The following is a 72,089-nucleotide window of genomic DNA, read 5'->3' as shown; positions in this document are numbered from 1 at the left end:
GAGCAGTTCGACGACGTTTGCAGCAGCATGGATTATCAGCTCGGAGACCATGGCTGCGGTTATCCTTGACGCTGCATCACAGACAGGAGCGCCTGCGTTGGTGTACTCAACGACGAACCTGGGTGCACGAATGGCAAAACGTCATTTTCTCGGATGAATCCAGGTTCTGTTTACAGCATCATGATGGTCGCATCCGTATTTGGCGACATCGCTGTGAACGCACTTTGGAGAGCGTGTATTCGTCATCGCCGTACTGGCGTATCACCAGGCGTGATGGTATGGCGTGCCATTGGTTACACTTCTCGGTCACCTCTTGTTCGCACTGACGGCGGAACAGTGGACGTTACATTTAAGATGTGTTACGACCCGTGGCTCTATCCTTCATTCGATCCCTGCGAAACCCTACATTTCAGCAGGATAATGCACGTCCGCATGTTGCAGGTCCTGTACGGGCCTTTCTGGATACAGAAAATGTTCGACTGCTGCCCTGGCCAGCACATTCTCCAGATATCTCACCAATTGAAAACGTCTGGTCAATGGTGGCCGACCAACTGGCTCGTCACAATACGCCAGTCACTACTCTTGATCAACTGTGGTATCGTGTTGAAGCTGCATGGGCAGCTGTACCTGTACACGCCATCCAAGGTCTGTTTGACTCAATGCCCAGGCGTATCAAGGCCGTTATTAAGGCCAGAGATGGTTGTTCTGGATACTGTTTTCTCAGAATCTATGCACCCAAATTGCGTGAAAATGTAATCTCATGTCAGTTTTAGTATGATTTATTTGTCCAATTAATACACGTTTATCATATGCATTTCTTCTCGGTGTAGCAATTTTAATGGCCAGTAGTGTAGCCTCATCAAGGCTCTGCCGAGAGGAAAGGCCATCGTGTTCGGTGTATGGCTCTGGTGCATCGTACTTCATGTGCAGCAGCAACTTGAGTAGGAGATGGCACTACAATGACACAACAAACTGTTACAAATCGCTTACGTCGAGGACAGCTCCGAGCCAGGCGCCCTGTAGAGTGCATTCCACTGACCACAAACCATAGCCATTTGCGACTTCAGTGGTTTCAAGCGAGAGCTCATTGGCAAGCAGGGTACTGGTCTGTTGCGTTTTCTGATGAAATCTGGTTCTGCCTCGGTGTCAGTGATGGCCATGTGTTGGTTATAGGGAGGCCAGTTGAGGGTGTGCTACTAACCTCTATGTTTCTTAGACACACTGGGCCTACACCTGGAGTTATGGTCTGGGATACAATTTCTTATGACAGCAGGAGCACTAACGTGGTTATCCCACGCACCATGACTGCAAATTTGTCAGTTATGTTGCCTGTTATGCTGCCGTTCATGAACAGTATTCCGGGGGATGTTTTCCAACAGGATAATGCTCGCCTTGATACCGCTGTTGTAATGATGTAACCCAAAATGCTCTAGAGAGTGTCGACATGTTGCCTTGGCCTGTTCGATCACCAGATCCGGCTCCAGTCGAGCGCGTATGGTACATCATCGGATGACAACTTCAGCGTCATCCTCAAACAGCATTAACCATCCCTGTTGTGACCGACCAAGTGCAAGAGGCGTGGAACTCCCTCCCACAAACAGACATCCGGTACCCGTACGACACAATGCATGGACGTTAGCAAGCTTACATTCAACGTTCTCACTGTTACACCGCTTATTAATGTACCGGCATTACACATTTGCAATGACTTATCCCTCGCCTACACTGCCGTGTGATCTTGCCTGTTCTCCTATGGAGAACTGCAGAAAGATGCCATCGTTGTCGAGTATAAAGTTGTCTCATTTCTTGGTCTACCGATAAAGACTGTACCACGCGTCTACGAAAAATGGTGTTCAATTCGCTGCCATGTAGAGTAAGGTAAGAAATGTACTTTTAAAAGATTGTAACCGACGAAGACCAAAGACGTGTGTCACATCTTGTCAGTGACACCTGTTTCGAACTGCAAAAGAATTGCATCTGTCAGTGAATGCTGGTGCATCTCAACCAGTTTCCAAGCAAACATTATGAAGGGTTCCACGTACAGTTGACATGGATATCGAGTGCCCTGCTGCACGTCTCCAGTGTACCAGACAACGTAGAAACTGGCTAGTATCTGTCTGGTAGCGGCACTGTCATCCGACGAGTCGCGATATAGCCTCTTTTTCAAACGATGCAAGGTGTTTGGGAAACATACAGCCCAATGAGACGTTCAACCCACAATTTTCAGAGGTCGCATTTCAGACCAGAGGTGGTACTGTGGTGTTTTGTGTGTGATTTTCCTGTCATTACTTGGGTCCACTCAATCAGCTTACCTTGGACGTTAATCAGGACGCTTATTCTAACACTAGCAGAGTACTGAGCGTTGCCCAGGTATGTATTTATTCCAGTTTTCTGTTGCTCTATCTCCCCCTTTCCCAAAGTCCATTTTTTCCTCAGCAAATCACTGTGCACCTTCCCCTGCCATTCTCCATGTCCATCTGCTGCTCCTCACTCTATCTGTCCATCCTCCCTCTCCTATCTCTATCTATTTCCTCCTCTCTCTTCTCACCGTCCATCTCATCCTCTTCCCTTTTCCCTCCCATCTCCTCCTGCCCCTCTCTGTGTTAACCTTCTCCTCCCTCCTATGTGTCTCCATCTTCTCCTTGCACCTTTCTTTCCGTCTTCTCCTCCCCACTATCTTTCTCCATCATCAAGTTACCACATCCACCACAGTAGTAGGCTATTAGTTCTTACTCTCATGGTACTTCTTTCCAGACGGTAGGAAATACGTGTAACAAAATTAGTTGAAATCGTTCCAGAGGTTTAGGAGGGGCGTTCGGCCGCAGCTTTGCTAGAGTTTGCACATGTCGCACTAAACCGTCATGCATAACGCTGCAGTTTCCACATATCTCAGTGTTTATGAAGTCACATTTCTTTAACAGGATGATATAATTTTGCAGCTACATCGATTGGGATATTTGAATACTGTCTGCAAAATGTGTCGTAAACAGTTAGCTGTAAAGGAGTAATAAATTAAAATGTCATGCCTGAGGCGGCAGTTTTACAGCATGAACAGTGAAAATGTAGTAAGCGAGAAAGTGTTTCGTAAATTTCTGATATTACGTGTAAAATTTGTTGCCAGTCACTAAATGGTCTCATTCTCAAATACTGGATTAAAAAGTATGTGTATTTGCGCGTCATGGGCTAAACTTCTTTTTCACTCTCACACCCACACCTTTGATAAGTAAGTTGTATAAAATCGGTCCAGTGGTTTGGGAAGATATGTGGAACATACAAACATACATACATGCATTTATATAATATGTATAGACACTCCGTCACTAACGTTGCCCTTTCTTCTATATCTTCATGGCGAGTTTCCTGTGGACATACTCGTCTTTCAGTAAAACAACATCCGTGCTCAAAAGGCTACACACGCACATTCCTGGTTTGACGAGCACTCAGGCATCTTATCACATTCCGAATAGCCCGCCAAATCACTCCATCTTAATCACCTACAAAATATCGGCGACTATAAAATAAAAAAAAAGGTTCAAATGACTCTGATTATTATGGGACTTAACATCTGAAGTCATCAGTACCCAAGAACTTAGAACTACTTAAACCCAACTAACCTAAGGATATCACACACATCCATGCCCGAGGCAGGATCCGAACCTGCGACCGTAGCGGTCTCGCGGTTCCAGACCGTAGCGTCTAGAACCGCACGACCACTTCGGCCGGCCATCGGCGACTACCTTGGAACATCAGGGGAAACGCAGCGCTTAGCAACCCTGCAGTTTGGCAGCTCTGCCAAATCTAATCATCTGTGAGTGACTTCAGCTGGGCGCGGCACAAATAAAGGAACTTGCGTTCTATCCGCCGGAATGAGACTACAATCAAGGCTGGAATAGGTGTCACGAGGCATTTGCGTGATGTCTCTTGGGGGCAACTAACTTTCTGTCCAATTTTCTAATATTGGATGTGGAAACTAAATTTATTACAAATGTGTTCCATATCAGGAAATACTGAACCTACAAATATCATTCATATGTTTCGTTTCACGAGGCTGAACGTTGTGTCCTAGTGTGCTGCAGAAACTTACCACTCTAGTGCACAAAATACACCTTAACAAATCAGTGGTTGGTACTGGGATGGAGCAGTGTCCCATCGAGTAGTCAGCTTCTTTGGCCGAAGTTCAGTGGTGCGACGACTCAATTCCAGTGGGCAAACAAATTTTGGAGCGAAAGCGAGTGACCTACCCACAATGTCGGACAGCGTCTCGGTGTCTCGTCGTTTGACGCCCGAAAAGAGTATGCAGAAATGCTTTGCTCCGTTATTGTCTGGGGATGGCAGTGGCGGCACGGCACCTCCCGTTCCGAGCTAGGAAAGAGCAGGGTCTGCCAACAAAAGCATGAAACAGGCTGCACCATTACTTCCGTGAAAATGTCTCCCAGGGGTCCTTCGTCCTATCTAATGAGATTCACTGATCACCTCCTACCGACAAAGAGCACCCAGAGACCGCACCAGCTGAACACCTTCCCAGTAAGAAAGACAGAAAGCCTTCCTCATAGCAAATGTGCCCAGTACACTCTAAATAAAATTAACCACAAAATGGTGACTGACCTGAATCAATATTGTGAAGTAATAATTGACTGAAATTCCACAACGTCATCCAGGTTGTGGACATGAACAACTTGTCGAAATCGAATGTGCGACAAATACACGTCATAAAGAGAATGATAGTTCAAATGGTTCAAATGGCTCTGAGCACTATGCGACTTAACTTCTGAGGTCATCAGTCGCCTAGAACCTAGAACTAATTAAACATAACTAACCTAAGGACATCACACACATCCATGCCCGAAGCAGGATTCGAACCTGCGACCGTAGCTGTAGCTCGGCTCCAGACTGTAGCGCCAGAACCGCACGGCCACTCCGGCCGGCAAGAAGGATAGTCATTCTTATGATACTACATTTGTTAATTTCTGCTACTCACAGCCAAACTGTCACCTTTTGACCAAATCTACACCTCAACTAAGATATCTCACTCACATTTGTTAGCTTTGTGAACGTGCAGCTACACTGTCACGTCCCAGTCTTACCTTTATCCCGTGCAACACTACAGATCTGTCACCATCACATACATTCCAAGAACAAATCTAGATTCAATATATGTTTTTCAGTCTTTGACCGTATCACTGCTTGCCCACATTCGACGTAGCATGCCAAAACAACATTGCATCGTTAGGTTAAAAGGGAATGTCTGGTACCGGTCACTCAAACCAGCAACACGTCGTGTGTGCTTGTAGTGGTAGGAGCGGGGAGGAAGTGGTCAGGTGATCGGCCAAATTAAATTACACATTTCGCATTAAATAATTTATTACTCAGAAATTTGTCCTTAAATATTAAAACCCTGAAACTTTTTTTTAACTTTCATGAGGTGATTAAGACATCTTACGTACTTTATATTACAATCAATGATGACATGCTGCTACAAGAAGTGACAGTTTAACAATGTGATGGTGACCCACATTAAACCAGGCTGACACCACAAATTTTACACACTAACTATAGCTGAGGTAAAGAATGTTTCTGACGTACTTCCGTACAACTTGAGTAACAACTATACAAGTTAAAGCCTGATTTAGTAAACTTTTGTGAATTTTGATTTATTTCAATCCCAGAAGAATGAACTTGCAGCTACCATACAAATGATTAAAACTTGTAAAACACGTTATTCCAAATTCACTGCAGTAAACATATTTCAAAGGAGCAAAAATAACTATATAACTTCAGCTAGTGAATACTTTAAAATTTAATGATTAAATACACAAATACCAAATAAGGCAAATCTTAGACACGTAGTCCTTTCAAACAGTACCTACCTATAGGAGTTGATGCATCTCATTAGAAATAATGGTAGTTTCAAGAGAAACATTAACTAGCTTACTACACCACAAATGAACACCGAGACTACGTTTGTTTTCATGGCCATCTTCCGCAGCAGCTGTTAAAAATCACTTGTTATTGGTTTTCCATCATGAGCATATTGAAATTCAGTTAAACAGAATTACACCAGACGCGTTTCGCTTTTATTTATTAAGCGTCTCCCATGGTTATTCTGCCAATTGGGTACGTATGTTTGTACATTTTTGATTGTTTCAAATTAAAAACAGAGTTTTGTGTATAAAGTCGGAGTGAAAGTTACTTACGGTTTTTCTTTACATATTCTCCAAATCACTTCTTCCTCTCTCCTCCTTAGCAGCGGTTGACGTCGAAAGACTCCGTTTCACATATGCACTTGGCAACTTTTGCCATTCTGCAATATTTCTTGCTTTGCATTTGGGTTATTTATTCTTCACTTTGTAACTTGAACTGAAGTTATGTGTGTTCCTCACTCTGAACAGTATTACAGTGTTTATGCCTGTTCGTTTGTTTCCGTGCAGGTTGTGAACGTTGCCAACCTGTGAAGCTACATTTTTTTAATTCGTGTCTGTGTGTGTGTGTGTGTGTGTGTGTGTGTGTGAGTTAGTGTAAATTAGTGGAAATGTTTTGTATGTTTGATGTTTGGAAGAGATGTGAGAGGAAACTTAGGAGGGATGAGGAGACTGCAAGGCTTTTTTTTGGGGGGGGGGGGTAATTATTTATGAGTTGTTTCTTTTCCGCTACGGTTTTTTGAACATAAAATTACTGCCAGAGACACAGGCATGGAAATCATAACGATAAACACAACAAAAAAAACACCTCCTCGTCTTACAAGAAAACTACCACATTCAAAAAAACCATAACATAAAAGAAAAAACTCATAAATAATTAAATGAATCTGGGAAACCACAAATCACAGACTCCTTAAACCGACTCACCTCTGAAGGTAAGAGTTAGTATACACATACAGCCGCGGACTCCACTTACAACCATCATCTCCTTCCACATTCTGTCCAATTATCACCATCCAGTAACCCCCCCCCCCCTTTCCAAAAGAAAAACAAGCCTTGCAATCACCTCTCCCCCCGCCCCCTCTCAAAAAAAGAAACAAGCCTTGCAATCACCTCCCCCCCCCCCCCAATCCCTGCCAAACGTACAAGAAATACAAGAAATTTGCACTAATTTACAAAAATCCTCCATCTCTTCTCTCTCTCCCTGTCTCTCTCGCTCTCTCTCTCTCTCTCTCTCTCTCTCACACACACACACACACACACACACACACACACACACACGCACACACGATTTTAAAAAAATGCAGTTTTGCAGGTTGGAAACACTCACAACCTGCACGAAAACAAACGAACAGACATAAATACTGTAATACTGTCCAGAGTGAGGAACACGCATAACTTCAGTTCAGTTTACAAAGGTGAGTTGTAAATAACCCAAAGTCAACGGAAGGAATACTGCAGAATGGCAAAAACTGCCATGTGTATAAGTGAAACATAGTCTTTCGACGCCAGTCGCTGCTAACAAGGAGGAAAGAACAAGTGGTTTGGAGAATGTGTCAAGAAACACCGTAAGTAACTTGCTCCTCAACTTTATAAAGAAAAATCACAGGCTTCATTTACCACTACATTCATAAACATTCACCCTCTAACCTCCTCCCAGGTTCTGTCCTATATTCACCATCCACCTCCCCCCCCCCAAAAAAAAGCACTGCAATCACCTCCCCCCCTCCCCCCCCGTAAAATGTTCTTTCATATCTCTGTCAAACATACATTTCCACTAATTAACACTAACTCAGACACACACACACACACACACACATACGTCAAACACATTCACGCTCTAACCTCCACCACCCTGCCAACATCGCAGAATGACAGACTTTTATTTAAACTTTACACATCATAAACAGAAAGGCAGAAATATAGTCAACTTCATGTCTTCATTCACACTACTCTACAGAAATAGTCGTCCTGCATTGCTATCCATGTAGTGTCACCCGTGTTCAGGAGTTGCTTCCTGCTCACCTGCAAGCAAGACAAACGTTCGCTCTGGAATTTCTTGTTCGCATGGAAGTGGGTAATGAATGACCATTGAGCATCCTGTGGACAAACGAAGCCTATTTCTGTCTCCAAGGACAAGTCAGTGTGCAGAATTGAAGAATATGGACAACGAAAAATTCGCACGCACATTAGTTGATATCACTACATTCTGCAAAGGTGACTGTGTGCTGCGGGTTGACAACATTGTTTATGGTAAGACCGTATTTATTCCAGAAGATGAGTCCTGCCGGTTCTGTTACCAGTTCCGTCACTGGTAAACGATATGAGAGTCTTTTGCACATCAATGCCGTTCTAACGATTCAACAACGTGGATAGGTAGGTAGATAGATATCATTATTATGCAAGTTGGCACTCCTCCGCACGTTGCACAGCCAATGAAATGACTGCTCCGGAGGCATTTCAAAAATGCAGCATTTCCCTACAACTTTACCGTCCAGATTACCTGATCCTTATTCGTGTCACTTCTGGCTGTGAGGTTATCTCACAGACGTTGTTTTCACAGTTACAGTTACGACCTATCTGAGCTGAAGGCAGACATTGTGCAGTACACTCTGAACGTGACCCCCGTGACACTCTGACTGTTGTGGAACATGCTGTTTCCCGAAATCAACTCTGGCAGAAAACGGTGGACAGCACGTTGAACATATCTTGCGCCAGTCTCACGAGAACTAGAAACCGATATCATTTTGCTTTTTATGCGGCTTTTGGCCTCGGGGCAATTAACACCCGATGTCGTTTTGCTTTTTATGCGGTTTTTGGCCTCTGTATAATTAAAAACCGATTTTTTTCCACCCGATGTGGTACGACCTTGATGTGGTGGATGGGATTACCCTAACTATTAAAAAGCTGTTGACTGCTGTACTTGTGGGCTCATGCACACTGAACAGTACAGATGGTGTAACGTGAACTTCAAACCACAATCTTCGTATTGCGATTCATCTTTCATTTGTAGCTGACTGCATGTACGTTAAGACACTTACCGCTCCATCTATTGATAAAATTTTAGTTATTTTCTTTCTCTCTTTTTATTCCACTATATTTAAGGTTACGTTAATAACATGCTGTTCAGATCTGACTTATGTTGAACAGTTTCTCTTTCTATAGCATTTTGAAGCCAGAACTTTAATTACGGACACTATGAATGTGCCTTCAGAAGGTCTATCTAATTATTTGTTGAAGTTCTCACGAGAGAATTACCCTCAGCTGTTTCAAACGCCTTTATTCAGTAGGATCTGAGGTGAAACAAGCGCTGTATCATTGTAGGAGGTACAGAGGCGAGCTTACCCAGTTCACTACTACCAGGAGCACGTCATCATAACACGCCCGTACTTGACATACAAAAGATTGCACCATAATTTTGAGAATGAAATTAAAAATTAAAAATATTTTTCAAACTTCGTCAGTGTATGCTCAAGTATATTAATGTCAACATTGTTAAGTCTCAGAAAGATCAAATGAATGTCATACAAAATACAGAATCTTACAAGAAAACTAAGTGGCGCTGAATAATAAAATTAGAAAGTAAAGAACTGTTCAGAATATGCAAATGTATGTCACATCAATGCTTACAAGTTTCAACTAGATCACAAGAATATTATGCTCAAAATCGGCGTCTTTACGAAAAATTGAAGGCGCTAAATATTAGACTTTTGAAGATGAAAATTCGTATGTATCAGTTACATATAGAAACATTATGTGACAACAATAAGCTACCTCTATTAGTTTTCAAGCTATTTACTAAAAACCAAATTTGGAACGATAACGTTCTTATTCATAGTAGATTAAGTATCATTTATATTTCTAGTAGAAAGTTCTAATTATAGTTATCGATTACATTCAGACAACAATACAGCTGTACCAAGTGTCAAGACTATATTGTAAATAATAGTAATTACAAAGAATCTTAAAGAGACAGTTCAGAGATCATGTTCGACTGCCGGTTAAATTCTAAACATTGTAGCCGGCAAAGTTCAATTGCAGCCGAACTAAAACTTTTTCAGTAACTAAGGCAAGCTTAACCCCATTTATATAAAAATTAAGAACATTGTGAATTGTTAAATGACAAAGCTATTAATTAATACGTGTCTGAGAAAGGGGCCATTTAGATGGTGCTACCTGTACCTAGAGTGACTGATAGCAGATATTCCGTTTGGCGGTCCGTTGCCCCCACATATAAATTAGGCCAGAGAGGCAGTTGGGCAGAGACACTACTCACCGAGATATCAATCTGTCCACGTCAGTCAAACGCCTGCATGCTCTGTGCCCCGGATTACGTCAGAGCCTGGCTGCTACGGAAAGCGTTTTCGCTAAAAGGAGCAAATGAACTCGCAAGGATTGTACGCTGTCCTGGATCCCTTAGATTTCACGGAAGTAACTGTCCATGTACCGCTTGTACTGTTGACAAAACCGCTTGGGAAGCGGAGAGAGTATTTTCCACTTTTAAGGCGAGCAATTAACTTTGATGATTAGAGGTCAGGGTGATAGAAAGTTTTACTTGGAACTCCCCATAAAGGTCACCTCTGAACTGTTAATAATGCTGTTTCCAACAGGGATATTATTATTACTGCTATTATTAGGGATATCATTATATTTTGTGCATGTGTACTTTTAAAGAATATATCGATAAGTTGGAAATCATAAGTTTTATTTATAGCCACAGTTTCTGATCCCGCTCAGGGACATTTTCTTTAAGTGAGACAAAGAGTCATGTGGTCTTGCAGATTGGAAATTATGCTCAGTATGTTCTCCATCGCTTTCTGGCTGACCGCAAAAAGAGTTTTCAGGCTCTTGTAAACGGTGAACGTGGGTTTAAGGACGCACAAAAAATTTAAGTGTATTTTCATGACGAAGTAACGATCGTTTTGATTATTTCCCCGCCACCCCAGAGGTTCTGTGAAGAGGGTTGTGATTTGAGAAGGAATACGGGCGTATAGTCCGGCGAAGAGCAACAATTTACCACAACTTCTACCCACACGGTGTCCATTTTCTCCTGACAAAAATTTCTTTCACCACTGAGATTTCCAGGCGTTGTGGCCGAGCGGTTCTAGGCGCTTCAGTCCGGGACCGCTCTGCTGCTACGGTCGCAGGTTCGAATCCTGCCTCGGGCATGGATGTGTGCGATTGTCCTTAGGTTAGTTAGGTTTAAGTAGTTCCGAGTCTAGGGGACTGATGACTCAGATGTTAAGTCCCATAGTGCTTAGAGCCATTTGAACCATTTTTGAACCACTGAGGTTCGTACCGACCGCTCTCGCGTCGTCCACCACTAGAGTGGCATACTTTAACGATGTTAGAGACAGACAGACAACCGACCTCATCCCATGTCCTCACATAATCCAAGCTGCCTCTCCTGCTCTACTGCGACGTTAATTTTTTCTGTGTTAAATAGGGGAAATAAATATCACATGGCTAAAACAATCACATTTTAAGTTAGTGCGTAATTCAGTACACCAACTGTCTCAATATTTTGATGGGAAGTGATTGGTAAAATTTCCTTCTCTCACTCCGCAGTTGTAACAAGGGACCACCGCGAACGGAAAGTTTTATTATGCTACAGCTATGAAGTTACAACGGTGGAAGAGTCCGAGACAGGTTGAGGTAGGGCAACAACTTCATTAGAGCCGGCTGTGTGTAATTAACACGTTACTGCCGCCTCATTAGCTGGCGATGTTCCCAGAGGGCTGGTCTCACAGGCACGCCCACCACCGCCACGAAAACCAACGTCTGTAGATGCGATGTCGCACCCGCTTACGACGCTGATGTTTGACAGCACCAGACGGCAAAAAGAGCATCCAGTGCACTACAGCGTACAGAGAGTATCTCTTCGCTGGCTCAAAGCTATAAACTAAATATCAAATTATAATATGCAAGACGTTTAACTGTAATAACCAAACCACAGTGTTAATGCAATATTTCCGGACTATATTATTACGAATTGCTCTTACGTCCTCAAGAAACACAAGATGCAACATAAGGCAAGTAAGATCAACGTTCTGGTCCAACCCGAGCCAATCAGGCTCCATAGACCGCCGTATCATCCTCTGCCAACGGCGCGGTCGTCATTGGATGCTCTCCAGGCTGTCATCGGTTTTCTTGACCTTTCAGCCAGTACTACTCGATCGAGTAGCTACTCAGCTGGCATCACGAGGCTGAATGTACCCCGTACCAGCCCTTCCACGAAGGAAAATTCCCTGTCAGTACCGGTAATGAAACTGGTTTCCCCACGTATGAATCAGCAGTACTGATCAGTCGTCTGCAGAGGCGGACACCGGCTTCTACATGGCTGCGTATGAAAACAGTGAACTAGAAGGTATAGAATTTGTTTCTTTTATTCATTATCGAAAACAACAATTGTTCTTAACCTCTCAATTTCATCAGATATTTAGAAAAAGGGGTAAGCCAAATATAGCCAACGGACAGTCCACCTTTATGTACCACGTTAGTTGAACGTGTTTAGAAATAAGTTCTCTGTGTAATTTTTATTGAGAATTTTCGTGAAAAAGCAAAACAATCTGTAAAAGCTTCTTCGTAGTTGGGAAGTCCTCAAAGATTTTCTGCTAAGTGAACGAGAAACAAAAGCAAATCAAATACGCGGGTTGGAAATCTAATAGTGGAAGTTATTTATTTACATCTTATACAAAACAGACAGACGTTTGAAAGTTTTACTGTCATTCAGTATACAGTCATCAGGTTTGTGTATAACCCGTTGCCAGAGATGTGAAAGTTGTAGGATACCGTCAACAGCACCAGCTTTGTTGACATTGCGAGAGAAACCGTTCATTGCCCGACGAATCTCTGTAGCAGATATGAAGCGAACGAAACTGAAGTCACACGAGCTTAACTCTTGGGAATGCGGTCGGTGGTACAGGACTTCCCCGACCTGTCCTTCGAACCAACCAGTCACAACTTAACCGATATGCGCCGCAGTGTTGTTCTGCAAAATTACGACCGGATTCTGAAGAAAGTTCCTCCGCTTCTGTCTCTAAGCTGATCGCAGGCTTTGTTAGAGAAAGGCACGCACTGTCAACACAACTGACGCTGCTAAGGGTATCCTACGATTTCGACATCGATGGTAACGGGTTAAACACAATACCGGCGATTACTCTGAAGGACAGTAAAACTTAAAAAAAACGTGTCCACCTTGTACAAGTTGTAAATAAATAGCTGCTGCTATTAAACTTTCAACCCCCGTAAATAAAGGTATACGAGGGACAATCATGAATTTCTAATTATCGCTTCGCAACAATAAATTTACACAAGTAATTTGTAGGCACATACCTGGTACAAATTAAAATCCTCACGCCACAGCACCGTAGCACGTCGCTAAAAGAGACAGAACAAAATGGTGCGCCCTAACTCCACTTTATCATTGGACTCCAACAATTTGTTTAGTTCCTCTAATGGCGTCCTTCGGTACTGAACTGTAGTGATTTTAGCGTTCACCAGGACTGAAGACATGTACCAGAAAATATAGGGAAAATTAATTAAGTAAATTACACTTTCGAGGTGATCTTTTTTATTATTTTTTATTCGTCACAATTACAGTCTATTATCTAAAGCGAAATAGGCCCCCTACAAATTACATTTTCTTGGATGACAGTAAATTTATATATTAAATATTTATTTCTGTTATTTATTAAAAAAAACTAATACTACAAAACTGTTAATATAACTACTTCTACTACTACTACTACAAAAAATCCTTATGATTTCCCAGTTGGCACTGCGAAATAAGTTGCGTTTTTGTTCATTTATTTTGACGCATTTAGCCTGCAGCTGATTGTTTCCTCCCTCATACTACCCCGCTCAACAACCATTAGCTGGTGGATTCCTTGGACTTCGGGCAGCACGTCAATAGCGTTTGCATTATAATAAGTAGCTCTACGATTAACATGTCCGTGATCACGTGTACCAACGCAATGTAAGTTCTTGAGAAAACCATTTCATTCTGTGGTCGTCAATCTCAGTAGTGTTCTCTCCATCGACAGAGCGTTTCATCTAGCTGGGATTGCAGCATGCTGTCGTGTCGTTGAATGCCTCCTGAAGACAGCCCTGGCCGTTCTGGATATTGTGGCTGCAGTGTCACGCTGACTTGCTGCTCTGTGCTGCTTTGGGATGTACTGTCCTTAACGCCCGACAGCCATTACCCACCGCATCTTCGTAGAGCGCGCAGTCCTACAATGTGTGTTCTGGTGTGCCCACATGCCCGCAAGCGCAACTATAATTCATCTGTCTTTCGATTTCCTACAGAAAAGTAGCATAAGGGTCATGACAGGTCAGACCACTCGATGGTTTAAGAAATGACAGTCTCTCTCTCTATCTCTCTCTCTGATGTTAGGGAGAAATTCATGTTTTCTCCTGCCTGTGCCCCATGTGTACCATTCGTTTTGCCACAGTTGTAGTGTACGACCTTTTATTAACTTCTTCGTGTTGGTCTCAGCTCTAATCATTCTTCGTTCTTCTATTTGATTGCCTATTTCCAACCAATAAATGACTCCCCCCTTTTCAAAATTTCCAATTCCAGAGGCCATATTCTTAGAACTGCTATCAAGACATCCTTGGGGATAGTGCAGTAGCGCCCGTTAATCTTAGTAGCACTGCTCGTTGAACTCAATAATCAGACTGGCTTCTCAAGCTGCAATATACTAGCCCAAACGCTCGCGCCATATCCCACGACTGATGCTAATGTAGGTGGTATGCTCTGATTGTTTTCAAGGGAATCCAAAATTCCTTATTGGCAGTGCTTATAATATTGTTGATCATGTTTAAACCGTTTCTGCCTGCCTCCTTTATATGATGTACAAAGTTTCGACGTTCCTCTAGGAATCAAAAAAATGTTCAAATAGCTCTAAGCACTATGGGACTAAAAGTCATCAGTCCCCTAGACTTGGAACTATTTAAACCTAACTAACCTAAGCACACCACACATGTCCATGCCCAAGGCAGAATTCGAACCTGCGACCGTAGCAGCAGCGCGGTTCCGGACTGAAGTGCCTAGAACCGCTCGGCCACAGCGGCCGGCTCTAGGAATACAGCTATATATCTCGTTACTAGGCTTCTTCTAATCGTTACATCATTTATTTTTATTTTTGGGTTTTTTGCTAGGTTTCCTTTCAGCAAGAGGTACGAAGTTTTGGGAGATGTTAGTGACCATTTTATGCTTCAAGTCCATGGAGGGCTGCATTACGTTTTCCTTCTATAATTATTTTGGAGTAATCGCTTACAGCAAACAGATTTCTGCAAATGCCACCATCGCGCTTACTTTACTCCTGTCACGTGACTTCTGTAATATGGTCTCCAACGCTATATCCCAAAACTCTGGAATACACATTGATCCCCGAGGACAGCGTTTTGTTATTGTCTTCGTTATTTCCTTTCCTGGGCGTATTAATGTAGCACGTCTACCGGAGCAATAGGCAGTTGTAGAGCACCTCTGAACATCGAATTGCGTAAGACGACCGAAGGAAGATGGCCACGATGTATTATCGAAATTGTGGTGTCACCGCCAGACACCACACTTGCTAGGTGGTAGCCTTTAAATCGGCCGCGGTCCATTAGTATACGTCGGACCCGCGTGTCGCCACTGTCAGTGATCGCAGACCGAGCGCCACCGCACGGCAGTCTAGAGAGACTTCCTAGCACTCGCCCCAGTTGTACAGCCGACTTTGCTAGGAAAGGTTCACTGACAAATACGCTCTCATTAGCCGAGACGATAGTTAGCATAGCCTTCAGCTACGTCATTTGCTACGATCTAGCAAGGCGCCATAATCCTTTGCTATATATATTGTGATGTCTGGTACAGACCAATGTTCTCCAATTGTGGATTAAAGTTAAGTATTCCAAGAACTACGTTCTTTTCTTTATAGGATAATTACTTTACCTTGTTCCAGACCTCACGCCAATCTGCGTGAGCTTAACAGCGTACATTTCGGCCTCCTCTAGCATCACGGTGTTGGCTCTTCTGCCAACACTTCAGAAATAGCCAACAGTATCGATCATCATCGTTAGAGCGTACGTAGAATGAGTATCAGTCTCTAGGAAGATCGCCTTATTAATTGCTCCTTCAGCTGTCTTGCCTCTTCTAAACCCGCACTGTTGAGTGTTCATCCCGTGCAGCACTCTATGGTCTAATAGTCTCTTGCGTAAGTCCTTTTTTCCAAATATTTTGCCTAGAATGTTCAAAAGACAAATTGGTCTCTATGATTTGGGTATCATCGGATCCTTGTTTTCCACTTTATTAATTATCACCACTTCAGCATTCTTCCACGGTGCAGAGGCCCTTCCTTGCGAGATACACTCGTTGTACCGTTCACGCCGGTAAATATCTAATTGGTTACATAAGGCTTGTGTTACTTTCACAGGTATCCCATCCGGTCCTGGAGATTTTTTGTTTTTCAATCTTAAAATTATTTACCTAACTTTTTCTTGTGCGAAGGGGTACACTAGTTAATTGTTTGTATAGCCTTCCCATAACTTTTTTGTAATCTACGCTGTTATTACGTCTCGCCTTTTTCTCCGTTGTTAGGAAGCAGTGTTTTATTAGCAGCACAGCTGACGGTTCCCAGCTTTCTGTTACCGTCCCACCATTCGTTTCGAGTTTAGATATGACTGTTGGTGATCAGATTTTATGACAGACTACTTTGTGTAGTGTACCCCAGGGTTCTGTTCCTAAGTTAGTATCCACGAATTGTTTCCATCGTTCCATTTTTGTTTTCCATGACTCTTCCTTAAAACGTTGTTTATGGCTTACTGGCACTTCTTGTGTAACATCAGAATTTCTGCAGCGCCTCGGCGCTGGTGCCACGTAGTAAGGCAGTCCTCTAGAAGAACCTCTCCTAGGTATCGAGGTCTCCATTGCTTTATGTACAGCCAATGTCAGTTCTTGTGCTTTAATATCGAGATGAGAGTGACAATTTTATAATCACCGTTCGTATCTGCGTTATCATTAAAAAAAGAAATACGTTAGGAAGTGTAAAGCCTTTTAAAGTCGTCCCCTTGGATTCACGCAGTGGATACATATTTATTCTTCTAATACTTTATAGTAGTATGTCTTACGGTGACTGTTCGACTGGTAGTAGCGTACAATGTGAAACACAATGCTAACACAATGCGTTGCCGCGAGCTTCGGTGTTTCATTTCCGAGACGGGTCAGCTTGTAGCAATTTACCGTTCCAAAGCGATTTCTGTGGAACAGATGTTAAGGTCTCTTAAATTGCATCTGACAGGGACCCATGTAGTACAGGTAACAGCTGATTTCATCACTGTAACGGGTGCTGATGCTTGCGCTGCGTTATATCAGGCGAGAGGCCAATCTGTCGCCAGTGACGCGGCACGAACCTCGCGGCGCGCTATTTGTCAGCCGGCTAACGAGACAAGGCGGGCGGCCACGCCCCCCACGGTGGGTCTCGCCCACTGGCCGGCATCGATTTACACGAAACAAACACAGGAAACGTGACGACATACATCATGTTCTGCCGGACAGAAAGGCTTACGTCCGGCTATTCGGTAAGGGGTGGGAAAATTTTAGGCAGCACGAACTACCGTGAATAAAATTGCGACATGGATCTGCAAATCATATTTAGGATTCCACTTTCCAAGGAAATTAATGGCATTTACTTGCAGTTTACATACTTCTAGTAAATTTCACAACGTAGCTCTTGGCAGAGGAAATTGAATAGTATTTGATTTTCCCTTGTATATTCAGTTGTCGCGCAAAGTAGTGTCGTAGTTGAAATCTATAATTTAGATATGTATTATCGAAACCCTTGAAGCAAACGCAATTTATAAAACTAATTGACTGGTATTTGATTCAGAGGTATTTTCAATAAACTTATCGTATTCGCTCTGACATAGTTCTATCGTTACTGTCTAAATATACATTTATCACTCATAATAGTCTTTAATTATAAATGAACTATGTACATATTCCTCGGGAAGAAATGGGTACTTAGCAGAAATTGGTATTAACATCACTCTAGTTGCAATATAGAGTGATTCATTGTACTATAGATAAACCCCTGTGGCTGGCCGCGGTGGTCTCGCGGTTCTAGGCGCGCAGTCCGGAACCGCGCGACTGCTACGGTCGCAGGTTCGAATCCTGCCTCGGGCATGGATGTCTGTGATGTCCTTAGGTTAGGTTTAAGTAGTTCTAAGTTCTAGGGGACTGATGACCACAGCAGTTAAGTCCCATAGTGCTCAGAGCCACCTCGACTATTTACCTGCCAAACATACCAGCCTAAATTTCTCACAGAGCACAGTGCAGTGGTTCCGCCCATACCTGACGTCTCGCCAGCAATGCGTCATTTCTGGCACCACAATGGAGGCAAGTAGTACCACGCGTTCCACAGTATTCAGTATTAGGTCCTATACTCTTTTCATTGTATGTCAATGATGTGTCGGCAGTTTTGTCTACTACAAATATGTACGTTGAGCGCCGCCAGTTGTATCTAAGTAAAAAACCAATAAAACTGAAGATAGCTATCCAGAATCATAATACCGATATGTGTGCACTATGAAAATAGACTCAGGATGTAGGGTAAAGCTCAACCCATCGAAAACCCAAGCGGTACTGGTGAGTCATCGTAGGCTCATTAATCCGAAATGTCGTGAACCCCCTACCATCTTTAATCCTAACTGGGACAAGTATCAACTTCTCTCCCTCATCAACGAGTTTGGGAGTAAAAGTAGATGACAACCTAAACTAGATCACATCATTGCTATGTGCTGGAAGGCATCAGCTTCTCTCCATGTCCTACAGAAATATAAAAACCACTTCCCTCTTGACCTGATAAAGAAATCTATACAAACGCTTATACTGCCCGTTATTGATTACAGCGATGTTTTTCTACAAGGTCCTTCTCAGAATAGCTCTCGGCGCCTGGAGCTGATTATGAATACTTGTGTTTGTTATATCTGCGATGTTCGACTGTTTGATCATGTCATCATCATATGCACAGCCGTCCTAGCTGCGTGCAGACAAGCGCAGAATTTTCCATATTCCCTTGTCTTCTCTCTGACCTGATGGTTCTAATCAGATCACGCTAAATAAATCAATTAATAAATTAAAGTCAATAAAGATAAGACGAGACAGTAATTTTTCTGGTTATTTTATGGGGACGGGTTAGGGTGAGGGGGGAGGAGTTGAGGTTTATAGCGAATCTCTTCCTGATCTGTAACTTCGGATTTCAGATTACTTTTAGTCAATAACTCAACGTTTAAAAACAGAAATAGGTAATGAGAGCAAATATTGTACGTGTTCTCCTGACCTAAAGGCGTAAGTATTAACAGGTTGTTGTGCCTATCAAGTTGTAGGCCACGAGCGTGGGGTGATAAAGTGAAATTACTGCTGAAGAAATTATCAGACAAATAACAAGGCACTATGCAAACACTTCTGAAACGGCGCTGAAAGTTTTCCACCAACCAACACTCACTCCACAAACGCATCATTGACTAGTAATTAAGGAAATGATCTTACGTACAGCAAAGGAAGAGGAGCCGACACACAAACTATTTAATGTCAGCTAAGTTTCCTTTTCCACCGATTCGTGTAGTTGAAATCCGAATAATAAAGTAGCATTTCCAATTATCCTTAACTACGCATAGTTCACACTGATCGAAGATTTGTAAGGCGACAGAGAAAACAGATACAGTCAGGACGGCCGCAAGCTTTGTGTGTATGTTACAAAGCCTAACGCAAACTCATTGTCAATGCTCCAAGGCCTAGATTCAAGCGTCCGAGCGTAGCAAAGGAAGTCTTACATGTTAGCCAATGATACTTAGACACATGAAGCACGATCGTTGTGCAAGTACGGTGTCACAACGTTGACAGAATTGTTTTTTGCTCTATTAGAAGCACATACTCCATATTTGGTCTCTGTATGTGAACGAACTGCGACTAGCAAGTTACATCTACATCTACATCTACATCTACATCCATATCCGCAAGCCACCTGACGGTGTGTGGCGGAGGGTACCTTGAGTACCTCTATCGGTTCTCCCTTCTATTCCATTCTCGTATTGTTCGTGGAAAGAAGGATTGTCGGTATGCCTCTGTGTGGGCTCTAATCTCTCTGATTTTATCCTCATGGTCTCTTCGCGAGATATACGTAGGAGGGAGCAATATACTGCTTGACTCTTCGGTGAAGGTATGTTCTCGAAATTTTTGACAAAAGCCCGTACCGAGCTACTGAGCGTCTCTCCTGCAGAGTCTTCCACTGGAGTTTATCTATCATCTCCGTAACGCTTTCGCGATTACTAAATGATCCTGTAAGTTAAATGGAAGATTTTAACTTGAAAAATTTAGCACTGTCATAATAGTCGAAAAAGTCATTTCTCCAGTCTTCAAGACAAAACTGATAATAGAGAGAGTAATCAAAAAATTCAAATGGCTCCGAGCCCTATGGGACTTAACTTCTGAGGTCATCAGTCCCCTAGAACCTAGAACTACTTAAACCTAACTAACCTAGGGACATCACACACATCCATGCCCGAGGCAGGATTCGAACCTGCGACCGTAGCGGTCGCGCATTTACAGAACGTAGCACCTAAAACCGCTTGGCCACCCCGGCCGGCAGAGAGTAATCATTCGTCTATTATCTAGTTGTACACTTACATTTACACCAATGAGCCAAAACATTATGACCACTACCTGACGTGACTGAATGTCGCTTGTTGCAGTTGCGGCCACTTGATGCGGCAAGAAAAGTGTGTAAGCAGAACCGAAAGGAATAGGGTGACGGTGCTGGTCGCTAATGAGGAAACCCACTGACACAGGCGACTCCGACGCAGAACAGATTGTTACGGCTCGATGCCTGAGAACGACCATTTCGGAAACGGCGAAGCTGGTCGGCTGTTTGCGTGCTACTGTCGCCAGCTTCTGTGGGAAGTGGTTGAAAGACAGTGAAACCACGAGTAGGCCGCAACGTATCGGACATCCACGTCGGATCGCAGAACGCGGAGGTCGGATGTTTGCCCGCTCTGTATAGCTGGATAGGTGGCGATATGTGGCAGATCAGACGGCGGAGTACAGTACCGCTGCAGAAACAAGTGTTTCAGAGAACACTGTTCAGCACTCATTATTCAATATGGGGCTCTGCAGCACACCACTCCTACGTATTCCCATGTTGACTCATCGTCATCGTCAGTTAAAGATTGCTGTGTATACGGGACCATTCAGCCGAGACTGTGGATCAATAGAAACGTGTCAGCTGGTCGTTTGTTGTTACACCAGGTCGACCATCATACAGGCAAATAACTGTGAGAATCATTCAACGCACCACGGAGGCAGGCCGGTGGAAGCAGTAGTATGTTAAGAGGGACACCCACCTGGGCTTCCAGGGGACCTGTGGTAACAAGCGAAGGCACCATGGCAGCTGCATACTACTTGAAAATTAGTGCGGAACACCTGCATCCCTACATGCTTCATGTCTTTCCGGACGGCAGTGGCATCTTCAAGTAGTATAACTGTCCGTGTCACAAGAATACATATGTATCTCTCTGTCCATCATGGACAGAGAGACAGGGAGGAGGAGAGTGACAAAGAAAGGAAAGGAGGAAGATGGAAGAGGAAGATTGACAGAAGGATACAGAGGAGGAGATGGACAGAGAAGGAACCCAAAAGTCCGTTAACATTTAAATATCACTAATTCATGAGAGAAAGTGGTTGACGAGGTGAAACCTGACATACATGCCTGAAATGACATGGGGTTTTATTGAAACCTAAACCGAGTTCAAAAACTGGCTAACAAATGGCGCTGGACAGCAAAACTTCAGTGACGCAGCACGAAAATCGTTTATAAAATGGACTGTAATGATAGAGTGAGTCAGATCATCCTTAGCCTGCCTGATAAACATCTGCAGGAAGGTACGAATTTTAGGCAGGATGGCGCTCCATCTCGTATTGCTACACGTGTGAAAGTTCTCTTGCGCATATCATTTGGCGAGGATCGCGTGCTGAGCCGCCACGTCCGTCATGATTGGCCTCCCAGGCCTCCAGACCTCAATCCGCGTGATTATTACCTGAAGTCGCTAGTTTACTTCTATCGTCCGACCTCATTAGGGACGCTAAAATACAACATCCGACGGCAATTTCCCGCCGTACCTGCTGATACTGTGTACAGTGCTGTTCACCACATTGCCCATCGACTACAGGTATCGTTGATGAATGACGGCCGACGTGTTGAACATTTGTTATGAGGAACATCGTCTTAGCTAACAATAATTATTGTTACGCTAATTATTGTTCTTGAATCAAATTAAGCTCCATCTGTTGGTCATTTTGTACCTTTTTTTTAGTTTCAATAAAACCGCAAGTCATTTCAAACAAGTGTGTCAAATGTTACCTGTCTACCTACATTATTTTGTAAAGTATTGAATTTTCCTATGTTAACAGACTTTCGGGTGACCCTATGTATGGAAAACCAATAATCGCACTCTCATACGTCATAGTGCAAATACTTGCACACTAACACAGTACAAAAATGTGTCTAACGACATTTCGTACCGCCCATATTTACGGTTGAAACTGGACGTCAAGGAAGGTAATACGGTAACACTGTAATCTTATGTGCAACAAGTATCTCCATTCAGTATTGCATGGTTTTGCTGCCCAGTTGGTACGAGGAGTAGACTTTTGCGTTAGAAGAGTTCGAAAGTGTAGTACCGAGTCTAGTTACAGTGTTGTAATTTTTATGGTATCCCACGTGTTAATCGTCACACAGCAGTCTCATAAAACACGTATAGTTATTTAATATTAGCTGAGTTCGTGGCGTGGCCTGGGTGTATGTTCATTACAACATCCTGTTAGTCCATCTCCTCCTCCCCCTTATCTCTGTCGGTCTCTTCCTGCTCCCTCATTCTGTTCATCTCCTCCTGTTTTGTTTCTCTCAATCTCTTCTCTGACCATCTCCTCCTTTTCCCTGTCAGTCCATTTGACCCTCTCCCGTTGCTCTCTGTCCATCTTCTCCTCTCCCCTGTCTGTGTCCACCTGTGTCCATCTCTTCCTAACACCTTCTCTCTCCACGTAATCACTTCTACCCCGAGGTTTCCTACCCCACAGATTTTCTTTTCAGATAGTAAGTAGGTTATGTGTGCAAGTCTGATTGAAATTGATCTGGGGGTTTAGGAGGAGCTTTTAGCGGTGGCTTTGCCCACGTATGCAAGTGTCACATATATGTAACACATTCCACACAGATCTGTACACATAGCTCATCTGTATCTCCAGCGAATTTCGCCCAGCAGTTTCGTTTTCACGCAGCTCAGTGTTTATGGTGTCCAGTCTCCTGAACTATGTGTTGTACAACGAAATAATTTTGTAAAATTCAAATGGCTCTGAGCACTACCCCTAGAACTTAGAACTACTTAAACCTAACTAACCTAAGGACATCACACACATCCATGCCTGAGGCAGGATTCGAACCTGCGACCGTAGCGGTCGCGCGGTTACAGACTGAAGCGCCTAGAACCTCTCGACCACATCGGCCGGCCATAATTTTGTAGATACACTCATACCGCAAAAGTTAATAAGAGACGGGACTGATCCACCATGGTACACAAAACACGTCAGAACACTGTTGCAGAAGCAACGAAAAAAGAATACCAGATTCAGAAGAACGCAAAATCCCCAAGACTGGCTAAATTTCACGGAAGCTTGAAATTTAGTGCGGACGTCAATGCGAGGCGCTTTTAATAGTTTCCACAATGAAACATTGTCTCAAAATACGGTAGAAAACCCAAAGAGATCCTGGTCGTATGTAAAGTACACCAGTGGCAAAAAACAGTCAATACCGTCACTGCGCGATAGCGATGGAAATGTTACCGATGATGGTGTTACTAAAGCGGAGTTACTGAATACAGTTTTCCGTAATTGCTTCACGAAAGAAGGCGAAGTAAATATTCCATAATTCGAAACCAGAATAGCTGTTAGCAGCGGCTGGCCCCGGCGGAGGTTCGAGTCCTCCCTCGGGTATGAGTGTGTGTGTTTGTCCTCAGGATAATTTAGGTTAAGTAGTGTGTAAGATTAGGGACTAATGACCTTAGCAGTTAAGTCCCATAACATTTCACACACATTTGAACATTTTTTGAGCTGTTAGCACGAGTGACATAAAAGTAGATATCTTAGGTGTTGCGAAACAACTCAATCACTTAAGAAAGGCAAGTCTTCCGGTCAAGATGGTATACCAATTAGGTTCCTTTCAGAGTATGCAGACACAATAGCGCCTTTCTTAGCAATCACATAAAACCGCTCACTTGACGAATGGTCTGTTCCTAAAGACTGGAACGAAGCACATGTCACACCAATATTGAAGAAAGGAAATAGTAGTAACCCACTGAATTACAGACCCATATCACTGACCTCAGCTTGCAGTAGGATTTTGGAGTATATACTGTACTCCAACATTATGAATCACCATGAAGAAAATGACTTATTGATACATAACCAACACGGATTCAGAAAATATCGTTCTTGTGCAACACAGCTAGCTCTTTATTCCCATGAAATAATGAGTGCTGTCGACAAGGGATCTCAGATATCCAGAAGGATTTTGATGCCGTTCTTCACAAGCGACTATTAAATGGCTCTGAGCACTATGGGACTCAACATCTTAGGTCATAAGTCCCCTAGAACTTAGTACTACTTAAACCTAACTAACCTAAGGACATCGCACACACCCATGCCCGAGGCAGGATTCGAACCTGCGACCGTAGCAGTCCCGCGGTTCCGGACTGCAGCGCCAGAACCGCTAGACCACCGCGGCCGGCAAGCGACTATTAATCAAACTGCGTGCATATGGAGTATCGTCTCAGTTGTGTGACTGGATTCGTGATTTCCTCTCAGGGAGGTCACAGTTCATAGTGGTAAGTCATCGAGCAGAACAGAAGCGATATCTGGCGTTCCGCAAGGTAGTGTCATAGGCCCTCTGCTGTTCCTGATTTACATAAATGATCTAGGTGATAATCTGAGCAGCATTCTTAGATTGTTTGCAGATGACGCTGAAATTTACTAGTAAAATTATCAGACGATCAGCTGCAATTACAAAACGATCTAGAAAGAATTTCTGTATGGTGCGAAAAGTGGCAACTGGCACTAAACAAAGAAAATTGCGAGGTCATCCACATGGGTACTAAAAGAAATCCGATAAATATTGGGTGTACGATAAATCGCACAAATCTAAGGGCTGTTAGTTCGACTAGATACCTAGGAATTACAATTACGAGCAACTTAAACTGGAAAGACTTCACAGATAATATTGTTGGGAAGGCGAAACAAAGACTGCGCTTTGTTCGCAGAACACTCAGAAGATGCGACAAACCCACTAAAGAGACAGTCTACATTATACTTGTTCGTCCTCTGCTGGAATATTGCTGCGCGATATGGGATCCTTACCAGGTAGGATTGACGGAGGATATCGGAAAAGTGCAAAGAAGGGCGGCTAGTTTCGTGTTACCGCGCAACAGGAATGAGAGTGTCACTGATATGATACGTGAGTTGGGGTGTCAGTCAGTGAAAGAAAGGTGGTTTTCTTTGCGGCAAGATCTATTTACGAAATTTCAATCACCAACTTTCTCTTCTGAACGCGAAAATATTTTGCTGACACCCACGTACGCAGGGAGAAATGATCATCATAATAAAATAGGAGAAATCAGAGCTCGAACGGAAAGATTTAGGTATTCCTTTTCCCCCGCGCCATTCGAATGTGGAATGGTAGAGTAGTAGTATGAAAATGGTTTGATGAACCCTTTGCCATGCACTTAAGTGTGAATTGCAGAGTAACAATGTAGATGTAGATGTAGATGTAGAATGACACATGTGGACGCTGCCTGTGAAGTGTGTTATGAATAGAGTTAGTAGTAAAGAAGTAATAAATGTAAACTTCATGCATAATGCGGCAGTTTTACCGCATCTCATTGTTTATGACGTCATAACTCCTGAACTAGCGTTGCACAATGATCTAAGTTAGCACGTACTTTCAGTGAAATATGTGAACACTGTCTGCAAAGTGTGTCACGAGGCAGTTAGTAGTAAAGAAGTACTAAATTACAAAGTTTTGCCTGATGTGGCAGTTTTACTGCATGAACAGCGTAAATGTTATACGTGATAAACTTTTTCCCGTTCATCATTTTGTGGGGTTTGTCAGCGAGAAAATGTTTCGTAATGGTTTGAAATTGTATAGAAAGTTCGATGTCAGTTTCTAAGTGCTCTCACTCTAAAATGCTACATCAATAAAATCTAGGTATTCGTGCGTCGTTGGCTACATTTCTTTTTTGATCCCCATCCTTTTGATACGTAGATGGTTCTTAACCCATAGTGATTCTTTCCGGACAGTGATAGGGAGGAGATGTGAAACATTCATTGATAGATAAATACGACTACATACATACATGCATTTTTAAAATATGTGAGGATTAAGATAGAATTGAGAGTACTGTCGTTTTCAATATTCCGCTTTTCAAGACGTACTTTACCTTAAACGTTCACTGTGTTCTCTTCCACACACTACACCTCTGTCCAGTCGACTCCACCCCTCTCACTCTTGGCCTGCCCCTGCTTCTTTTATCGTAGGTAGTTCCCTTGCAACCACGCATATAAATTATCCATAACGTCTACGTATATTGTTCCTCATACTTCATCTAAAATATTCCATCTCAGTTTCCCGCAAACCCTCATGTCATTGATGCTGTCAATTATTACGAATTATCATGCTTCTCATTTTCATGTCAGTTACAATCATTTGCAAAATTACCTCATGACATTGCAATCCGCTTCACAGGTAATTCTCAAACACTGTTATATTTACTGAATTCCAGCTATGAATGTGGAAGAACAGTTAGCACGCTCCCATGCTGTTCGTGTAATTGTGAATGTAGCTATGCTGCGAAAATTTCAGAGAAGCATGGTCTACTGAGTCGTTAAATGTTCGGAGATGCAGGGGTAGGGTAGTCGGTTTGAGCATCTGCTCTGTGTTGTGAAAGACGTGCTGTTGTTGATACTATATTCTAAGTATTACAACTGGCCACTCTAACAGAATGCAGTATATATTTTTAATATATGTATATCCACATCGATAAGTTTTGTAGTTACTTCTGATCTATGACAGGTAATTTATTTTTAACTGATTATCTCCCTTCGTGACTATGTATGGCATGTCTGACTAACGTTATTTATTTCAGACTGATATGGGGCTGTCAGTTGCACAGATATTTCATTACGCCTTACAGTTCATAAAAAAAATAATCCGTCACCTTCAGATGCCTACAAAATCTGACAGATTTGACAAATTGTTAATTTACGGTAGATGAATCACTTCTATGTATACGTCTATGTTTACAGCTATTACATACATACATACATATGTACAGTTTAGGAGATGTCATGGTGTTATGCGTCTGTGAAGAAGATATTGACATCTGCTAAATCGGTACTAAGTAAGTTTTTTTTAATACATTTGTTACACATTACATAAATGTAGGGCCAAGAACTAGTGATTTACAAGATTCGTAATTTTGTAGGTTTCTAAAGATGCGAAATTACTTTGTTGAAACCAGTAAAGCGAAATAAAAATATCTGTGATACCGACAGTTGAATTTTATTTTGAAATATACACTACAGTTGGTGAAAATATATAATTTTTTTAAATACATTTGTTACACATTACATAAATGTAGGGCCAAGAACTAGTGATTTACAAGATTCGTAATTTTGTAGGTTTCTAAAGATGCAAAATTACTTTGTTGAAACCAGTAAAGCGAAATAAAAATATCTGTGATACCGACAGTTGAATTTTATTTTGAAATATACACTACAGTTGGTGAAAATATAAAACATGAATAAAATAATAGGTAATAGTTATGTTCAATGTTAAAACGCTGTAGCTATAGGATATGATCCGTTTAAGAAACATCGTATGCTATAGAATTATTGTGGAGACGTAAATTACAAAATAAAAAGTACGGCTATCGTACTCTTCAACTTTACTACTCTGCCACTAAACTCTACCCACTGCGCTAACTATGCAACACGGCAGTCAACTATTAAGTCAAGGTACTCGTCGTACGTCATCTGGTATCAGTGTGGTCAGGTTACCTCTCTTTCACGTACTTTTTCTACAGAATATACGCAAGTGACGAAATCTCGTTACAGGCATGTTTGTACTGTTGGTATGCGAGGAACTGCACTGTGACGACCAAGTATGAGAATTTTTATTCGCTCTGTGCATATACAAATCGGGAAGAAAGTTAAGTATTCACATACTTACAAAGTGTGGCAGTGCTGACTTTGAATGAAATACGCCACTGGACGAATTTGTAATTGTAAATTTGCGCAATAATTTATTTCGATGATTTATTCTCCCATTTATTGTTTTATCGCAGTCACTGTAGTCATATTCACAGACAGTGCCTCCCATACACTTGGGGACAGCCAAACTCTCTGTTTTAGTATTCCAGTACGAAATTGTCTTTAGCCTCGTGCCACGCAATCGACGTTTGTGGCGATCTTTAATTTACGGTAATTTTCATTCCGTATACACTTCCAGTTTACCAAACACTTAACTGCAGTTATTTGTATCTGCAACGGTTAGCATTCTCAGTCGCAAAATTCGCAGTAGGTAAAGGTGTAGATTCTCAGTGTGCTGTGGACATTTCCATGTCTGGCACTGAACGATATGAATCGACGCACAAAAAATATAAATGTTTTTACTGTGAATATATTTTTGTACGTGTAACATTCGTGCCATTGATTTATCCTCACTGCTTAAGAACCGCCAAGTTGGAGACAGAAAACCGACATATTTCTGTTTAGAAAAACAATGTTAGGTTAATGCGACTTCGAAGAATAACAAGCCCGTTTACAAGGGAAATTGCTGAGCCAATATGGTCGTCACGCTATAGATATTTGAGCTGCCTCACCTTGTCCATTCAGAAACATTAACACTTGTTTATCTGACCATATTTGATGTTCGGCGGACTACCTTAGAATTTACTCTGTTGGTTAGAGACTGTAGGAGCTAATTTTCCGAACGAAGAGTCTTCACATGTCGGAGCGAGTTGTCAGACGCACACCGCAAAGTGGGGCCCCCACTTTGGGCAGCGTGTTTAGAAAACACTCAACGCCCTTTTGCAAACAGTTTACTTCGAGACGGGCGAAGTGACGGACACTGGTAACGTATTGGGAGGAATACCAGAGGAACGGAACGAGTAAGACTGGAGTTGCGGTGTGACTGGACTAGCGGTCGAAGGAAAAGTAAATGCACAGAAACTGGAAGAGTAATAATTACCTGACACTTATTGAACCAACCGGAGAACGAATTAGTAAAAAAAAGGAAGTATCTAGAAAATTATCCACGTTCGTTAACCTCGTTCCATTGTCTGATTTGTTCTGGCGACACATAAAATAAGGGAATGCTTACTTGATCTACACTGTATATTCTTGATGATTATGATAATGAACGACGGGATTGCTGTCGAAAGATTTCTTAATTTTCGGTAAAACGTTTCTGAAAAATAAGTCTGGATGGGGGTCTCGGAGAGGACCACATGTTGCAAGATTGTACCTATTACGCTGCAGAAATTTCGCTGGGACTACCTCCACAGAGTTGCGATCTCTCCCTATGCTATTTCCGTATTTTTGGAGCTCTGAAAAAAGCCGTTCGTGGCCATCGATTTGGTTCGGAGGTAGAGATTCACGTGAGGGTACAATCATGGTTCCGTAGTCAACTGCAGACCTTTACCTGTCTCTTCTCACAATGGAATAAATGTATTAACTATTACGGCGATTACTTTTGAAATACTAAACAATTTACTCACTTTTTCCATCTGATTTGTTTTAATTTCACTGCCCCTCATTCAAGTCCGGGTTGGTGACCAGTTGCCCACTAAGCGCAGGGGTAACTCAAGGTAGTCATAGCTCCACTGTTATACACAATCTATGCAAATGACATTCCTAGTCCTGGACGGTGGACCGAAGGAATAACGTTGTGTACTGATGATACTGCGTACTGGTGTCACGCCCTAGCTTGTGGAATAATTAACGAACGGACAAACGACTACATCGAGAAACTGGTATCCTGGCTAAACAAGTGGAGGATAAGACCTAACACCACAAAAGCCTGTTGATTTTGTTTCGACATCAACACCTCACTAATCTGCAAACACAGAAATCACAAAAACTAAAAATTCAATTCTGGGGGCAAGAAATTATCGCACAAATACACAAAAAAATTAATTCACTTGGACAAACTATTAAACTGGTAAGAAAAACCACAACAGGAAAAACAAGAAAAGCAGACCATAGACTAAACCTAGAACAACACGTGAAAAACAGAATTCATGACACAAATCTTCCGGTGTCACTTTTAACTTACATAGTTTGCGTCCACCCTGTACTACAATCAAATTAAAATCATGCCAAAATGATTATCATACTTCCTGTATGAGATGAGGACCGGTAAACAAAAGAGACTAAATACTATAAACAAGCCGTTATATCATTTATATCAAGTATTGATCTTAAATAGCAGATTCCAGTCGAAGATGCAGTTCTCGTTAGTACTTACACGCCCAGCTGCAAGTTAACAAGTTTAGAAACGCATTTTGTCTGCTGAGCTGAGCGAGCGAGCGAGTTCAGGACTACCTTCGTGACGTACGCGTCGCGGCCTGTCTCTCTCGTGGGCCTCGTGTTCAGGAGATATGACGTCATGAATAGTGAGATGCGAGAAAAGTTTTCGCATCGCGCATGACGTTTAAATGTGTTACTTCGTTGCTACTAATTCCATTCGTACCACATTATGCAGACAGTGTCCACATATGCCGCTGAATGTGCGTACAAAATTACATCACTTTACGACACACAATTCGGGAGTAATGATGTCATAAAAATTAAACACAAGGCCAGTCGCTGAGTGGTACGGGCGTGAACGCACAGTTAAAAATAAATAATTGGGGAAGGTCGTGCTTCCGGCTAGTAACAAAGTATAAAACAATAAAATACAAAAAAGAAGAAGACTCTGCGACAATAGGCATTATTAATGCATTACACTACAGAAAGTGATTGGATGAAAATTCCAGGACACAAGGCAAACAATACAGCTTAGATTTTTCTACAGGGAGGCTCTTCCGTAAGGCAGTAAGGCGAATGCAGGGATTATGTTGTAAATATATGAAAATCTCCCTCCTCTCAAACTTCAACTCGCATTAAAAAACTAAATAAGTGCCTAAGTTCATAAAATACATAAATAAAGAGTGCAACAGTATAAAAACTACTGGCTTTCGGGATTCGCCCTACACCAGCACTTCATATCCCTCAGAGATGCAGTAAAATAAATAAATAAATAAAGATGTGTAAAGCGAGTAAAAGGTAATGGGCTAAGTATAAAAAGTTTTCTTACCTAAAAGCCAGAGATCAAAATCATTAAATTTCAGGGAAAATGGAGCTTAGAAACATTACTGAATTATTTTAATCCTTTAGTTCGGAGTCGCGGACATTTTCAACAACGTTCGGAGCTTCGCACACTAAAATGGATTGCCGTGACAGTTACACAGGACAGGATGGCAAATGAGCAAGAGGAACTGTAAGAAGCGTACAGTTGCAATTACCAGTGCGTACGTATCCTGCAGGAGGTATTAATAGATTTTCTTCTACCACAATAGCAGCGGTCTAAGGTGCTGCAGTCATGGACTGTGCGGCTGGTCCCGGCGGAGGTTCGAGTCCTCCCTCGGGCATGGGTGTGTGTGTTTGTCCTTAGGATAATTTAGGTTAAGTAGTGGGTAAGGTTAGGGACTGATGACCTTGGAAGTTAAGTCCCATAAGATTTCACACACATTTGAACAATAGCGGAATTCGGACTAGTAATAATTTTCAACGCATTCAACAGTGGCGCTTAAAGTGCTATTGTCAATTGGTCTCACACTGTACGAAGTTTTCTACAGGCAGAAATTACAGAAATAACAGAACTGGATAAAACAAGACCTCGCTTACGGCTGCCAGTTTTGACACGTGGCAGTGCCAACGTAAAGGAAACTCAGACGTGCATTAAGGGTGGAATGTGAAAAGCAGAAACAACGTAGGCCTAATGGTCTGTGATGAGTGAACGTGGCAGTAAAGTATTTGCTGTTGTCATTCATACTCGAATCTCAAGTCGCTCCATCCTCATCCCTCACGTATCAGAGCGTTATACGTAGCGATCCAACGGTAATCTTAGGTTTAAGTGTTTACCAAGGAAGTAAACCGTTATCGTACCCAGAGTCCGCCCCTGGTAGCGTCAGCGCGACGGAATGTTATACCTAGCGGTCCGCGTTCGATTCCCGGCTGGGTCGGAGATTTTCTACGCTCAGGGACTGGGTGTTGTGTTGTCCTTATCTTCATCATTTCATCCCCATCAACAAGCAAGTCACCGAAGTGGCGTCAACTCGATAGACATGTACGAGGCGAACGGTCTCCCTGACGGGAGACCCTAACCACACGACATTCACATTTATCGCATCGAAGCTAATTTGTCATTACATCACTGAAGAGGTGAGATTTGAATAAGTCACCTAAAATTACGGAGCTATTATTAAGGTGCAGGAATAAGTGGCTCACTTAAGAAAAAATTTAGAAGAATAGATCTCACATGTGTCAGAATAAACAGATAGGAAGGTCCATGAGGTGAAAAATCAAATAGCACTCATGAATAAAGCGCAACATTCATAAACATTTTTTGGTTTTATTCTTCAGGCTTTCCCGGCGATCTAATGTCATCTTGGGTTGTCGGGTGTTCTGCCGGATATCAGCGTCGTACTTGCACGATATTTCAGCAGCGCTTTTTGGGTTTAATTCTTCAGGCTTTCCCGGCGATCTAATGTCATCTTGGGTTGTCGGGTGTTCTGCCGGACATCAGCGTCGTACTTGTACGATATTTCAGTAGCGCTTTTTGGGTTTAATTCTTCAGGCTTTCCCGACGATATAATGACATCTTGGGTTGTCGGGTGTTCTGCCGGATATCAGCGTCGTACTTGCACGATATTTCGGTAGTGTAACTCGTTACCTTCATCAGGTACGACCTGAGACGTCTCAGGTCGCACCTAATGAAGGTACCAAGTTACGCTACCGAAATATCGTGCAAATACGACGCTGATATCTGGCAGAGCACCCGACAACCCAAGACGTCATTTTTTGTTTGATGGTGAAATTGAAGGCAAAGGCTATGGAAGAAATGAGGATTACAGTACGCTCAGTAGCAAAGAAAATGAAAGGCTGTTTCTGCAAAAGCCTCACTAAAAGCACTGGCTGCTCGGTTTTTGATCCAATTTAGAGCACAGTGTTGGTAAAACAACTAGAGTGTCCTGGAAAGGTTTCAGGCGCTACCCTGGTTTTCCTGGTCAACGTTTCGACGGTCTTACTTATGTCACCAGTAACAGAAAAGTTTGTGCTTTACCAGTTACTTGTTTTTGTCTCACATTCAGCGGTACTCCAGTCGGCTGACCATTTCATTTTTATTTGATGTACTGAAGTAGTTTCTGCTGCTCGTGACAGAATCTGAAGTAAATAATAGACCCACGCTAATCGATAGCTGTTTCTTACAGTACCCAGCATTTGAATAACACGCTTCTCACACGTTAATAGCACATTATTTTCGGGCATTACCGGCGCTACAACTCAATTCTAACGTTGCTTACAGAGCTGTCAATTTGAATAATCGGAAAAATAGTTTCCTCAACCAGTGCTTTAAGTCTCCGAGGAAACAATCTCGTGCACAGAAAATTTAAATATCGCCGCCTGATACGCCTCGAGACGCGCGCACGTTGTCGTTTGTGGACGAGATCGATCATAAAGGATTCTCGAGGCTCGAAAGACTGGCATTTCAGTTCCGAGATGACTATTGCTTCAACGTAAAGACCACTGTCGTCGGGTTGCGGCGAGTCCCTCGTACATCAAAGGCGACGCTCGGCTGGAGACGACAGGAGGAGGCACGGCATAATGTGACGAAAGAGTCGTCTTATTACGCGACGGCCGGCCAGCGGCCGCTCATACATATACATCGCGGCAGAGCGCCGCCGTCAGCGCGACGGGGCGACGTGAAGAGCAGCTACGTCGTTCCGCTCCGGCTACCGGCTAATAACCCAGTAATAACGGCAGCTGCCTGGCATTTCGGCAGCCGAAACTTATTCCCGTCACACGGAGTGGATGAATACGATCCCTGCAGGGCGATATATTGTGAAAGATATGAAGCGTGTGCAAAATGAAACCACCAACGACTCGCGTCCTACCGATTGGTAACGTTCCTATACAAATGAAGATTATTCTGCTTTCAGCACAAAGTTGGAGAGGGAAATTCGGTTTTACCTTTTGAAATGCTGCACTACTGGCCATTAAAATTGCTACACTAAGATGACGTGCTACAGACGCGAAATTTAACCGACAGGAAGAAGATGCTGTGATATGCAAATCATTAGCTTTTCAGAGCATTCACACAATGTTGGCGCCGGTGGCGACACCCAAAACGTGCTGACATGATGAACGTTTTCAACCGATTTCTCATACAAAAACAGCAGTTGACCGGAGTTGCCTGGTGGACCGTTGTGATGCCTCGTGTAAGGAGGAGAAATGCGTACCATCACGTTTCCGACTTTCATAAAGGTCGGTTTGTAACCAATCGCGATTGCGGTTTATCGTATCGCGACATGCTGCTCGCGATGGTCGAGATCCAATGACTGTTAGCAGAATATGGGGTTCAGGAGGGTAATGCGGAACGCCGTGCTGGATCCCAAAGGCCTCGTATCACTAGCAGTCGAGATGACAGGCATCTTATCCCCATGACTGTAACGGATCGTGCAGCCACGTGTCGATCCCTGAGTCAACAGATGAGGAAGTTTGCAAGACAACAACCATCTGCACGAACAGTTCGGCGACGTTTGCAGCAGCATCAACTATCAGCTCGGAGACCATGGCTGCGGTTACCCTTGACGCTGCATCACAGACAGGAGCGCCTGCGATGGTGTACTCAACGACGAACATGGGTGCACAAATGTGAAAACGTCATTTTTTCGTATGAATCCATGTTCTGTTTACAGCATCATGATGGTCGCATCCGTGTTTGGCGACATCGCGGTGAATGCACATTGGAAGCGTGTATTCGTCATTGCCATACTGGCGTATCATCTGGCGTGATGGTATGGGGTGCCATTGGTTACACGTCTCGGTCACCTTCTTTTCGCACTGGCGGCGCTTTCAACAGTGGATGTTACATTTCACGTGTGTTACCCCGTAGCTCTATCCTTCATTCGATCCCTGCGAAACACTACATTTCAGAAGGATAATGCACGATAGGCTTTTCTGGATACAGAAAATGTTCGACTGCTGACCTGGCCAGCACATTCTCCAGATCTCTCACCGATTGAAAACTTCTGGCAATGGTGACCGAGCAACTGGCTCGTCACAATACGCCAGTCACTACTCTTGGTGAACTGTGGTATCGTGTTGAAGCTGCATGGGCAGCTGTACCTGTACACGGCATCCAAGCTCTGTTTGACTCAATGCCCAGGCGTATCAAGGCCGTTATTACGGCCAGAGGTGGTTGTTCTGGGTACTGATTTCTCAGGATCAATGCATCCAAATTGCGTGAAAATGTAATCACATGTCAGTTCTAGTATAATATATTTGTCCAATGAATACCCGTTTATCATATGCATTTCTTCTTGGTGTAGCAATTTTAATGGCCAGTAGTGTGTATTACGTCAGTGCATAAGTTTGTAGCGTTTTTGTTTTTGATGTTGGTATTCCGGTTGCTATGGATTTATTTATCGATTGTCATTTTCTATTCGTATTCCACTGTTGCTGTTTGACTTTACATATTGTCATTTTGTCATCCAGAGACAGTGAATAGAGCTGTGGACGCTGTTTGAGGTCAGTAGAGGCGTGATAGCAGCGGACGCAGCTGGAAACATTTGCGCCGTGTATGGGGATAATGCCACTGGACAGAGAACAGCAAGAAAATAGCTTGAAGAGTCACAAGAAAGTAGTTTCTTGTTATAAGGAGAATCGTTTTGACATTAGTGACCCTCCACTTTCAGGAGGACCTTACGGGTTTGTTGAAGATCGTTTAAACCCATTAATCCACGATGATCCACGTCACTGTACTCGAGAACTGGCAAATGTGATGAACAGTGATCATTCCACCATCGTGTGACATACAGTGCGGAAGGCTGAAAAATCGCGTGTGTGGGTACAGCATGCTCTAAGCCAAGGTCACAAAAATCAACTCGTGACCATACGTGCATTGGGTCGTCAACAACACCGGCCATTCCCATCCTGTACCGTTACTGGTGACGCTGTATGGTGTCATTATGCTAACATAGGGGAAAGAAAGGAGTAGTTGAGCCCAAAAGAAACAGCACGTCTCCTTACAATGACCTGCGCCCATCCACAGAAGACAATGTTGTGGATCTGTTGGAACAGCGACGGTGTGATGTACTAGGAACTGCTTCCCTGAGGTGTAACCGTCACTACTGACGTTTATTGTTAACAACTGAAACGTGTTGTGAACCCCTTCGAAGAACGGTCAGAGGCCAAATTCGGCAACGGGTACTTCTGTTCTATAGACTATTTGTGTTTTTCGTCTGTCTTCACACACTCTGCTCAGTGAAACGATGTTACCATTCTCCAGTCAAGCGAAGTGATGCTACTCTACGATAACGCCCACCTGTATACCACTAGACTGGCAAAACGACGACACAGGGGTTAGGTCGGGAAGTAATTCCGCACCCACGCTACTCATCTTATCTTGCACCCTCAAATTTTCACATTTTCCGCTCTCTGTCAAACCTTCAAGGAACTTCCTTTCCGAATGAAAATGCACTCCGAACATGGTTCGACGATTTCTTTGTCTCTAAACCACGTGACTTCTATAGTTTCGGAATCGAAAAGTTACCCCAACGTTGGGAGACTCTTGTAAATAGAAGGAGAATAAAACTATATTATTGATGACTAAAATCTCTGTTATCTGTGTCTGTTGTGTTTATTAAATTTATGGAAAAACGCTACTAACTTACACACCAACCTAACAGAACGGCAACAAAAAGCGCTTCGGCTCCACAGTGCTTCTTTCATAAGGCACGCTACCTCAACAGACACCACTATGGGATTGCCAACTTTGACGTATCTTACGAGCAACAGCCTGCTGAGAAGTAGTTCAAGAACGCTGAAAGTGAAACGCCCATTTGCGTTTATCAAAGACAGACGAATCTTTTTGTGGAAGCTGCCGTCGATGTCAGCACAGGCAGACGCTATGTTTGTCGCCGTACGGAAGCTGCAGAGCTGCGCAGTTGGAAGATTAAAAAGCCGAACGGCCGACCTGCTATTCCAGCCGCGGAAACAACCATCCAACCCGTGAAACGTTCTGCCACAAGTTGTAATATCTGTGGCAGTGGATTACTGGTTTACTGCAGACTTGCTCTTCTTCTTGAGCGGAAGATGATACGTCTCATTGCGCAAAAAGCACAGTACAAGATCGAAAAACATTCGCTCATTGCTATACCATGGCAAACAATTCCATTCTCTTTTATTTTGTGTCGAAGAGGTATATTGTATTTTAGGCTTGGCACAAACCAAATTTAATACACTCCCTGTAAGCTAATTACACAATGGGCAGCCCTAATAGGCTCCAATTTGAAATTAAGATCTATTTTATGAATGCCTGTGTACAAAATTCTATAGCGTTCCTGTTGCTCTGTGGAATCAGAGTTTGTAGGAAATTGAATACGCTAATTTCAGAATTCTCAGATAATCGACATTTTCTTGTGTCTGTAATTACAAACTGAAAACTTGTGAATCAGCGAAAGGCACTGTGGTTGTGTCTGTCAGTGAGGTGTACCACTCCAATAGCATCAGCTTCAGTAGCCACTAAAATGTAGTTACGGTATAGATTTATGAATCGGCTATGGTCACCACGTGCTCATTTTATCTTCCACCTTAAGGTCCACAATACAGAGGGGCTCTTAGAGTGGTTATAAAGAAGCTTCTCGCTCATTTCTGCTGGACGATTTTCACGCACACCGTGTTTTGGGGCCGGCCGTTGTGACCGAGCGGTTCTAGGCGCTTCAGTTTGAAACCGCGCGACCGCTACGGTCGCAGGTTCGAATCCTGCCTCGGGCGTGGATGTGTGTGATGTCCTTAGGTTAGTTAGGTTTAAGTAGTTCTAAGTTCTAGGGGACTGATGACCTCAGATGTTAAGTCCCATAGTGCTCAGAGCCATTTGAACCATTTTTTGTGTTTTGGGGCTCCACACACACACCTGTTCCAGGAACCGAAAAAGTCTCCTTTTTGTCGGAGAACACGTGCATTGAATAGAGACCAAACTCGACAACGCGTTCTTCTGTTCTACAGACTATTTGTGTTTTTCGTCTGTCTTCACACACTCCGCTCAGTGAAACCATGTTACCATTCTCCAGTCAAGCGACCAGTTTCTAGTCTGGTTACAGTTTCCAGAAATGAGAGTTCCCCAAAGTATATTGCCAAAATGGGCGATTAGGAAGCTATACAGTCATCTGGCGATATTTGAACGTCATCATTCAGGGTTGGCTGGACCACATTTCAACCTTGATTTACCGCTGAGATACCCCTTTCGTAAGCCTCAGGACAGCAAGCGAGGCAACGCGTCCTCTGGTGGAATTACGAATTTCACTTCGCAGTCAGGGATACATTGACAGAACTGCGAAGACAAAATAGCAGCCTTTCAGATAACGATGGCAAAGGTTCGAAGAATAGCTGGAGTAGAAAGAGGTTATGGCAAGCGTATTTAAGGCCGATAAAGGGTAAAGGATAAAGCAGTAAGTTTTCAATGCCAAAATAAGACACGCTCGTTCCGTTGTGTGCAAGGTACGAGCTCCGTAACTCAGTGGAAGTATCTTCCTAGCTTGTCTGTTGAAAAGACAAAATCAGGAACTGGTTAGCTGGTCTCTTTTGACGAACTGAATGAATCTTTTGTCAGTACCAAGCAGTCCCATACTGCAAACGGCTATTCCCTGGAATAGCCTCGAGATTACATATCATAGCCTGAGTTGTTTCACCTAAAGAAGTTTCAAATTCCCAACAAGAAGGGCAATAAGTCTCTTCTGAAGCGATAGGCTACAGCGGTGTCAGAGTAACCACGACCACGAATGTCGGTGCTAGCTTCGTACCAGTCTTAGTACACACATTTAATTTTCCTCTCGTTAGTGTGATATACCCTAGTCTATAGAAGAGACGCTTTGAGCTTTCCACAAGAATCAAAACCCATAATCAACTTGTGAATGTCTATTAGTCAGCTTCTTACGCACTATTTCCAAAGCCTTGTAATATGCTGTCCACCACGAAACTACAGAATACTTAATGCAAATTCAACTTACGTAACAGATGTCAGTTCGGATTTTGTAGATATCATAGCATAAACACAAATTAAGGTCACTGACAATCTTAATTGTACCACAGACAATCGTGAGGCCTCAATATTGACACTACAAACCATCATCAGAGTATTTGATGCAATGAAATTTTCATACTGCCCAAAAAACTGCAACAGCTAAAATTTGATGATAGTGTGCTAAAATGGTTTTAAAGCTATTTGAGAAACAGACAGCAGCGTGTCGTCTTTGGGGGAAAAAATTTGTCCTGAAAGCATGCTCTTCCAAGACTGCGACAGTGGTCAATTCCTGGCCCACTGTTGTTCTCCTTGAATGTCCGTAGTATTCTAATCGGTCCTGTCGTTCTTTAAAAGTCAACTCTATGCGTTTGACTTCCAGACTTACTTAAATGCCAGACCTGAAGATATCAATAGTGCCACCGTCCAGATGCAGTACTATCTGTCTTCAGTGTTCAGGAGGGTGCAAAACCCATAACTTAAGCTAAAAGTGAAGAGAACCAAGTAATTTTAATATCCAGTCACATATTAATTCGTCCCGTTAACTGATTGTTCCGTTATTTCTTAGTAGAAAACGTTATACATTAGGAATAAAAAAACACATGACAGTGATGTAATATTCTGTAGTATTTATTACAGTTTTTCGACTAATACGCTATCGGCAGGCACGAAAATAAATACATGGGCTGTGCAACTGAGATACGCTATACATGCATTAGTTTAAAATCTTGGACCCCATAAAAATTTCACAGGTATACATATTTATCTTTATATATGATGACACCGTAACAGACTAAAACCGGTTTTTAAAACAATAAATATTTAGTCTATTACAATGGTGTCACGTGTTTTTTCATTAGGCTAATTAGTTACTAATTCGGTGAACAACTGCCTCGTAGTCTTCTCGACAGTATCCCACTACCGTAGCAAGAACACGGTACGACACTTGGGCACAACTGTGAGTGACCACCTAAGGTGAGCAAGAAATACTGTCGCTCCTTGAGAAAGACATTTGTTTACCCATGTGCCATTCAGAAGTTCCGGAACATATTTCTGCCTGATGTGAAACGCAGATTTACGCAGTCATTCATTTTGCTGGACATCCACTACTGCGACCTAGCCCAGCGCGGCAAGAGTAGCTAAATCTGTAAACAATTAACAATTGAAACTAACCACTGATATTTGTGCGCGTTACATCTTTAACATCAGCGTCTACCGTCTACATCTATTTCCCATCGCACATGTACCCTTGGACCACGAATAAGACATCATGTATATATCATCTTATCATAATTGCAACTTAACATCTCAGTTACGTATTATCAAAGATACGGCAATCAATCATATAGAAACGTTCTCTAAATCTCCATCCGTCTCTGGAACAATCTATCTTGCACTCTGCACACAATTCAAAGCTTTCATGCAATTAACAGGAGGCTAAAGCACTTTCTTTCGCGAATGTTATAACTTTTCCCTATAAAATTAACGTATGTGAAGTTTTATCTGTCAAACAGCAAAGCAAATGCCCCTGTAGTCTCCCTGTTATACTACTTCCTCTTTTCAATAAGTGAATTTTCCATCGGAGCTTGACGGGACGTAACAGTTTTCTACAGTTCTGCAAAGTTTATTTATTTGAATACCAACCGGCTTCCGACTTTTTGACAGTCGCCAGGTATTCATAAATAAAACGAAAATTTGCACGATATTCCTGAAACAGATGACACATAAAATGATACGATCCAAAGTGTCTACAAAAGAAACTAGGACATTTTAAGCTTCATAGAAAATGTTACATTTAACAAAAATGAAAATAAAAGTGAATGTTGTTTCAGTTAGTCTTTCCGAAAACCTAAGGCCTCGCAACTACAATAATAACAGTATAGCTAAATCTGTCTTTCAATCGGAAACATACAAAAAAAGTTGGGTACATAACGTTGTCTATAAAATCACATGCAAGTAATGTCTAAACGTTTGTGTTGCTTACTCAGTCGATTAGCTTATCCAAACATGAGAGGAGCTAAAAATTATAATATTCGACCTTAAAAAAAATAAAACAGAAAGAAAGATCTACCAACACGATGAACATTCTATTATATATGCTGTTAAGAAAATCACACTATGGAAACGATTGAAATCAATAAACATGGCTTAAATGGCTCTGAGCACTATGGGACTCAACTTCTGTGGTCATAAGTCCCCTAGAACTTAGAACTACTTAAACCTAACTAACCTAAGGACAGCACACAACACCCAGCCATCACGAGGCAGAGAAAATCCCTGACCCCGCCGGGAATCGAACCCGGGAACCCGGGCGTGGGAAGAAATCAATAAACAGATGACACATAATGTAAGTTTACTTTTAAATGGCCAAACAGAATTTCCTTTTCCCCATTGTTAAATAAAGTCTCAGTTATGCAAAAGTTAGACTGCAACAGTATATTCAGTTCTGTTTTTCATATTTTATCAAATGTATCCATTTCAATATAAAGTAAAAAACTCTATTCCCATTTGTGTTTGATGTTAGGTTTTTACGCAGCAAGAAAAAGCATTACTCTCCTTTGTACCCATTTGTATAGCACCATTTTATGTGCCTTCTGTATTTGTGTCAGAAATATCTTTGTAAGTCACGCTTCATTTTATCTGTGCGACATTTAATTTTGACTGACGATATACTAAATAGCTGAAAGTCAGTTGATAATCAAATAAGTTGCTTGCTATTTAATATTCTTCTTCTTTTCGTTTCTTAGTCGGAGTCACCAGTCTCCTCCACCCCTCGTCATCACTTTTGTTTTGTGACATTCCTCTTCCTCTCCTTCTCCTGCCCCTCCTCGTACTCCCACTGCTGCCGTTGCCTTTAGTCTGTATGTAATTTGACTTTATTGTATTACTTTTCATAATCGAGTGTTGCACTGCGTCGATAGTCGAACCCAGGACTCCAGATGGCCGAGCTGAAGCCGGGCCCACCACGCCACTTCTCGTCAGGAGGCCGAGCAAGTTCAGTAGCGTCAAGGAACAGTGGAGAGTGATACAGCGGTATACGGTAGCATTGCTTTATTCACATAATTTACAGTACTATGATGGGTGCAGTGTAGTGTCAGCGTGCCACCCGCATGCTGTCCCGCAAGTCCAGCCAGCTCAGCAACTCCCGGTATGCCGACGCCGTTGTCCGTCATCAAGGCTGCTCAGTTGGAAGGCGGCCGCGCTCTGCCCGGTCGCCGCTCGCCGTGGCGTCACGTCTTGCGTCGTGTAGCTGCCCGTGATTCCGGAGACTGTCACAGGCCCTGGTCCCCGCCTCCCTCCGCCCTGTTTGGTCTACTCTGTCCGACCATGGAACTAAGGTGGTTGTACTGGTCACCCGTGGCCCTCGGCCGCTGCTGCACCCAGGACAGGAACGGACCCGAACCCGCGCCCTCCTGGATGCGGTGCCGCAACTTGCCGCTAGTGGTGCTTGCCGGATGGCAACACCCGCCACCGACTCTGGCGCTGCCGCAGCGCTGCCGCGCCGCCTGCAGCGCACGCCTCACCCGGACCCCAGTACACTAGGTGGGAAGCGAACGTGGTCTGTCCTGGATCCACTGCAGACCATTGTCAATGCCCTCCAAGTACCCGGCTGCCGTTTCGTCCCGCCCCGGTGTTCTGTCCCCGGAGGCGGAATACAGCCTGAACAAGTACATAGAAACAAAGAACATATTTACATAGAATATTTACAACATCGCTGCCAGACTGGCCTCTATATGCGTAGACCAGCACAGGTCCGACCTGACTCTCTACTGACCTGGCACACCCCCCTCAAGATAAAAGTGCCTGACTATTTATACTGCTTTTCTTCTCGCTTCTTATCGCTCCAGACTTCATCGCCCAACCGCGCTTTTACTGAATTTTAACAAAATTCCCCTTTCCTGCCACTAAGACTAACACTAGCGCAACACGAATATGAACTGGTTTTCCAATTTTTTAAGCCGCTACTGTTTTCAATGTTTGTGTGGTAGTTATTTCTATGTGTTATCTGTAAGTGTGATAAAATACACTGAGGTGACAAAAGTCGTGGGATACCTTCTAACATCATGTTGGACCTCCTTTTGCCCGGCGCAGTGCAACAACTCAACATGGCATGGACTCAAAAAGTCGTTAGAAGTACCCTATAGAAATACTGATCCACGCTGTCTCCATAGCCGTCCATAATCCCCTAAGTATTGCCGGTGAAAGAGTTTGTGCACGAACTCAGCTGTCGATTATGCCCCATAAATGTTCGATGGGATTCATGTCGGGCGATCTGGGTGGCCAAATCATTCGCTCGAATTTTCCAGAATGTTCTTCAGACCAACAGTGAACAATGTCCCGGTGACGTAGCGGATTGTCATCCGTAAAAATTCTATCGGTGTTTGGGAATTTTAAGCCCACGAATCGCTGCAGATGGTCTCCAAGTAGTCGAACATAACCATCTACAGTCAATGATTGGTTCAGTTGGACCAGAAGCCCCAGTCCGTTCCCCATAGACACAGTCTACAATATGTTGCCACCAGCAGCATGCACAGTGCCTTGTTTACAAGTTGGGTACACGGCTTGGTGGGGTCTGCACCACTCTCGAACCTACCGTCAGCTATTACCAACTGAAGTCGGGACTCGCCTGACCAGGCCACGGTTTTCCAGTTATCTAGGGTCCAAACGAGATGGCCAGGAGCCCAGGAGAGGCGCTGCAGGTAATGTCGTGCTGTTAGCAAACCACTCACGTCGGTCGTCTCCTCCCATAACCTCTTAACGCCAAATTTCGCCAAACTGTCCTAACGGATACATTCGTCGTATCCGCACATTGATTTATACGGTTATTTTACCCAGTGCTGCTTGTCTGTTGGCACTGTCAGCTCTAGGCAAAAGCCTCTGCTCTCTGTCGTTAACTGAAGGCGATCAGCCACTGGGTTGTCCATGGCTGGAGGTAATGCCTGAAATCTGGTATTCTAGGAACAGCCTTGACACTGCCGATCTCGGAATATTGAACTCCCTACCGATTTCCGAAGTGGAATGTCCGACGGGTTTAGCTCCAGCCACGATTACGCGTTCAAAGTCTATTAATTCCCGTCTTGCAGCTGTAATCACGTTGGGCCCTTTTCACACGAATACCTGACTGCAAGTGACAGCTCCGTCAATCTATTACATTTTTATACCTTGTGCAGGGTTTACTAACGCCATCCACAAACGAGCATATGGCTACTCCGTATCTGTTGTTACCTCAATGTTTGTAGACTGTCTGTCTGACCTAATGGTCCTGTTCTTGCCTGGATACATGAAATGAATATATTCGAATGAATAAAGCGTTGTACTGCTACACGGTAGGATTAGTACTAATCAGAAGAATTTATAGTACCAAGGCTACAACAAGCACAACGGTTAGAATAGCTGCCACACACCGAAAAGTATTCTTACTGTCTCACTATGCGCTGGGGCTCGGCAACTGCCATTATCAATTCAGCAGTAGCTCCTCATATTGTGACATGGGTAAAAACATAATCCCATCGTGAAGTTTCCTGCATATAACCCACATACCCTTCAAGGGTTGTAGTAATTATTTTTAAATATGAAGTGATACTATAAATCACGAATCCCAATTCACGCTTCTATATTTAGTTATATTACATTTGGTAAGATAAAGACGGTTTTAAACTTTAGTAGACAGACGGCTTGAGCAGAAAGATTACATTATTTGTGCAATCATTTTCGCTGGTCGTATCTTCAGTATTTGTCTCCTAAGTGAATTTATTGTCTTTCAAATTGGACGTCTTGAAATCCAAAAGACATGAAAAATACTAAATTGATCGAAAGAGGAAATCCCTCACCTCCTCCAACTCAGTAAGTGCTGTCAAGTCGGTCCGGAGCTTGTACCCTGCAGACTAAACAGAACACGAGGATACTATTCAGCAGTTACAGTAACAAGGCGTTGTGTTGGGTACCTCCAGGCGCAGGGATCCGTGTGACGTTATAACCCCTGTGGGAGCGAAGAGGGCTTTAGGGTAACATAGCGTGCCATCCTGCTGCACACAGTTAGGTCACTGTTGACCCAAAGTCACGACTTAATGGGAAATCACGTAGCTGACTACATGCAGCACAAATTTATAGATGTGAAGCTCGCAGTTAAGAGATCCATAAATAACGAACTCGGACTGTCACGTTTACGTACCGACCACACTGCAATAAACGTATTCGGATATTTTATCAGTTACAGTCGCGCTTTTGTCACTGCCACTAACAATCCAGTTACAAGAACTGGCATTATCAAGTACCTTTTTTTTTCAGACACAGCTATCCCAGGATCAATCCAAAGCAGCTTCACACATAACACAAAAAGTAAACAAAGCAGTGACTAGTCATGAACTGTACTCTGCGTTAACGCGTCTTGTTCAGTCGCCTGTATATGGTGCTTGTGACACAATGTTAAAAAAAATACTTCTCAACTAGATGTATTTCATATACTGGCGGAAGAATGACCCCAGGCTTAAACAGTGACTTGCCCGTCTTTTTCGTGGTATAAAGTTGGGTGTACTTACCCTTTAATATAAAAGTTTAGAGACAGCATAAAATAAAAAATATGGAAAAGTTAAGATGGTGATCTTAATGCTATAGGTATCGTTTTACATAGTCTCCACTCCCTTGAGTACAACGCATGGAACGTTTATAAATCCATCTGAAACTTCACGTAAGACCTTCTTTGGAATGTTGGTAAACTCGCGCCTCCCATTGGCTTAAATATCTGTTTTGTTGTTGTTGTGGTCTTCAGTCCTGATACTGGTTTGATGCAGCTCTCCATGCTACTCTATCCTGTGCAAGCTTTTTCATCTCCCAGTACCTACTGCAACCTATATCCTTCTGAATCTGCTTTGTGTATTCATCTCTTGGTCTCCCTCTACGATTTTTACCCTCCACGCTCCCCTCCAATACTAAATTGGTGATCCCTTGATGCCTCAGAACATGTCCTACCAACCGATCCCTTCTTCTGGTCAAGTTGCGCCACAAACTTCTCTTCTCCCCAATCCTATTCAATACTTCCTCATTAGTTATGTGATCTACCCATCTAATCTTCAGCATTCTTCTGTAGCACCACATTTCGAAAGCTTCTATTCTCTTCTTGTCCAAACTATTTATCGTCCATGTTTAACTTCCATACATGGCTACACTCCACACAAATACTTTCAGAAATGACTTCCTGACACTTAAATCAATACTCGATGTTAACAAATTTCTCTTCTTCAGAAACGCTTTCCTTGCCATTGCCAGCCTACATTTTATATCCTCTCTACTTCGACCATCATCAGTTATTTTGCTCCCCAAATAGCAAAACTCCTTTACTACTTTAAGTGCCTCATTTCCTAATCTAATTCCCTCAGCATCACCCGACTTAATTAGACTACATTCCATTATCCTTGTTTTGCTTTTGTTGATGTTCATCTTATATCCTCCTTTCAAGACACTGTCCATTCCATTCAACTGCTCTTCCAAGTCCTTGGCTGTCTCTGACAGAATTACAATGTCATCGGCGAACCTCAAAGTTTTTATTTCTTCTCCATGAATTTTAATACCTACTCCGAATTTTTCTTTTGTTTCCTTTACTGCTTGCTCAATATACAGATTGAACAACATCGGGGAGAGGCTACAACCCTGTCTTACTCCCTTCCCAACCACTGCTTCCCTTTCATGTCCCTCGACTCTTATAACTGCCATCTGGTTTCTGTACAAACTGTAAATAGCCTTTCGCTCCCTGTATTTTACCCCTGCCACCTTCAGAATTTGAAAGAGAGTATTCCAGTCAACATTGTGAAAAGCTTTCTCTAAGTCTACAAATGCTAGAAACGTAGGTTTGCCTTTCCTTAATCTTTCTTCTAAGATAAGTCGTAAGGTCAGTATTGCCTCACGTGTTCCAGTGTTTCTACGAGATCCAAACTGATCTTCCCCGAGGTTGGCTTCTACTAGTTTTTCCATTCGTCTGTAAAGAATTCGTGTTAGTATTTTGCAGCTGTGACTTATTAAGCTGATAGTTCGGTAATTTTCACATCTGTCAACACCTGCTTTCTTTGGGATTGGAATTATTATATTCTTCTTGAAGTCTGAGGGTATTTCGCCTGTCTCATACATCTTCCTCACCAGATGGTAGAGTTTTGTCAGGACTGGCTCTCCCACGGCCGTCGGTAGTTCCAATGGAATATTGTCTACTCTGGGGGCTTTGTTTCGACTCAGGTCTTTCAGTGCTCTGTCAAACTCTTCACGCAGTATCATATCTCCCATTTCATCTTCATCTACATCCTCTTCCATTTCCATAATATTGTCCTCAAGTACATCGCCCTTGTATAGACCCTCTATATACTCCTTCCACCTATCTGCTTTCCCTTCTTTGCTTAGAACTGGGTTTCCATCTGAGCTCTTGATATTCATACAAGTCGTTCTCTTATCTCCAAAGGTCTCTTTAATTTTCCTGTAGGCGGTATCTATCTTACCCCTAGTGAGATAGGCCTCTACATCCTTACATTTGTCTTCTAGCCATGCCTGCTTAGCCATTTTGCACTTCCTGTCGATCTCATTTTTGAGACGTTTGTATTCCTTTGTGCCTGTTTCACTTACTGCATTTTTATATTTTCTCCTTTCATCAATTAAATTCAATATTTCTTCTGTTACCCAAGGATTTCTACTAGCCCTCGTCTTTTTACCTACTTGATCCTCTGCTGCCTTCACTACTTCATCCCTCAAAGCTACCCATTCTTCTTCTACTGTATTTATTTCCCCCATTCCTGTCAATTGCTCCCTTATGCTCTCCCTGAATCTCTGTACAACCTCTGGTTCTTTTAGTTTATCCAGGTCCCATCTCCTTAAATTCCCACCTTTTTGCAGTTTCTTCAGTTTTAATCTACAGGTCATAACCAATAGATTGTGGTCAGAGTCCACATCTGCCCCTGGAAATGTCTTACAATTTAAAACCTGGTTCCTAAATCTCTGTCTTACCATTATATAATCTATCTGATACCTTTTAGTATCTCCAGGGTTCTTCCATGTATACAACCTTCTTTCATGATTCTTAAATCAAGTGTTACTTATGATTATGTTGTGCTCTGTGCAAAATTCTACCAGGCGGCTTCCTCTTTTATTTCTGTCCCCCAATCCATATTCACCTACTATGTTTCCTTCTCTCCCTTTTCCTACACTCGAATTCCAGTCACCCATGACTATTAAATTTTCGTCTCCCTTCACAATCTGAATAATTTCTTTTATTTCATCATACATCATACATAACATATCTGTTATGTCGTCAAATGTCAGCTCTTTCTGTGTAATCATGCATTTTGTCTTTTTGTGGTGAGTTCATATTGATAATATGAAGTATCATCACCCGTGGTGATTTTTTCCGGAAAGAATTGTCCGCATTTCGTATTTTCATCAGGTCGCGGCAGGCGTCCACGCGTAGTTGTATTTGTTCCGGAGTTAAGGTGTCAGGGAAAACCTTTCCGCACATTTTCCTCTTCTTCAAAACGTTCTGGAAAACGCCTTGAAGGCTTGATTTGGAGTTGTTGGTCCATTGCGATTTGCGACACAACGTCGACGCACTACCGTAGTGTGTCCGCTACCTAACTCTGTCCGCTCACAATTCACTGGTTGAACACACATCTGTTGTTTACTTTTGTTGGTTCAAGATGCCACAGCGGCTGTTGCGCTAATGACCCTTGTGCGCCAGGAATGAAATCAGTCTTGGAATTTTTCGGACGTACAGTGTACGTCCTTTAAACTTTTGTGTAATGTTCTAAATTCTTGATAAAACAGCAAGATGCTGATTTTAATGTCTCGCGGGTTTGCTGTTTCATTTTGTATTTGACGTAATCAACCTGCTTATCTAATTCTTACTTTTTGTACTTATTTGGAGGTTTTTTAGTTTAGAGTATTTTCTAAATAGTGAATAATTCGAATTACAAGTACGTATGTGTGTGTGTGTGTGTGTGTGTGTGTGTGTGAAAGAGAGAGAGAGAGAGAGAGAGAGAGAGAGAGAGAGAGAGAGAGAGACAACGAGTGAGGGCGGAGAACGAGAGAGAGAGAGAGAGCGCCTCTTAAGACTCGATTTTATTACTTGAAACAAAAATTTAATTCAGTTCAACTGCATTCGTCACGATGTATTGAAGTATAATAAAATAACGATTTCCCGCCTCTCTGCAAATGTAATTGATGATGCCCTTAGTTGAACAAATGTTGCCAGGTGCCATTTGCAATAGTGAACTACGAACAACGAACGACGTGTTCCCAAACATTTAAGCATTTTCTTCTTTCATAGATTACTATCTGCTCTGGGTTACAAAGCGAACAAGTTTCAGGGTCTTCGCTGGGGCAAGGATGTCCACTGCCTTCTCACCAGTGTCACAGTCGTTCCGAAGGCCAGAACGTTTGAGTTTAAACTTCACGTTGGCCTAGAAGCCATCTGACGTTAGCAAAATCTCTGACGGGATAAGGTTTGGGAAGTAAAACAGACGTGTTGTTTTTCAAAGGAGCTATCGTGCCTTCGTCTTAATTAATCTAAGGGAGCTATGGAAAATTCAAATCTTGATGACCGAACAAGTATCTGACTCTCATACTCCGGAAGTAGATTCCAGTTTTTAACCACGGCGCCACCTTGCTTCATCGCAGAATTCGTACTCCTTCACGAATACTAACGACGCACCCGCCGCTTTTGTTACACGCTCATGACGGTGAAGTACGCTGAGTCCGCAGCTCGTGGTCGTGCGGTAGCGTTCTCGCTTCCCGCACCCGGGTTCCCACGTTCGATTCCCGACGAGGTTAGGGATTTTCTCTGCCTCGTGATGACTGGGTGTTGTGTGATGTCCTTAGGTTAGTTAGGTTTACGTAGTTCTAAGTTCTAGGGGACTGATGACCATAGATGTTAAGTCGCATAGTGCTCAGAGCCATTTGAACCATTTTTTTGAAGTACGCTGAAATACTTGTCGAGCAAGTCATTGCCTCAATTCTGTTACACACACTTATAGATATACGCATACACACACTAGACCATAGTTAAAGTAAATGTACTTCCAATTATTTGGTTCTAAGCAAGGCTTTTGGGAGACATCCCTTAGCTTTAAGACATTGTCCGAACTATTAACTCCTATATTGGAACTTGTTTGCCCCACTTACAGAACGCTGATATTTGTCTAAGGGAAAAAAACGTAAATCTGCGATCAGCGTAAAGAACCCATGATGTTGACTAGCCGCCGTGTCGCCCTCTGCCATATTGCTTCATTTGGAATTGGTATGGATAAGCCAAGGCTCAGCACACTACTCTCCCAGCAGTTGTCAGCCTTCCACATCTTAGAGCCACTGTTGTGTCAAGTAGTGAAAGACAACGAGGGTAAAATTAGAAATTCCAACTGGCATGGACACTTACCCACAAACGTTGTTCCCGCGGATCATTCGCGACTGGAACAGAAAACGGTAAACAAAGTACCGTCTGCCATACACCATAAGGTGGCTTGCGGAATATATGTGTCCATGTAGAATATTGTTTTAAAATTTGTTTGACATTCGCAAGAGAATTTTCACTGTTTGTCTATGAATCAAAATCTATCCAAATTTATTCTACTCTATTCAGATCGAGTTCTAGTGTATACGATCTACAGATATTTATTAATTACAATAGGTGCCCAGAATACTTTCCAAACGAACCTAGAAAAGGACGAAGTGATACTTCTGTGATGGTTCCAAACCTGCCACCATAATGTTTCCTTCTTTGTCTTTTTCTTTCCGTAACAAATTCTATCCAGTGCCTGGACCCTAAAACGGGCTTCTCTCGGAATGAAATCAACAGTGACGGTCCAAACAGAATTCCACAGACCCTCCGTCGTCAACAATGGATAACTGGTTATAGCTCAGGTACACCTGTTTGCCTGCTGCTTCTCAATAGCGACGTGTTCCACTACAGTGGATCGAGTTGTCTTCACGTAGCGTAGCGAATGTTCATTGATACCGTTTGCCGTATACATCGATGGCGATTATTTGCAGTTTCGTACCATCGCTGCTCATGATAGACCACAGCGGCACGCAAGGACGTTATTACTGGAGTGGCCCGGGGTAATATCGACGCCCTCGATCCTAAGGTCAATGATCGCAGTCATATAGAAAGGCGATATGAAAGGCAGGAAATGTTCGACCGCAGGCGAGTGGAGAAGCCACGCATGGCTTCGAATGGAGCATCTCGTAATCGTAACCGCTCTTCCGCTACACGAGTTGCGCGTAACTACCTAGCGCATAGCGTTTAACGCGAGGCTCTAACGTTACTTAATTTGTTAGCGTGTGCTAACGCCTTGGCTTAACTCGCCGCAGATTCTAACACTACATATGCAATTACTTGCAGTTCAGCAGCGTAAAGAGGCACTTCCGCGCCGTGACTAATAGGTAAGGGTGTTTCATTGAAAGCAGCTGCAATGATCGAAGCTGAGAAAGCGCTTGTCGTAATCTGATATTGCGAAGCGTGTCTATGACTCCTGACTTAGCTCCGTTAGCAACACCACAGCCCGTTATTAACATTAAAGAATAATTGTGCCTGAAAATTCTTGTGATGTGGCCGCTACAGAGTCTGTGTTCGGCAAGCTATTTCAACCTTCTTGTTCTTTTTGTCCTCCTCCTTCTGTTCCTCCTGTTCCTCTTTCTTCTCTGTAACATTCTCTACTTCGTATCATATATTGAACTAAATTTTGTGTGTCATAAGGACATAAGATACATATATAAAGAACAAACTGAAATACTGAAACTGAATTACGTACATAAGGTAGAAGAGGAGGGAAGAGAGACAAGAAACATGTCGAGATACCGTATCAACGGAACACGAGCAAGGCTAAATATAGCGTTAACTGTAACCTATTTTTAACAGAACCCACGGTGGAAAGACTGAAAGTTACCAAAGAACAAAGTACGTTGCAGTTCTCTCTCCGTCATGTTTCTTCTGGCTGAAGCCAGAGATAAATTCTGCCGAAATTTTTACAAAGGCACAGACGGTGTTTAGAAAGGATAGATTGCATGCAACCGGTGGTGGCGTGTTTATCGCTGTTAGTAGTAGTTTATCCTGTAGTGAAGTAGAAGTGGATAGTTCCCGTGAATTATTATGGGTGGAGGTTACACTCAACAACCGAGCTAGGTTAATAATTGGCTCCTTTTACCGAACTCCCGACTCAGCAGCATTAGTGGCAGAACAACTGAGAGAAAATTTGGAATACATTTCACATAAATTTTCTCAGCATGTTATAGTCTTAGGTGGAGATTTCAATTTACCAGATATAGACTGGGACACTCAGATGTTTAGGACGGGTGGTAGGGACAGAGCATCGAGTGACATTATACTGAGTGCACTATCCGAAAATTAACTCGTGCAATTAAACAGAGAACCGACTCGTGGAGATAACATCTTGGACCTACTGATAACAAACAGACCCGAACTTTTCGACTCTGTAAGCGCAGAACAGGGAATCAGTGATCATAAGGCCGTTGCAGCATCCCTGAATATAGAAGTTAATAGGAATATAAAAAAGGGAGAAAGGTTTATCTGTTTAGCAAGAGTAATAGAAGGCAGATTTCAGACTATCTAACAGATCGAAACGAAAATTTCTGTTCCGACACTGACAATGTTGAGTGTTTATGGAAAAAGTTCAAGGCAATCGTAAAATGCGTTTTAGACAGGTATGTGCCGAGTAAAACTGTGAGGGATTGGAAAAACCCACCTTGATTCAACAACAAAGTTAGGAAACTACTGCGAAAGCAAAGAGAGCTTCACTCTAAGTTTAAACGCAGCCAAAACCTCTCAGACAAACAGAAGCTAAACGATGTCAAAGTTATCGTAAGGAGGGCTACGCGTGAAGCGTTCAGTGAATTCGAAAGTAAAATTCTATGTACCGACTTGACAGAATATCATAGGAAATTCTGGTCTTACGTTAAATCAGTAAGTGGCTCGAAACAGCATATCCAGACACTCCGGGATGATGATGGCATTGAAACAGAGGATGACACGCGCTAAGCTGAAATACTAAACACCTTTTTCCAAAGCTGTTTTACAGAAAAAGACCGCACTGCAGTTCCTTCTCTAAATCCTCGCACAAACGGAAAAAATGGCTGACATCGAAATTAGTGTCCAAGGAATAGAAAAGCAACTGGAACCACTCAACAGAGGTAAGTCCACTGGACCTGACGGGATACCAATTCGACTCTACACAGAGTACGCGAAAGAACCTGCCCCCCTTCTAACAGCCGTGTACCACAAGTCTCTAGAGGAACGGAAGGTTCCAAATGATTGGAAAAGAGCACAGGTAGTCCCAGTTTTCAAGAAGGGTCGTCGAGCACATGCGCAAAACTATAGACCTATATCTCTGAAGTCGATCTGTTGTAGAATTTTAGAACATGTTTTTTGCTCGCGTATCATGTCGTTTTTGGAAACCCAGAATCTACTCTGTAGGAATCAACATGGATTCCGGAAACAGCGATCGTGTGAGACCCAACTCGCTTAGTTTGTTCATGAGACCCAGAAAATATTAGATACAGGCTCCCAGGTAGATGCTATTTTCCTTGACTGCCGGAAGGCGTTCGATACAGTTCCGCACTGTCGCCTGATAAACAAAGTAAGAGCCTACGGAATATCAGACCAGCTGTGTGGCTGGATTGAAGAGTTTTTAGCAAACAGAACACAGCATGTTGTTCTCAATGGAGAGACGTCTACAGACGTTAAAGTAACCTCTGGCGTGCGACAGGGGAGTGTTATGGGACCATTGCTTTTCACAGTATATATAAATGACCTAGTAGATAGTGCCGGAAGTTCCATGCGGCTTTTCGCGGATGATGCTGTAGTATACAGAGAAGTTGCAGCATTAGAAAGTTGTAGCGGAATGCAGGAAGATCTACAGCGGATAGGCGCATGGTGCAGGGAGTGGCAACTGACCCTTAACATAGACAAATGTAATGTATTGCGAATACATAGAAAGAAGGATCCTTTATTGTATGATTATATGATAGCGGAATAAACACTGATAGCAGTTACTTTTGTAAAATATCTGGGAGTATGCGCGCGGAACGATTTGAAGTGGAATGATCATATAAAATTAATTGTTGGTAAGGCGGGTACCAGGTTGGGAGAGTCCTTAGAAAATGTAGTCCATCAACAAAGGAGGTGGCTTACAAAACACTCGTTCGACCTATACTTGAGTATTGCTCATCAGTGTGGGATCCGTACCAGATCGGGTTGACGGAGGAGATAGAGAAGATCCAAAGAAGAGCGGCGCGTTTCGTTACAGGGTTACTTGGTAACCGTGATAGCGTTACGGAGCTGTTTAGCAAACTCAAGTGGCAGACTCTGCAAGAGAGGCGCTCTGCATCGCGGTGTAGCTTGCTGTCCAGGTTTCGAGTGGGTGCGTTTCTGGTTGAGGTATCGAATATATTGCTTCCCCCTTCTTATACCTCCCGGGGAGACCACGAATGTAAAATTAGAGAGATTAGAGCGCGCACGGAGGCTTTCCGACAGTCGTTGTTCCCGCGAACCATACGCGACTGGAACAGAGAAGGGAGGTAATGACAGTGGTAAGTAAAGTGCCCTCCGCCACACACCGCTGGGTGGCTTGCGGAGTATAAATGTAGATGTAGATGTAGATATGTATTCCTTAAGGCCGTATGGTAAATAGGAAGCATAAATGCATGAAGGAGATTCTACAGAAGCAATTACAGTGGATCCAGTGCAAACGGCAATTGATATTGCAGAGGGAAAGATAATTTGTAACTGTTTTTTCCCTATCTATTGGTAAATGATGATTGTAGGAACGAAACGTTATGAGCTATCAAGGATCACTTCATTCATCAAATCTATCAGTTGGTACCGAAGCCTCAGAAAAGCTCATGCCGTGCTAGAGATCAGCTGTAACACTCCGAAAGTAAACACGATTAACATAGTTTTATACAAATTGCGTCCAGTCCACATTTCTTCTAGAAAATAGAGGTGCACATGCTGAAACAATGGATAATCTTGCATTCACAAGGAAGAATAGGAATTCGTTTTTCTGCAGAACTTGGCCCACACCAACAGTGTACAGACGTATTACGAGTTTCTACATCGGCACTTGTGAGACAGATGGAATTGTTGTCAACAGCTGCAGAAAGCGTCTTGTGAATATCGCCACCCAATTTTCTTATGTCAGCATAATTTCTTCCTGTGACCATCAAAGTTCAGAGGGCTTGTTAGTATAGCGATACCTCCCGTCTACAACAAGTTCACTAGGGAAGCAACAGAAGCTCAGATTACGTTACGAGAGGGAAGGAAACTGACTATGCCCTTTCAAAGGAACAATCCAGGCATTTGCCTTAAGCGATTCAGGAAAATCATGGCAAACGTAAATCCGGATATCTGGTTGGAGATTTGAATGCCGTCCTCCCGAATGTGGGTCCAGTATCCTAACTACTGAGCCACTTCGCTCGTTAGATATCAACAACTAGCGACTTGTTTCACCACTGACATCATTTTTCAAATTTTTTGAAGTGATAGTGTGTTCTAGAATCGTATGCTAACTGAGTAACAATAATATCTTCAGTAAATCCTAGTTTGGATTTCAGAAGAGCTATTCAACTGAGAATGTCCATCATAAAATCTTTAAAATAAAAAAAACATCTAGTGGGTATGACGAAATATCAACAAAGTTAATTAAAGAATGTGATTCTGAGTTAAGTAACATATTAAGCTATCTGTGTAACCAGTCGCTTATCAGTGGAATATATCCTGAATGGTTGAAATATGCTGAAGTTAAGCTACTGTTTAAGAAGCGAGATAAAGAAATAGCATCAAATTTCCGTCAAATTTCACTTTTATCAGCATTCTCAAAAATTTTAGAAAAAGTAATGCACAATCGACTTTATAGCCATCTTATCACAGGTAACATACTTTCAAAGTCGCAGTTCGGATTTCTAAAGGGTTCTGATATCGAGAAGAGTATCTACGCTTACAGTGAAAATGTACTTAAGTCATTAGACAAAAATTTGCAGGCAACTGGTATATTTTGTGATTTGTCAAAGACATTTCATTGTGTAAAGCACAATATTCTTTTAAGTAAATTAGAATATTATGATGTAACAGGAAATGCTGCAAAATGGTTCAAATCTTATATCTCTGGCAGGAAACAAAGGGTGTTATTAGGAAAGAGACATGTATTAAGGTATCAGGCATCATCCAGCTGGGAATTAATTGCATGTGGGTTCCCACAAGGTTCCATTTTAGGGCCCTTACCTTTTCTTGCATATATCAGTGACCTTTCATCACTAACATAACCAGATGCCAAGTTTGTTTTGTTTGGCGATGATAGAAACATTGCAATAAATAGCAAATCAATTGTAGTCTTAGAAAGAGCGACTAATAAAATATTTATGGACATTAATCACTGGCTCCTAGCCAATTCTTTGTGGTTCAATTTTGCAAAAAAAAAAAAAAAAAAACACACACTACAAGCAGTTCAGAACTTGTAAGGGCTGTCCCACGAGTATATGCCTAATGATGACAAGCAGATACAAGAATTGGACAGTGTTAAATTCTTGGGATTACAGCTTGATAATAAATTCAACTGAGAGGAGCGCACCACATAACTGCTGCAGCATCTAAGCAAATCTCTATTTGCAATGCGAATTCCGTCAGGCATAGAGGATATAAAAATGTAAAAACTGGCATACTATGCTTACTTTCACTCCATAATGTCGTATGGGATCAGTTTTTGGGGTAATTCATGAAGCCAAGCTAAAGGTTTCTGTGCACAAAAACGTGCAATAAGAGTTATATGTGGTGTGAACTCAAGAACATCCCGCAGAGGCCTGGTTAGGGAACTACGGATACTAACTACTGCTTCCCAATATATTTATTCCTTAATGAAATTTTATATTAAAAGTACGTCACTTTTTCAAACGAACAGCTCAGTTCATGGAATCAATACTAGAAATAAGAATAATGTTCACAAGGATCTAGAGTCACTTACTCTTGTACAAAAATGTGTGCATTATTCAGGAACAAACATTTCAAATAATTTGCCAGCAGCCAAAAATGCTTAACAACCAATGAAATTCAGTTTAAGAGGAGTGTAAAGGATTTATTGGCGGCCAACTCCTCCTGCTCCATTGATGAATTTCTCAGTAGGACCAACTTATATATAAGTACAATCTTACTTCTGCACCATTTCAGTGCAGTAATGTGTTCACTGTGAAAGAAGTATTGTAGTAGTTCTATTACATGCTTATTACCATAAATGAAAAAAAAAACATTTTTTTAAATTTTAAATTCAGTGCATTAATGCGATCTTAGTAAATGAGTTCATATAGTGTTCATTAAAACAAGCTTATTTGTTTTAGATGTAAATATTTGTCATCTATTTTTGTTTTTTTGTCATCTTCTACATCATGGAGGACCTCCTCACTACGGATCAATTGGAATGAAAGTAAATTTAACCTTACCTAATGCTGTCTACGCATTTACTCACCAAATTTTTGAGGATTAAATAGCAAAATAGCACCTACTGGTATTTTTTGTGCCCTGTTTAAGCCATATGACTGTGTGAATCACAATATCCTCCTAGATAAACTGACTATTTATGGAATTGATGGTATCTGAAACAAAAGGAATGCAGAAAACTGTACTTAACCATTCAATCAGTATATGCAGGGGGGGGGGGGGGGTATTCTGACTGGGGAGGTATCATTCATAGTGTTCCACAGGGTCCAATCTTAGAGTCACTGTTGTCTCCCATATATGTAAATTACCCTCCGATTAATATACAACCAAAATTAGTTCTTTCTTCAGATGAAATTGATGTTTTAACCAATCCAAATATTCATACAGCAACAGAACAAATGGCAAATAATGTTTATGACGTAACAGGAAGTGGCACGGCTGGGCTGAGTGGTGCAATATCATAACTGTAAATTTTTTATTTAACAACATGGTAGATGTTTTATATTACAAGAAATCTTTAAAAAAACCTTATAATAGCAATGTTTTATAATTGTAAAAGAGGCACAATAACAACAAATATTCAGTAAAGGCAAATACCCTATCAATTAAGGCAAAATTAAAGTACAATTACAATCAATTAAAATCCATGACCACATAACAGGGCCCAAAGATACTAACCATAATATGAAAAAGAAATAACATAATAAAATTACATGGGGAAAGTCGCAGAATGAGAACAATTTGAAAACATATACCAGATTTAAAATAAATTGACAGCAAGCTGGTTAGAGCACTAAATACAGTCACACTGTAAGAATAAGAGCATATTTATGAAAGTTTGCTTTGAATGAACGTGGCCATAGTCTCTGCAAAATAACATGGTGACAAGGAATCAGAAACATAACAATCACAAAGAATTTTGTTACAATTCAGAATCATAACAGGGATAGAGAACGTTTCCAAATAACTTCCCAAAACAGCTTTAGTCCTTGTACTCGAAACCAGTGTAACAGGCAACAACTTTAATAAGACTATGCAAATTTCAGAACTCACTCATTGTAAAAGAAACCAGAGAGGTAATTACAACACTAGATTAAAGGCACCAAAATTTGTCAAGGGTTTTGTTTTACTTAGACATGCTTACACCACCAGGCACAGGGTACAATAACATTAACAAGTGGTTACTAAGTACTGTTGCACAACTGGCTCAAATTATTGTAATACAACACTACCCATGCACATGTCCACGTATTCACGGCTATGCCCCTACATGGTACTGACTGGACAAACAGTGCCAGAGTTGCATTTCAGCAGGAGAACTAGGTTCTAGTGGGGATAGTTTCAGGTGAGGGGCAGTGGGAGAGGGATGGGTGAGAGACACAGAGAGGGATTTGGTGTGGGTAAGTAGTTGTTTAGAGTGAAGTAACCAGTTATCCAGCTAATAACATGGGAGAGAGGGAGACAGGTATATGGTCTAGGAATGTAATGTGCAGTTACCAGAGCCAATGGGAAGTGGTGCACACTGAAAGTGATGTGGGGATTGACAGGACAGAGGAAGGGACATTGTTGGGTGGAGGATGTGAAGACAATGGATTACCTGAGACTAAAGCCAAGATGATTGTTGGAGTGGAGGATATGTTATGAGGATAGCTCATGTCCGTAGTTCAGAAAAACTGGTGCTGGATGGAAGGATCCAGATGGCCTGGACATCGATGCAGGCATTGAAATTGAGCATGCTGTGCTCAGCTGCATGATGGACCACTGGGTGATAAACTTTGTTATTGGCAACAGTTTGGTGGCGCCCATTTATCCTTGTGGAGGGATAGTTTGGTAGTCATACCAACACAAACTCCTGTGAAGTATTTACAGCAGACATGGTATGGTCTCTGATGGGGTAGGATGAGCATGTGACAGGACTGGAGTGGGAGTTGCTGGGTGGCTGGAGCAGGCAAATCTTGCACTTTGGTCCACAGTACAGATATGATTCCTGTGGCAAGAGGTTGGGAGTCAGATTGCCACAGAATTTCCTAGGATGTTGTGTAGGTTATGTGGGTGACAGAATACTTCTTTAGGAGTTGTGGGAAGGATCTTCTGTAGGATCTCCCTCATTTCATAGCATAATAAGAGATAACCAAAGTGCTCACAAAGGGTATGTTTCAGTTTTCCCAGTTCAGTCCAGTGCAGTCCAGGGTGACAAGATGGGTCCTTCTTTGTAGCTGATCCTTCCAGGCGGTGGCAGGGTTGGGGGTGTGTGAGAATATGGCACAGGAAATCGTATCGTGGATTAGGTTAGGGGGAGGGGGGCAGAGTAGTGGCATCTGTGGAGGCCTACCTGAGACTTCATCATACTGGGCGAGGGAGTTCTCATCACTTCGAATGAGGTTTCCATGGATAGCTACAATGTAAACGAGAGATTTGTGTTGTGAAAGGGATAACAGCTATCAAAATGCAGCTAATGTTAGTGGTTAGTGCGTTTAATGTGGACAGTGTTGTGGATGAAGCTGTCAGAGAGATGGAGGTCAAACGCCAGAAATGTGGCACGTTAGGCAGACGATGATCAGATGAACCTGATGGGAGAGAAGGTGTTGAGGTTGTGAAGGAATGCAGGTAGAGTGTCTTGGCCCTGAGCCTAGGTAATGAAGATATCATCAATTAAATTAAACCAGACAAGAGCCTGAGAGTTTTGAGAGGCTAGGAAGATTTCCTCTTGATGGCTGATAAACAAATTGGCATAATAGAGTGTCAAGTGGATACCCATGCGTTTGTTACAGATTTGTTTGTTTACCCTTCCTTCAAAGGACAGGTAGTTTTGAGTCAGGATACAGTCAATAATGCAGAAGTAATGAGTTGGTGGGATTGGTGTCCGAAGCATGTTAACAGAGGTAGTGTCTGATAGTAGCAAAACCATGGGCATAAAGGATTTTGGTGTACAGGGAGGTGGCATCAGCAGCGATGAGTAGGGATTCAGAAGGTAAAGGGGTGGGGATGGTGGAGACTCAGTGAAGGAAGTGGTCAGTATCTTTGATATGGGAGGGTAAGTTTTGGCCTTTGGTAGGAGGGGTCAGTCAAGACAAGCAGAAATTCTTTCAGTGGGAGCACAATAGCCAGCTGTTATGGGACATGTAGGATTGTTAGGTTTCTGAATTTTGGGGAGCATGTAGAATGTGTGTGTCTGAGGAGTCATTAGGGTGAGGAGGGAGATGAACTCAAGGATAGGTCCTGGGATGGACCTATGGTTTCAGAAGAAATTGGAGCTTATGTTCGACTTCTCAGATGAGATCACTATGGTGGAGCTTGTAGGTGTAGGAATCAGGCAGTTGATGTTCCCCTTCTATCACATGCTCAATGCAAATCACCATGACAGTGGTGGAGCCTTTGTCTGCAGAGAAGATAATTAGGTTAGGATATGTTATCATGTGCAATTGTCCTTTCTTCTGCTGAAAGGATAATAGTCTTAGAAAGGGGTCTACAGACGGATGGAGGGGCCAATTTGGAGGTAAGGAATTCATGGAATGTGGCCAGGATGCAGTTAGTTGGAAGGGGGAGGTTCATGGTTGCATGATGATATAAACTGGGAGAGGTAAGATTCCATGTTGGGATTAGGTTGGCTTTGATTGGAGGATTGATGCCAAAGAAATAAAAATCCAAAGAAGGAGAGGCCTTTGACAGGTAAATCATGGTTACACTTATATGTAAGATTGAAGATGAGAACTTTGGATATGACTGAAACTGACTGAAGTTTTCTGTGGAAAGATCAACAATAGTGTTTTGTATTCACTTGGGTTGTGGATTGTGTGGCGTTTTGGGAGGGAGTTTTGAAGGATGTGGTAAACTGAAGACGTCAGCTAGGAAGGGTCTGGATAATATGAAGGGTTGATGAGGGGCATTAAAGCAAGTAGGATGGGTGATGATGGGCAGTTGTTCTCCAAGGTGGGAGTAAGAAGTTAACAAGTTGGATAATTTATGGAGGGTGTATCTGGAATGCTCCTCCAGAGGTTGGTGTGTACCAGTGTCAGTTTCAGAGATATTGTGCACACAGTAAGAATTAAACAGCAACAGGGCCTTCATGCTAACACCCAAGTTTAGCCATGTTGGACTTGTCTAAGTTCTTTCCTTCTCCCAATCCCTGCACTGGAAATCCTTCTTTGTCACCAGTCCTCCAACCAAAGCTGACATAATCCCAACACTGAATCCTAACTCTCCCAGTGCATGCCAACATGCAACTGTGACCTTCCTACTCCCTCCCATCTAAACACCTCGAATTCATTACCTCCAACTGTGGTTCACCATACTTCCCAAGTCCCTCCTAAGACCACTGCCCTTTCAGCAGAAGAAATGACAGCCATATACAACACAACTGACCTTAACCTAATCATTTTCCATGCACACAAAGGCTCCACAACTGTTGGGATGAGTCACAGTGAGTATGTGACAGATAGCCTCCACCAACTGTCAGAATTCCTCCATGTACAAGCTCTGCCTTAGTGATCCCATTCTAGAAGTCCAACAGAGCTCTAGTCTCCACTGAAATCCATGAGCCCACCCAGAACCTCTCCTCATAGCCAATCCTAACACACCACACAGCCACCTTCTACATGCTCCACAAAATGCTCAAATCCAACAATCCCAGATGCCTCATAGTAACTGGCTACAGTGCTCCCACTGAATTTCCATTCTTGTTGACAAACTCCTCCAATCAATGCCTGAAACATAACCTTTCAAATCAAATATACTAACCACTACCTTCACTGTCTCCCCACCATGTCCCCCTCTTTACCTTCTGAATCCCTACTCATCACTATTGATGCCACTTCACTATACACCAAAATCCCACATGCCCATGGCCTTGTTGCTTTCAAACACCTCTCCCAACATCCTTCAGGCTCCAAACCTAGCTTTATTTATACACTTCCTCAACTACATCCTGACTAAAATCTGCCTTTCGTTTGAAGGGGAGGTATACAAGCAAATCCGCAAAACAGCCAGGGTGATTCACATGGCACCCTCCTATGCCAATCTGTTTAAGGGCTACCTAGAGGAAACCTTCCTAGCCTCTCAAAACTCTCAGGCCCTAGTATGATTCATTTTAATTAATGATGTCTTCATGACTTGGATTCAGGTAGTATTCATGTTCCTTCAGAACCTCAACGCCTTCTCCCATCTTAACTACACCTGATGAGCTTCAACCTAACGTATCATCTTCATGGACATTGACCCCCACCTCTCTGATGGCTCCATCAACACCTCTATCCACATTAAACCCACAAACCACGAAGAGTAGCTGCATTTTGGCAGCTGCCAACCATCTCACACTAAAAAATCCCTCCCTTACACCCTAGCCGATCTTGGACAACATATTTGCAGTGATGCGATTCTGTTTCCCAGTATGCTGAACACCTCATGAATGTCTCTATAGACAGGAGGCACTATACCCCTCCCTCAAAACCTAATCCACAAACTGATTTCCTATACTGTACCCTCAAACATCCACAATCCTATCAAGAATCAGCTACAAAGAAGCGTCCTCATCATCACCTATTATCACTCTCAACTGGAACAACTGAAACATATCCTTCATCTGGGCTTTGACTGTCTCTCATCAGGCCCTGAAATGAGATACATCCTCCTAAAGTGGTATTCCACCACCTGCTTAGCCTACACAACATCCTTGTCCATCCATATGCCACTCCTACTCCCAGCCCTTTCCCACAGGGATGATGTCCCTGTGGTAGACAAAGGTGCAAAACCTGCCATTTCCACCCACCCAGCACCTCCTGCTCCAGTCCCATCACAGGCTAACCCTACCTGGAGCACCTGAAAAAGCAGCCATATCATATACCTACTCTTTGCTGGAAAGACTGCACAGCCTTTTTTTTTTTTTTTTTCGTATCACTACTAACCAGCTGTCCACCAGGATGAATAGCCACTGCCGAACTGTTGCCAAGAACAAAGTTGACCATTCGGTGTTTCAACATGTAGCTGTGCACACACGTTCAATTTCAGTGGCTTTTTCACAACCTGGCCCACCTGGATCTTTCTCTCCTGCAATAACTTCTCTGAAGTACGTAGATGGAAGTTATCCGTACAACACATCCATCATGCCCATTATAGTTCTTGACTGAATCTCTGGCAGTCCACTATTCCATTGCTCGCCACCCAACAGTTTCCCCTTCTTCTGTCTTGTCACACCCTCCCAACATATGCCCTCATATCACCTTCGATGTGCACTGCTGCACACTGGCAATGTTAGTCATGCATCACAGGCCCAACACGTGCACCTGCCTCGCACCCTCTCTTATTACAGACTGGAAAACTGGCTGCCTCCATCTGAGGTGCTACCCACCCACCCCAAATAACTCTCCATGCCTCCCACCTCACTCTCTCCCTCTACCCAAACCACCTGACACTACACCCACCAGAAACTAGTCCATCTGTTGAAATGTAGAGCTGGCACTCTTTGTCTAGCCGGCACCATGTAGGTCCATAGGCGTGAATGTGCAGGTGTATGCATGTGTGTGTGTACTATGCTTTTGTTTTTCTATGTGAATTTTATCCCAGCCCGAAAAAAAATTATTCCGAAATCTAGCTGGTTTTCTTTGTTTTCTATGTGCCTATCGGTAAGTCAACACTTCTGCTTTTCGGTGAGTGGCATCCTTTAATCCAAAAACAGTTCACAACTTGCACCAGAAATGAGGGAAGTGCTGTTGACTACACACTCACATAGACCAAGTAGCTGCCACAATTCGTGCTTTCCATGAACCGACCGCTCTGTAACAAACGCCACAGTGCGTGCCATACTTCCACTGTTCAGCCACTACCCCCTTCTTACCAGCTGTCGACAAGACCACAGCTACCCAAGCATCCGATCAAATCCATTCGAATGCTCAGTGGTACTCCAGGATTTCCTTTCATGTTACTCTCTGAATTGTACTTCTAATTCTGCCTGATATGTCTGACTGGTCAGACATGCCTACCCGCCACGCTCCTGCTGACAGCACCCTCAAAGATTCACATTGCTCCAGCGGTGCGGTGTTTCAAATTGCCACAGCTGACTGACATCTTGTGATAACAAAATGTTCTTAGAAACCTTACTAAGCGGTTTTCTGCGAATGGTCTTACTCTCAATTTGAAAAACACATAACACGTTCAGTATGCACATCTAGAGTTACCACACAAATGCTAAGTGTAGCACATAAAGACGAAATAATAATCAGTCTGGAAACTTCAAATTTGTAAGCGCCCTTGTTGATGAGAATTTAAACTGGAACCAACACGTTTTGGAACTCCTAAACTACGCAGTTCAGTCATATTTGTCCTATGAATCATTTCAGATCTTGGGGAGAAACAAATCAGTAAGCTGATAAAATTTGTGTATTTTCCTTTAGTTGTCTCATATTGAATAATGTTCTGGAGTAATTCATCTTTAAAAAAGAAAGTCTTCATTCCTCAGAAACGTGCTGTAAGGATAAGATGTGGTGGTCACCCATCATCATCTTGTAGACATCTGTTTAAGTAGTTACGTATTCTGACTACTGCTTCAGACTATAATTATTCACTCAATAAGTTTGTTGTAAATTATCCACTGCAGTTGAAAAGGACCAGTGATGTATATAAATACAACACCATAAGAAAAAATGACGAGTGACATCCCTTATTTCACATTAAGGATGTCCTTAGTGCAAAATGGATTCACAATGTTGTCACCAAAATTTTTGATCATTTACCCACTCACAAAATGTCTGACAAACAGCAAAGTTAAATTTGAAAACAAACTGAAAAAGTTTCCATTTAGGAACTCATATTCTGTAGAAATTTTCTGTCTGCATAATGTCTACAGATAATGGTGGGCAAGGATTACCAACTCAAACCTGTATTTGTGAAAAAAAAGGAATAAGAAACTGTTGTGAATGGGCTGCGTGTAGCCATATTTACTTACGAATGTGCACTGTGAATGTAAACTGACTCGCTCCACATCATAATATTTAATCGTAGAAATGATCCATGTAACATGAAACTAACTGGAGCAATCTCTGGGAGAGCATTTACTCGGTTCCTAAAGATATACATCTCATCGGAGGACTAAATTATATCCTTCCCTCTTTTCATACTCACATCCCCCTATATTCTGCTCCAGTGTGAGCTCCTGAGTGACAGTACACTGACATCGATATAGCATTTGTCAGCAGCAGAAGATACGTGAAATCATCTACAACGAACGAAATTCCTGGCCTTCTTCCAGTTTTAACCAATCGTCTTTCATCTCTTTCCCTCAGTATCTAATTTCAGTGTCACGTTTGAATTAATGCCTCTAGCGTGCAATATCATATCACATTAAGTGTGTGAGTGAGGTTGAAGCAGCAGTTCAATCTTTCATGTGGCATACCGTCAATCCCATTGTTTCCCCTGTGATCACTAATCATGGTATGCCGCCCCGGGTTTAAAAAACACATTCCTACACCTACACATGTTCCACCCCGACGCAACTTCAAGCAACTCCACGGCCCACATTATTTCGGCAAGGAAGAGTCCACAAGTTTCTTTGGTTTTACATACCCAACAGAAGCCACTCATGAATAATTAGATACCTCGTAACTAGCAAAATGGGGGGACGATTGCTATGTTTTACGCTCTGCTACAGATAGTCCCAGACATTATATGTGGGATTAGGATCGGGTGATTTAGCCGGTCAGAAGCGGTCACAAAACCAGGAACTTGTGAGTGCAGCTTCTGTCACCTTGGAAGATAGGACTGTCAACAGAATGCTACCCGTAAAGAATCACAAGAAGAGGAGGTATAATTGGAAAAGGCTAGGAGATACGGGAAGATTCCTCGTAGATTACATCATGGTCAGACAGAGCCTCCGAAATCAGATATTGGATTGTAAGGCGTATCCAAGAGTACATATAGACTCAGACCATAATTTAGTAATGATGAAGAGTAGCCTGAAGTTTAAGTGACTAGTCAAGAAGTATGAATGTGCACAGAAGCTAGATAGGGAACCACTGAGGAATAAAGGGATGCACTTGAAGTTCTCTGAGGCTGTAGATAAAGCGATGACGGATAGCAGAGTTGCAATTTCGGTTGAAAAGGAATGGACATTTCTAAAAAGAGCAATCACAGAAATTGGAAAGAAAAACATAGATACAAAGTAGGTAACTTCGGACAAACTAAGGATAACAGAAGAATTACTTCAGTTGATTGACGATAGAAGGAACTACAAATATGTGCAGGGAAATTCAGGAGTACAGGAATACGAGTCACTTTTCAAAGAAGTAATTAGGAAATGCCGGGAAGGTAAAACGAAAAGGCTGCCTGAAAAAGGTGGAGAAATTGAAAAAGAAATGATTGTTCGAAAGACGAACTCAGCACACGGAAGAGTCAAATTAAAAGCAAGGGTGATAATACTGAGAGTTCAATGGGAATTCCACTATTAAATACAGAGGAGAGAACGTATAGGAGGAAAGAGTACAATGAATGCCTCTATGGGGAGGTGGAGTGGAGGGAAGCAAAGACTTGTCTCATCACGTGATGGAAGAAGAAACAGGAGTCGACAGGGAAGAGATAGGATATCCAGTTTTAGAATCAAATTTGAAAGAGGTCTGGACGATTCAGGATCAAACAGGGCAGAAGGGATAGATAACATTACATCGGAATTTCTAAAATCAAGTAGCAACAAAACGACCATTCACGTTGTTTTATAGAATTTATGAGACTGGTGATATTCCATTAGACTTTCGGAAAAACATCATTCCGAAGACAGCAAGAGCAGTCAAGTGCGAGAATTATCGCACAATGCGTTTAACATCTCATGCGTACAAGCTGCTGACAGGAATAATATACACAAGAATGAGAAAGAAAACTGAGGATCTGTTAGCCGACGATTACTTTGGCTTTAGGAAACGTAAAAGCACCAGAGAGGCAGTTCTGACGTTGCAGTTGGTCATGAAAGCAATACTGATGAAAAATCAAGACACGTTCATAGAATTTATCGGTCTGGCAAAACATTTGACAATGTGAAGTAGTGGAAGGTATTCGAAATTCTGAAAAATATGGTGTAAGCTATAGGGGAAGACGGTTAATAGTCTATACAATATATATACAAGAAACAAGAGGGAGAAATAACACGGGAACAGTAAGAACAAAGCACTCGGACTAAAAAGGGCGTAAGAAAGGGGTGCAGTCTTCTCCCCTACTGTTCAATCAATGCATCATAGAGGCAATGATGGAAATAAAAGAAATGTTCAAGAGTGGAATTAAAATTCAAGGTGCAAGGATGTCATTGATAAGATTCATTGATGACACTGCCATTCTCAGCGAAAGTGAAGAAGAATTACAGGATCTGCCGAATGGAATAAACAGTCTAGTGAGTAGAGAATATCGATTGAGAATAAAAAGGAAAAAGACAAAAGTAATGAGAAGTAACAGAAATGAGACTAGCGAGAAACGTAACGTCAGACAGTAAGGGATCACGAATGACGGACGGAGCAAGGAGGTCATAAAAAGCAGACTGCCACTGGATAAAAGGGAATTCTTGCCAAAGAGAAGTCTACTAGTATCAAACATAGGCCTTAATTTGAGGAAGAAATTACTGAGAATGTAAGTTCGGAGCACAACATTGTATGGTAGTGAAGCATGGACCACGAGGAAACCGGAACAGAAGAGAATCGAAGCATTTGCGATGTGGTGATACAGAAGAATGTCGAAAAACAGACGAGCAGACAAGGTAAGGAATGAAGAGATTCTCCCTGGAATCGGCGAGGACAGGAATGTATGGAAAACACTGACAAGAAGAAGGGACAGGATTATAGGACGTCTGTAAAGACATCGGAGAATAACTTCCATGGCACTATAGGGAGCTGCACAGGGTAAAAACTGTAGAGGAAGACAGAGACTGGAAGACACCCAGAAAATAATTGAGGACGCAAGTTGAAAATGCTACTCTGAGACGAAATTTTGGCTCAGGGGAGGAATTTGTGTTGGTCAGCATCAAACTAGTCAGAAGACTGGTGAATCAAACAGAAATGTAGATGAAAGGCCAACACTTGGCCACCAAAGCTGAAATAAACACTCTGGGGTGGTTTACGGCAACCTGAACGAGTAGACTCAAGACATAGTACGAGAAATAAAACGTCAGAGAAGACATCCAACCTGAACTGCAGTTTCACTCTCTGCGGGTTAAACGCCTTGTTGAACGGTCGGTGCGCTCGACGTCTCTTATTGCCTGGAAAGAGGTATGAGTGCAACCCCACCGATCGCAGTATACGACTTCGTCAGCTACTGCCCAATTTTTGTCTTGATTAGCCTACTGAAGACGTGCTGTTTTATCTGCCGTAGTGAGCGCTCTTCTATTGGAAGGTATGCGACTCCAAATTTCCGTTACATGTAATTCTCTTTGCAGTGTTCGCTCGATAAGAAGTTCAGATGGTTTTGCTTTGACTATGAGCAACAGCATGTAAGTTGCCTGTTACTGACAAAGCGTGATATTTGCGTTCGGTCTCTTTAGGTCGTTACGCTATGTTGTGTGGATGCCAGTGGTGCACAATTTCTTGCAGGCGCATTCGACAGTCCTCGTTGATACACAAACAAAATTGGTAATTTTATTCACAATGTCGTCATGGACATGTCGGAACATTATAGCTCCTGTCTGCCATTGTGGCACGCCCCCAATTGACCCTTCTTACTGCACTGATTCAACACAAGCAACATGCTTATTCACACAACGTCACCATAGTGACTGACGACTACAGTGAAAGGTAACATGATCACCTGGCACCAGTTACACACCAACTGCAGCGCTCCAAGGCGACCAGTGTGCTCTTTTCAGCGGGTCACAAGTATTCCGTTCTGTGAACTTACGTTCATGACGTGTACTAACCGCTGTCAGGCAACAAACGCAGGTGTAGATCAGTACAGTCGGAGACAGCCGTTCTGTCACACCCCATAACGCGGGTCGGTCGCGCCGAAAGTATTGTTCTGGGCGGGGTGTAGTCTCAGGCGTTAGACGTGGCCCTGCCACCTCTGAGGCGTGGTCATCTTTTGTTGGGAAGACGAAGGAGAAAGGCGAAGAGTCTTCGTGGGAGCAACGATCCTTTTGTCTAAAGCGAAAGGAACAGAAAGAACATGCTCTTTGTCGGGCCGCAATAATTAATATGTCCGGTTGAATTATCTCTGTGATGTTCTTCGCTTCTCTTTGACCTTTTAACCTTACATCTTAAAGCACAGGGCAAATTCAAGTAGGCACAGCACCCGCCTTGGAACATTCTCTTTTTTTCCAGTTCACGGATAAGAAGAGACACCTCCGCAGAAATTTACGATCCTAGGGGTGTATAAATGTCCTCTCAAATATACCTCCCATAAATATCCTTCTTTGTATGCGAATAAGCCGTCAGTCATATAAAATTCTGCTATCGTCTAGCTTTTTTCCGTTTGCGGTACACCGAGCCATTTGTTGAGGGCGAGCGGTTCTAGGCGCTTCAGTCCGGAACCGCGCGACTGCTACGGTCGCAGGTTCGAATCCTGCCTCGGGCACGGATGTGTGTGATGTCCTTAGGTTAGTTAGGTTTAAGTAGTTCTAAGTTCTAGGGGAATGATGACCTCAGATGTTAAGTCACATAGTGCTCAGAGCCATTTGAACCATTTGTTGAGGCTACTGCTGAGAATTTGTTCTTTCCGCATTTGGTTATCAACGATATGTGCACTCCTGCCTCCTGTGGTATTGCTAGGAGTATGTGGGTGTGACCGTAATGTTTCAGTCTTTTCTTTTCGGACGTCAACCACGAGGTAGGATAATTTTTTTGTTGTTTCGTGGGATATTTGTGTGTAGCGGTCTGTCATTCTTTGGGGTAGAGATTCTTTTCCACCTTCCAGGATATTTTGCATGTCGTCTTTTATGTGAAGCGTTTCATTTTCAGTGACATACAGAGCTTCTGGTTTTTATATGTGTGAAGAGACATTTTTCATTCTGTAGCAGACATGTACGTCGTGAACGAATTTAGCAACTGTGTTGATTCTTTTAAAAATTTTATATCATTTATTTTCTGTTTCAGTTGCATGTTTCTTAACCAACCGCCTTGCCGCATCGGTAACACCGGTTCCCGTCAGATCAGCGAAGCTAAGCGCTGTCGGGCTTGGCTACCGCTTGGATGGGTGACCGTCAGGGTCTGCCGAGCGCTGTTGGCAAGCCGGGTGAGGCCAGTTGAGGAGCTACTTGACTGAGAAGTAGCGGACCCTATCACGAAAACTGACAACGGCTGGGACAGCGCTGGGCGGACCGACTACACGCCCCTCCATATCCGCATTCACTGGCGTCTATCGACTAAGGATGACACAGTACTCGGTCGACACCGTTACACCTTCGGATGCCTGTTCTGACAGAGTTAGTTACTTGCACATTTCTTACGGTATGACTTGTTTCGATGACACTAGGTCTTCAGGCCTATGCTGCTCTGCAAGCAACCTTTCGTGTTTTTGCAGCAACTACAAGTCAGGGGCCGGCCGAGGTGGCCGAGCGGTTCTAGGCGCTACCGTCTGGAATCACGCGATCACTACGGTCGCAGGTTCGAATCCTGCCTCGGGCATGGATGTGTGTGATGTCCTTAGGTTAGTTAGGTTTAAGTAGTTCTAAGTTCTAGGGGACTGATGACCTCAGAAGTTAAGTCCCATAGTGCTCAGAGCCATTTGCATTTTACAAATCAGAATTTTGGTGATTTGCTTAGAACTAGTGTTAATTCAGGAGTGAATGATATTAGCCTTGTGCAGTTATAGGTCAAATAAATCATTAAAGTATTAATTCCACATCACTTTATTTATACAGTATTTGGGGTGGCAAACCTTGTGAACTGCAAATTAGTGTCTCTTTGACGTTGCATGTTTCAGCACCCGGAGTTGTGTCGGAGGCCATACAAACAGACACACACACACTATCACACACACACACACACACACACACACATTCACACGCACACACACACACACACACACACACACACACACACACACACACACACATATATTCTACATACACTCCAAGGGAAAATAAAGTAAAATAAAATAAAAGATACGACGAAGAAATATCCGAATGGGACGTAAACCGTTGGATGTGACGTACATGTGCAGACAAAGTAATGATTATAATTACAGAAGAATATATTTAATAGTAAGGACTTAACAAATCGAGCAAGTCGGTAGCACGTTGGTCCACCTCTGGCCCTTATGCAAGCACCTATTCAGTTTGGCATTGATTGATAGAGAGGTTGTGTGTTCTCCTGAGGGATATAGCGC

This window comes from Schistocerca serialis, chromosome 2, assembly GCF_023864345.2.
Source record: "Schistocerca serialis cubense isolate TAMUIC-IGC-003099 chromosome 2, iqSchSeri2.2, whole genome shotgun sequence".
Classification (NCBI taxonomy): domain Eukaryota; kingdom Metazoa; phylum Arthropoda; class Insecta; order Orthoptera; family Acrididae; genus Schistocerca; species Schistocerca serialis.
The sequence above is the reverse complement of the archived record's forward strand: the minus strand, read 5'-3'. Positions refer to the sequence as shown.